The sequence below is a fragment of the Manis pentadactyla genome, chromosome 9 (genome assembly GCF_030020395.1).
Source record: "Manis pentadactyla isolate mManPen7 chromosome 9, mManPen7.hap1, whole genome shotgun sequence".
In the NCBI taxonomy this organism is placed as follows: domain Eukaryota; kingdom Metazoa; phylum Chordata; class Mammalia; order Pholidota; family Manidae; genus Manis; species Manis pentadactyla.
The window spans coordinates 6,869,904-6,940,093 of NC_080027.1; the positions used below are offsets into that span (position 1 = coordinate 6,869,904).

At 55.1% G+C, this 70,190-nt stretch overlaps 1 protein-coding gene across 3 annotated transcripts; it reads left to right on the forward strand.

The window, feature by feature from the left end:
* The first annotated feature begins 7,369 nt into the window (after positions 1–7,369).
* SMIM38 (small integral membrane protein 38) lies at positions 7,370–49,463 on the forward strand. 3 transcript variants are annotated; one of them, XR_008999095.1, is made up of 3 exons: positions 7,370–7,526; positions 47,670–47,826; positions 49,045–49,463. XR_008999095.1 is itself a non-coding variant. In XM_036875964.2 (2 exons), exon 2 carries the CDS (start codon positions 9,067–9,069, stop codon positions 9,220–9,222), a length of 156 nt encoding a protein of 51 aa, XP_036731859.1. In that variant the 5' UTR covers positions 8,150–8,264; positions 8,590–9,066; the 3' UTR covers positions 9,223–9,435. The 3 variants fall into 3 exon arrangements, 1 of the variants encoding a protein (XP_036731859.1); XR_005022785.2 differs by lacking the exons at positions 47,670–47,826; positions 49,045–49,463 and adding an exon at positions 8,590–8,726; XM_036875964.2 differs by lacking the exons at positions 7,370–7,526; positions 47,670–47,826; positions 49,045–49,463 and adding exons at positions 8,150–8,264; positions 8,590–9,435.
* Positions 49,464–70,190: the final 20,727 nt, after the last annotated feature.

The following is a 70,190-nucleotide window of genomic DNA, read 5'->3' on the forward strand; positions in this document are numbered from 1 at the left end:
CAGGATGTTGGAGTCAGATGTATCTGGACATTGACGGCATACTGCCCCAACCCTTGTTAGTGGAGAAAACTAAACCCCACATATCAAACTTCTGTAGGGAGTTTCCGACACCCCAAGTTGATAATACAGTGTTTGGCATATAGTGGATTCTCAGTAATAACTAAAACCACTCTCACCCTTTTCCAGGCCTCTGAGCCCAGAGAGAGGCGGTCACTTGCAGTAATGTGCCCAAAAAGGGGACAATAACTGGACACCCATGCCAGTGCACTTTCCAGGGCTCCCTGCCCTGAAACAGGGCCCGGGTTCCTGTGTCCAGGGCTCTGGGACTTCGAGGTATGAATGATGGTCTGGGTGCCTTTTATTCATTCCTTTAGCAAGTGTCACCAGGCCATAGTTATGGTCTAAAATGTCACTACAAACACTGAATTAGCAAACACTGAGCCACCTCCTGGGGGAAATAAAAGGTTGGGTTCCTGGGAGCTTCTGGTCCCAACATTTTCATCGACTGATCAATACATGCCCTTGGTTTATGTGTTTAAAGACACCTACTTTAACATACATTGTTGATTCATTAACATGGAGCCCTGGGTCAAATAGTCCTTCAGCGCATGCCTGCACGTGGCTCTTCTAACATGGGGGTTTTCCCTGACATGTGTGTCATGGGCGGGGGGCCCGTGAGCTTTGTCGCTCTTCATCTGTGGGTGATCACAAAGGTCGCAAAGGAACCGTGAACATTCCATCCGGCGTGACCTTGGTGGTGGGATTTACCTCTGCCCTTTATTTTCAGCTTGCAATATCTCTTCTCTTTCTGTAGCTTCTTTTTCTTTTCATCTTACTCTCTCTTCCTCCACTACTTTGGACCTTATATATTCAATTTCTATTCTTTCAGTGGTGACCCTGCAGGATTTTGCCAGGTGTCATAAACGTTAAAATGTCTGACTTAACATTTTATACTCTTTTTCCAATGATACAATACCTTAAAAAATATGTCACCTCTCTTCTGACTTACATGCATTGTCATATATTTTATTCCTAATTTTAACTCCCCCAAGTTAGACCTGATTTTTCTTGTTTTACGTAGTCAGCATTTATTCGGAATTACTGAAATATTCCACACACCCTTTGCTCATGATTTTTTCTTGTATCTTGCATCTTCCTTCAGTGATGATTTCTTTTTGGCCTAAAAATATATCTTTTCTGATTGTCTTCACTCACAACTTAATTTTTACTTGCCTGAAAATATATTGGTCAGTCTTTTCTTTTATGGTTTGTACTTTTTGTGTGTTGTTAAGGCCTGTGTGTTCATAGCCCTGCCCTGAGGCTATGAAGCTGTCACTCTGTTGTCCTCTGAAAGTTTTACAGTCGTGCCTTTTCCACTGAGCTGTCAAACCACCCGGAGCTGACTTTTGTGTGCGGCATGAGGCGGAGGTCCGCCGTGGTCAGCAGTGCTCCCCATCAACTATGTCGGAGTCTAGATACGGCGGGCACATGGGAGGACCGCGAATGCTCACCAGGAAGTCATCGGTCATCCATGCTGCGTGACAAAGCGCCACAAACCCAGCGGCTTCAAGCAGCACTCATTTATTTATTCATTCATTAAAAAATTTTTTATTAAGGTGTTATTGATATACACTCTTATGAAGGTTTCACATGAAAAAACAATGTGGTTACTACATGTACCCATATTATCAAGTCCCCCCACAGACCCCAATGCAGTCACTGTCCATCAGTGCAGCAAGATGCCACAGACCCACTCTGTGCTACACTGTTCTCCCCGTGACTCCCCACACTGTGTGTACTAAACATAGTACCCCTCAATCCCCTTCTCCCTCCCTCCCCACCTGCCCTCCCCCGCCCCTCCCCTTTGGTCACCACTAGTCCCTTCTTGGGTTCTGTGAGTCTGCTGCTGTTTTGTTCCTTCAGTTTTGCTTTGTTCTTATGCTGCACAGATGAGTGAAATCATTTGGTACTTGTCTTTCTCCACCTGGCTTATTTCACTGAGCATAATACCCTCTAGCTCCATCCATATTGTTGCAAATGGTAGGATCTGTTTTTTTCTTATGGCTGAGTAGTATTCCACTGTGTATATGTACCACCTCTTCTTTATCCATTCATCTACTGATGGACACTTAGGTTGCTTCCATGTCTTGGCTATGGTAAAAAGTGCCAAGCAGCACTCATTCATTAGCTCACAGTTCTTCAGGGAAGAAGTCCAGGTGGGCTGGCTGGCTTCTCGGCTCAGGCTCGCATGGGAGACCAGGGACATCGTCTCACCTGCAGCTGTGGGGCTGAGTGTCTCTGCCGGCTGTCGGCTGGGGATGGCTCCCGCCCTTGGCCGTCACCACGGACCTCTCCTCCCTCAGCAGCTGACTCCTTCGCAGCCAGCAGGAGACTCTCCCTCCTGGGTGCTCGGCTGGAGTCCCATGTGGCACTGCCTAACTGTGAGGGTGACTCTCCTGTGACATTCAGGTCAGCCACAGACACGTGGCTGGCTTCTGCCGATGCCGTGAGCAGAAGAGGGGTAGGCTGCTCCCTGAGGGAGGGTTTAAGGGCTGTCTAAGACCAGGAAGAGAAAGAAACAGGCAAGAGACCCCACTGTGACTTCGCAGGAGAGGAAACCTAGTAGGCAAAGTAAAAAGAAAGACCAAGTCAAGGCCACAGCAAGACACCATGCGCGGCAGACTGTAAGAGCCAGTGTTGGTGAGGGTGGGGCGTAGCCAGACACCCACACACTGCTGTTGGAAGTGTGACTCGGTGCCACCACCTTGGAAAATAAATAAGCATTTATTTACTTATTTATGAAGTTAAAGATATGTATTCCCTTGAACCGAGCATGGGCTTTCATAGAGTCCTAAAATAAAACTCTAGCATATGTCTTTATTTGAACAACTGGTTGAAACACAATTTAGGTAGGCATTTTACTCTAATTCCTTGAAGATGTGACTCCCCTACATCTCCCTCCCCACCGGTGCCGAGAAGCCAGCCGAGGGCTCACTCCCAAGCTCTTCAGCTCCATGCCTCTCTCGCTGCTTCTAAGATACTCTCTTCTGTTTCAGTCATTCCTGGTGTTCTGTAACTGACGACTTGGATTCTGGAGATCACGAGCTAAACCAGTGGCCAACGTTGTTTGCATCCATACCATTCCTGTGCTTTCACGGGAGTGTGAGAATCAAAGCCTGCACGAATCCCAGCACTGGGGCTTCACTTCCTACCCCACAGGGCACATCCACCTCACAACTCCTTGCCCCTGTGCTAATAAAGGCTCTTGCCCACACCTTCCCCTCGTGCCTTCTGCTTCTGACCACCCCTGTGTGCTTCCCTCTGTGGCCTTGCATGGCGTGATGCATCTTCATCCCCACCTCTTTGGGAATACAAGAAATAAGTTATTGTCTCAGAGCAGTAGTCTCTGTGCCTATCGCCTTAGCATACCGGGGTGAACAAAACCCAGCTACGTCTTATCCACTTGCTCTATGCTAGATTCTTCGGGATGCCTGAATCTGTGGGTCGATGTCTTTCATCAGCTCTGACAAATTCTCAGCTATTTTTCCCTTCAGATATAGCCTTGCCCTATGCTCTTCTTCTGGAACTCTTGTTATTTTATGTCATCATATCTCCCCCTCCTCTCCTGGCCTCATGGGGCAGACGGGAGAAGAGCAGAGGGAGCCAACGATCAGGAGGAAGGGGCTGAGCAGAGACCCCACCTGAGAGGTCGTGTGGCCCAGAGGGAGAGGTGAGGCCTGGCGCTGCCCCTCCTGGCAGGGGCCCAGCTCACATCCCGAGGGCCACACAGTCCGGTGACATCCCTGGCTCTCCCGGAGCCCGCGGCCTGCCGGAGCTGCCCGAGCAGCCTCTTGTCCCTGATAACCGAACATTGTCGCCCATCGGTGACAGCGGAGACTCCAGGAGGCATGTGAGCCCAAGGCCCTCAGGGTGCTTCTGAGGAGACAGGTGATTCTTGCCGGGCCACACACGAGGTGGCAGCGGGGCACTTTCTTGTGACTCAGTCCAACTTTGAGAACCCACGGGTGTCCAAGTCCTCATGCCTGTCACCTCCTGACCTGTTCTGAGGGATACCTGCAGTCACTCCAAAAATCTCATATGCATGTGCCCAGCGGGCCTCACTTATGTCCCCCATCATTTGCCTTCTTTTTTATTTAGAAATCGAGAAAGAACCTGGGCCCAGTCATGTTGGGAAACGGCTGGAATTTCCCCTCTCTATTTAGTACATTTCTTTTATCTTAAAAAAAAAATACCATTAAGTTATCTCCCTTATTTTATTTTTTCTGGAAAAGTCTTTAGTTCATGTATTTCTCAAGCATTTTGACATTGTGTCCCAGACTAATGGCCGGATCACTTCCTTCTAGTCTCTCTCAAAATTCCTGCTGGTTTTCTCTCTTGCAAATGCCTTAGTGCTGCAAAGCAAATTCCCCCTTCCCTCCCATTTCTCTACACTTCTCTCTGTGAAAAAGAAAGGGCCCCAGGCTCACTGAGGTCTTTAGGCAAACCAGATACATCCCCACAGAGCCTTCAAAGGTGCCTCCTCCCAAGCCGCACAAACCTCCGCCTATTAACTCTTTCAGAGAGCGTTTGTCAGCGTGTGAAAACCGTCTGGGTTCATTGATTAAAAAAAGGTATTGTTTTTGGGCTGTTGAATATATTAACGAGTTGTATCAGAGGACAGTTAGTATTTGCAAAGGGCTATGGTTACTTAGGCCTACTTGCTGCCTTAAAAGATGAAATGACATTTGGAAAAGACACCCCCTGCCAGAACATACTTCATTAAGAGGCTGGTAGGATGCTTCTCCTCCCCAAACCCCAAAGGGTTAAGTTGAAATGGTTACTATTCCTCTCTGTGGCCCCCACATCCCGTATTCTAATGTATGAACTCTCATTCAGACACGAGCCAGCCCCATATGCTTCCCGGGATTGGCGACAGCTTGCGTCCTCGGCATGACATGTATGGTCTCGGCTGAAATATTCATAAAAACACAGTGTTATAAACTGGAAGCTCACCTAGACTGTGCACATACATGCATGCACGTATTTGTAGCCCCACGTTCCGAGGGGGGTTCACTTTGTCCCTTCTTGTCCGGGGACTCTCAGCCCGAGGTGAGAAAACCAAAGCAGGGTCATTAAGAATTCTGACAAGGTAGGCTGAATAAATTGTGTTTTCTTTGTGAGCCTTAATCCGGTGTTGTATTGGCTTCTCGGACATGGCTAATTTATTTGGAATTTCATTCTGTTCCTGACAGTGCCCTTGACTAGCTGTTTGATCACCCTGAGCAAAGTTACATACCAGCTTTCAACTGTTGGAAGGCCAGCAGTGTAATTTTTCTCAAGTGCATTCTGCTGGGTCCGGCTTTATGCTTTGTGGCAGGACATTTCAAACGGCTGGGGCCATCCCTTGATGGGGAGAGAACCCAGCCCTCGCAGGGGTCTCCCTCAATGAGGAAGCTTCCCACTTGCCCCCACTCACTTGGGATTTTAATCTGCTTTTGTGGCGCAGGAAGAAAGAAAATTAATTTTCGCCTGTCTGTGAGTAGGAGCATTTCACTGGAAACCCGGTTGAAATGCATGTCCTATTGACTTCAGCAGCCTGCACGGACTGGCTGTGCTTTGAGATGCAGTTGTCTCAGGGGAAGAAGAAAATCGGCCACAAACCGTCCCAGGGGGCTGACCCTGGGTCTCCATCAGTCCTATTATCTCGGCAGAAATAGGAGTTGACGTTCATTCTCTCCTAACTCATATATATCTGCAATGTTGGCTTCTTCTTTTTTGAATAGCAAGGATGTCTTGCTTGGGAAAAAGAAAAAAAGTAACAGATTTTCAATGAGACTCCAACACTTCTGAGAGTCTCAGCGTCATTGTAGTGGGTGATTTTACATTTTGGCAGAATCTGGTATAATGAAAATTGTTCCCTTTAGTTTGGCTTCTCGATACCTGTCCACATAACACATTCCTCCTGAGTGCCTTCTGGGTGCCAGGAGCTGTGCTGAGCCCGGGGGGGTGTGGTGAGAGCCCACATTCTAGAAATACTTAGAAGGCTCCAGGGGATGTTAGGCTGTGAGGAAAGTAAAAACATAACTGACCAACCAACTGAAGAACAGGGTCACGTGATGGATGGGGCCTGGTGAGAGGGCTCACCTTGGCGCTCTGGGCCTGCCTGTGAGGTGGGGATGTCCACCGGGTCCATGTGCCATTTGAGCAATGCTCATTTCCTGAAAAGCACTCTTATGCCTGGCCTTGCTTGCAGAACATGGGGAAGGGACAACTGTGCCTGTTTATGGATGAGGAAGCTGAGGCCCAGGGCACTGCAGGGACTCTTGGAAGGAGACCCAGCGTCTGTAGGGCAGGCAACTCAGAGGGGACCCTTGAGGCTTGTCCTGGTGCCGTCGCTCACAGCAAGAGCTGGTCCTGGGCGGGGACTAGGCTATGTCCACCCCGAGGCCTCCTTCATGGACCTCGCCTGTGGAAGTTCATCTGCTGAGCACTGTGTTAGGGGACAATGAGGGAGGACTTGCTGGCCACTGCTTCAGTGGCTGGACACTTGGGTGAGGGAAGGCCCCCCTGGCTCTCTGCACTCCTTACTGAGCCCAGGCCCTGCGTCCATCCTGGGGCCTCTCCGCTCAGCCCTGTGACTTGCAGCGAACTGGCTGCTGGGTCTGCTCACCCTCTTTGTCATGGGCTGCCTTCCCAGCAGGTGCTTTAAGAGACGGTTCACCTGGCAAAATGTGCGGGAGGTGTGGGGAGGGCAGAAGGAAGGAGGAAACGGCCAAGAAGAGCTGTGGCTTCAGGCACAGCCGTATTTGCTGAGCTCTTGAGGGGAATCCTGGGGGCTGTGTTCGGATTTGGAGTTTGTCCTGATCCCAGCGGTCAGTCCCAGACTGAGGGCTGTGTCGGGTGAGGACAACCCAAAATGCTCCGGGTGTCCATACTGGGGGTCTTCAGCACCAAGGGTGTCGCCTGGAGAAGAGGTGTGTGGGAAGCAAAGGGACAATGAGGCCGAGGGCCGGGGCCACAGCAAGGGCCCAGAGCAGCCCCACTGTGTCCCCAAACGCACCTTCACGCCTGCAAAGTGCTGGCCTCTGTGCTGGCTTTCATTATCACCACATTATTGTTTTCCTTTTGGTGATGCCGCTGCCTGTGTCTCAGGCCTGCCACACCTGCCAGGTAATCCTTTCTCAGGAGAAGCCACCCAAGGCACGGCCATGACACTGCCCAGGGCAGGGGACCTTCGCTTCCTCTCCTGAAGGGCGTGCTGACCTTGGCTTCCCCGAATGCCGGGGCCCAGGGACGTCTGGGCAGGAAGGGGGGGCTTCCATGGCCCTAAGTCTTGGTGCGTGAGCACCACGTGAGCAGGTCGTTGTTGACTCTGTGTGCTTGGCAAACAGGAGATTTATCCAAGGCCACCTTCCCCACCTGCTGGGCCAGGGGCCTGGGTAGGAGGCTGAGGACAGGTCTGCTCAGCATGCGCCCGGGGCCTCCCGCTCCCCTGGGGCACCCACCTGGAGACGCCGACCTCTCAGGTAGGCAAAATGCCCGCTTAGGAATCGACCTCTTCTCCTTCTCGAGTACGTGGCTGCTTCACCCAGGGACTGTCCCTCCACATGCACATGGGTTTCTTCGGGAGGGCAGCTTGCAAGCCCTGAGGACGTTCTGCAACATTCGGGATGTCCTCGGCCAGCAGCCATGTCTCGGGGAACACCGGGTCTGATTACTGACTCGGTATGGCTCCCCCACCTCAGAGCTTATGTATGTTTGAAGGGATCTTCAAACCTCTGCACATGGGACCCCGTGTCCCCTGAGAGCTGCTCCAGTAAGTGCCCAGACCAGCCGGCCAGGTCCCCCGGCTGGCAGCTCTCTCTGTGGACTGGGACACAAAAAGGCATTTATCACCCAGAGAGCAAAGTAGGCCCAAAGTAGGCCATGATCACTTCTGAGACAGGCCCTGCCATTCGGGGTGACATCTGAGTTTCCAGAGCTGAGGGCCCTCGGAGGGGTGGAGGTGGGCGCTCCCTGGGGGTTCGGCTCACGGTGAGCAGCCATCACATGCTTCCTGGGATTATCCTTATGGGAACCACGGGGGCACCACCATCCCTCTGAGCCCAGGAAGGGGCCTGTGCTCTGGGGAAACCTTAATCCCCAGGAAGGGGGCGGTGGGGGGGTGCCCGGCATCTGCTCCCAGCTCACCCCCACCAGCCGACCCACGGAGACCTTGCTGTGAAAGGCCAGAGGTGAACCTGGGAGTGGCCGAGTCTGCAGAGGTGTGTGTGCCCACACATGTGGGTGCCCGGTGTGTGCATGCGTGTGTACGTGTCCACGCGTGTGCTCCTGCGTTCATGTATGTGGCGGGCAGAGAAGGGTGGGCAGGTGCTGTTGCTTCAGAGAGGGCGAGGCGACGGCGTCTTGGCCGGGCGAGGGCCCGGGGTCGGCTGGAGCGGGCGCGCCGGGAGGGGGCGCCGGCCCCCGACCCCCTCCGGGGAGCGGCGGGCTTCCCGGGGCGCAGCCCCGTCCCGGGGCTCCGGCGGCGGCCTGCGCGGACCCGGCTGACGCCCCGGGGCCCCCCTCTCTCCGCCCTGTCGGCCGCAGCGCCCCCGCCGCCGGGACCAGGCCGCCGGAGGGACCGCGGAGCGCGGAGAGAAAGGCCCGATTGTGCGGCGCGGCCGGAGGAGCGGCGTGGGCGGCGCGGGAGCCCGAGCGCAGGCCTCGCCCAGCAGCTGCCGCCGAGCGGCCGGGTCACGTCAGCGCCGGCGAGCGGAGCCCGCAGAGGGGGCGCCCGCAGCCCCTCCACAATGCGGCCTTTGTCGGCCCGGGGGGCGCCTCCGTCGGGATGAATGGCGCGCGGGCCTCCTGAGCAGGGAGGCGGCCCGCGGCCCCGATCTGGGCTCCCCTCTGCCGGGGGGGGGTCCCCCCGGGATCGCAGCGCGGCCTGCTAGGGGCCGCAGGAGGGGCCCCCAAGCCCCCCGGAGCCCCCCACCCGGCCCCCCGCCACACAACCGGCACCGGGCGGAGCCCGGGGCTGGGCGCTCCGGACCCGCTGCTGCCCCGCGAGGCCTGGCCCTCGGCATGGCCTCGTGGCCGGGGGACAGCGCGGGCCCCGACCCGCTCGTTGTCCTGCTGGCCGTCATCCTGCTAGCGCGCTTCCTTCTGTGGGCCTGCCTCGGCACCTACCTTGATCATAGGCTGGCCCGGCCGCAGCCTGCAAAACCCAAGGAGGACTAGGCATCCGTGGCCGCAGCACTCGGCGCCAAGCGCCTTCCCCTCTGCAGGACACTGTCCCAGGGATGACCTGTCCTGCGGCTGGGGGTGCCGGGGGTGGAGGGGGGCAGGCACATAGCCCCTGCAACCCTCCCGTGGGGGAGACATGGACCAGGCTCTGCCCAGACTGATCAGGCTGTGTGACCGCATCACCAGCCAGCACAGCCACCAACCCCGCCCGCCGGCCCCCTCCCCGTTCCCCCATCTCCCCCCCATCCCCAGCTTCCGGAAGGACAACAGGCAGCACAGCCCACTGCCTTGTCTCCCCCAGTGCAGACCCCAGAGGGTGTCCACAGACAGGTGACGCCTGAGGTCAAGGCCAGCTCCAGCTGACTGTGGGCAATCTCCCCCACCTCTAAAGAGGGCATGGTGATCCCATGACCTGGGAGGGTCAGTCAGGGTGGCATGGGCTAGCCCCCCCATCTGCAGACTGTGGGACATGTGGAGGGCAGTTTGGTGGAGGAACCACAGGACCCACGTGCTTTGCTCCCCTCTGCTTTAAGCTGAGACACGCCTGAGAAGACTGACAGGCAGGGAAACGTGGCCTGAACCTGAGAATCCAGTGCCCGTCTCCCTGACCCGTCAACTGTGTCCGTGCCCGAATGAAGGAGCAGCACACGGCAGCTGGGTGGGGCTCAGCCTGGTGGCGGGTTGGAATCACCCAGGAGATTGTAGCAAACACCAGTAGTCAAGCCCCCGAGTCTGAGAAACAGCAGCAGAGACAGGACGTTGCTGGGGCCTGGTGACACTGGGAACTCACAGCAGAGCCTTAGGGGGCTGGAGTTGCCAGCCTGGGGTAGTAGACCCCAGGGGCACCGTGGCTGGGAGCTGTCGGCCTTGCAGTGTCCTGGCAGCACGGACCGCAGGTGTGAGCCTGGCGTGCAGTTATTGCTGCTTCTGTGGCACCGGGTGAACGCACCCGTGCTGAGAAGACCTTGTTTGGCACTGGAGAGAGCGCTGTGCTCCAGGGAACTCCAGGGACTGTGGACGTGGTCAGAGAAGCAGTGACCTTCTGGGGGGTCGGGCTGACCAACTTGAGAGTGTTGATGCAGGGGTGTCCTGGGGATGATTCACAGATGACCTGGATGGGGTTCCCTGCTTACTGATGGCGGTCTGGAGAGTCTGCCAAGGAGGTTCCTGTGCACTGACTCATCCAGGGCTGGCAGGTGGCTGTCCTCTGGGCTGTTGTATTAGCCAGTGGCCAGGCAGAACCCTCATTCTTCACCTCCACCCGTCAGTGTCAAGGACAATCTGCCACAGGGTGGCTGAGGGCTCTGCTGAAGATTCTCTCCGGATGTAGGGTTAGGGGAGGGGGAGTTCTCATTGCTCTTTAAGAAAACATCAGCCTCCCAGGAATTCCACTCCTAGGAATTTATCCTAAGAATGCAGGAGCCCAGTCTCAAAAAGACAGATGCACCCCTATGTTTATTGCAGCAGTTTTTACAATAGCCAAGAAATGGAAGCAACCTAAGTGTCCATCGGTAGATGAATGGATAAAGAAGAGGTGGTACATACACACTATGGAATATTATTCAGCCATAAGAAGAAAACAAATCCTACCATTTGCAACAACATGGATGGAGCTAGAGGGTGTTATGCTCAGTGAAATAAGCCAGGCGGAGAAAGACAAGTACCAAATGATTTCACTCATCTGTGGAGTATAAGAACAAAGCAAAACTGAAGGAAAAAAACAGCAGCAGAATCACAGAACCCAAGAATGGACTAACAGTTACCAAAGGGAAAGGGACTGGGGAGGGTGGGTGGGGAGGGAGGGATAAGGGGGAATAAGGGGCATTACAATTAGCACACATAATGTAGGGGGGGGGCACGGGGAAGGCAGTATATACAGAGAAGACAAGTAGTGACTCTATAGCATCTTACTACACTGATGGACAGTGACTGTAATGGGGTATGTGGGGGGGACTTGGTGATGGAGGGAGTCTAGTAAACATAATGTTGCTCATGTAATTGTATAGTAATGATACCAAAATAAAAAAAAAGAAAAAGAAAAAAATTGTCCAATCTTCTTTATAATTATTATGCAAGATTGTATTGATCTCTTTAAGGAGGAAGCGCACTCATTGTCATGTATGTGTACCATTCTGGGTTGCCTGGGACTTCCCTGGTTTGAAAACTGGAAGTCCCACATTCTGGGAAACTCCTCCTTCTTGGGCAAAGCCCCTCCCCCCACACCTCTTGGGCAAAGCCCACCCTCCCCCAACATCCCCCCAACAGCCCCCAACAGATGGAGGGAAATGTCAGAAGTTCACACAGAATGCTAATGTCTTACCAGTTGCTGACGTGCATGTAGCCTGCATGTCCACTTGGGTGCACAGAATGTCACCCCCACACACGTTTGAGGTTCAACGTTTGGTCTGGTAAGCCAGAATCCTGGGGCTCTTGCTGGCACTGGCAGAGGGGACACAGCCTTCTGCTGAGGTTGCCCGGCAAAGCAGAAGCCAGAGGCTGATGCCAACTGGAACCGTGGAAGGAGATAGGATTAGGCCGACATTATTTGAGCCTCTTTCCAGTCACACTGGTCAATACGTATACAGTTTTTCTTAAGCCAGTTTACATTGGCTTCTGTCATTTGAAACTGACAAAATTCTGACGAGCACGGCCTCTGCATCCATGCGTCAGCCAGTGCCTGGCTCAGAATGGGCACTCGGGCCGTGGCAGCTGAGGGAATGAGAGGGTATGTCTGGCCCTCTGTCAGACAGCAGTTGAAGTCAGCTGTGAGTAACAGACGAGTATACAAACAGTGACATACACAAGAGAAGCTGTTTTTTATTTTCCTTTTTTCATGTAGCAAGAAGTCTGGCACTTGACATTTGTAGGCCGTGGTACGGTGGCTCCATGACATTGCAAAGACTCAGACCCTTCCATAGTTCTGCTCCGCCATCCTTAGCCTGTAGTTTTGGTCTTTACGGTCACAGAAAGGCTGCTGCTCCTTCAGGCATCTTGAGGAGTTCCAGGCAGGAGGAGGAAGGAAAGGGTGATAGGGAGAGACAATTTCCTGGTAGGTAGAATGCTTAGTATTACATCTCATCAACTAGAATTATGTCACAAGGCATCCCTAGAGGCGGAAGAGAAATGGTGTTTGTTAGCTGGGTGCGCTGCCACCTTAGGTCATGTCGGGTCTCTATTATAAAGGAAGGCACAACGGATACTGGGGAGGCAAATGGCAGTCTCTGCCACTGGCCCCTCGGTCATTATTTGTAATTGTCTTGATCTGGAACACTGTTTTGGGTATTTGGGTGTTTTTGTGGCACCATAATGTGCCAGCTTTGCCCTCAGGAATAGCAGCTGTGCTTAGCTGTCCTTGGCAACCCCAGCCTGGAGCCAGAAGGTGGAGCTTCCCATGGCTCCTTGGGGCTCCTAAGAAGTTGTTAAAACAAGAAACTGTGAGGCTGAAACAGACATGTTCCTTCTTAGAGATGCAAGGATGCACTCCTTTACGTGTAGCTGGTAGCAGCACAGACTGTATGCAGCACATGGGGGCGGGCAGTGAACAGGCAGCACATGGGGGCGGACAGTGAACAGCCGAGGGGTGGATGAATGGTAAAGCTGGGCAGCAGGTGGGCAGATGGGGGAAGATGTGTCACGGCCTCCACAAGCTGTTCATCAAGGACACAGCCCTGAGAACAAAACGCCTGCCCTCAGGTAGCCTGCAGTCTGGGAGGTAAGAAGTGGGCAGAGACCCGGAACCAGATCTTAGGTCTGTGCTGGGCTCACACGACTTTTAAGCTCTTAAGATGCGGCCAGTGTGAGCCGAGATGCACTCTAAGTTCAAGAATACATACCGGATTTTGAAGGCTTGGCACAGATAATGTGAAATCTCAACAGTGGGTTCTATATGGATTGTGCATTATAATGATAATATTTTGGACACACTGGGTTAAACGAAGTATTAAAATTAACTTCAGTTGTTGGGTCTCAATGTTGCTACGAGAAATTTAAATGTATGTGTGTAATTATTTTTGTATTGCACAGCGCTGCACCAGACCTTCCTAACGCAGAGGATGTGTTCAGTCGGGTGAATGCACTGTCTGTTACAGGGACACAGAGGGGGCTTCCTGGAGGAGAGTTCTTTTTATTTTATTATTTTCTTTATTATCAAATGTACATCACAGTGGTTCAACAGCCTCTTGCACCTTTCCCTCCCCTTCGGTAACCACTAGTCCCTTCTCAGTGTCTAGAGTCTGCTGCTGTTTTGTTCCTTCTGTTTTGCTTTGTTTTTATATTCCACAAATCAGTGAAATCATATGGTACTTGTCCTTCTCTGCCTGGTTTGTTTCACTGAGGATAACACCCTCTAGCTCCATCCATGTTGTTGCAAATGGCAGGATTTCTTTTTATGGCTGAATAATATTCCATTATGTATACATACCACATCTGCTTTATCAATTCATCTATTGATGGACACTTAGAGGATTCTTAAGTGATAATGTAGGTGCCATGAAAAACCCCCAAATACTCAGTTCTTATAAGATGCAGCTAAAGTCATTCTTCTGGGAAAAGTCATAGTCTTAAATACCTATTAATAAATAAGAGAAAATGAACATCAGTGAATTAAGCCTAAGCTTAAGCCTCAATAAATTTTAAGGAGAACAAAGCTAAGGAAAACGGGAGGCAGGAATAAGGACAAGAGAGGAAATTCTAAGTGATAGAATTGACCAATGTATCCAAGCCTTGGGTTTTTTTTTTTTTAAACATCTGGGTTTCAGCCCCGGCAAGTTCACTATGGATTCAATGAGACCAAAAAATGACAGTAGAACGTTCTTGGGGTGAAAGGGTTATACCCAACTCTACTTCCATGGTGGCAGGTCAGTCACTAGAATCCCATCCACTCAGAGCGAGTCTGCAGGCAGCAAGCCGGTCTCTGCCCCTGGGCCTCTCCACCCCCGCAGCCATCTCAGCCTCTGTCCTCAGCGCTGCCACCACTCCAGCCTCTGCTCTCCTGCAGCTGTGCGGCACTGCCACCATGTTGCCCAGAGCACTGGGTGGGGCTCTTTATACAGAGTCAACAGCCATGTATTGCCCGCAGGTGTGCAGTGAGCTGGTGAACCAGTGCCAGGTGAGAATCCTGGCCACAGGAACCTTCTCTTTATCCACATCATCTTTTCTTTTTCAAAACAATTGTGTTAAAATACACATAACATAAAATTTCCATCTTGACCATTTATTTTTTATTTTGGTATCATTAATCTACAATTACATGAGGAACATTCTGTTTACTAGACTCCCCTCATCACCAAGTTCATCTTAACCATTTTTAAGTGTACAGTTCAGTGGTATTTTTCAGAGAAAAAACCCAAACAATGGAAGGGACAGCATAACCCAGTCAAGAAAATGGGAGAAGAAACACAATTTGAAAACCTATGTGGATACAGTAATCCAGACAATTTGGTACTGGCACAAGAAGAGACCCATAGACCAATGGAACAGAATACAGAGTCCAGATATTAACCCAAGCATATATGGTCAATTAATATATGATAAAGGAGCCATGCACATACAATGGGGAAATGACACCCTCTTCAACAGCTGGTGTTGGCAAAACTGGACAGCTACATGTAAGAGAGTGAAACTAGATTACTGTCTAACTCCAAACACAAAAGTAAACTAGAAATGGATCAAAGACCTGAATGTAAGTCATGAAACCATTAAACTCTTAGAAGAAAACATAGGCAAAACTCTCTTGAATATAAACATTAGCAACTTTTTCATGAACATATGTCCCCGGGCAATGGAAACAGAAGCAAAAATGAACAAGTGGGACTACATCAAACTAAAAAGCTTCTGTACAGCAAAGGACACCATCAGTAGAACAAAAAGGCATCCTACAGTATGGGAGAATATATTCATAAATGACATATCTGATAAGGGGTTGACATCCAAAATATATAAAGAGCTCATACTCCTCAACAACCAAAAAGCAAATAATCTGATTAAAAAATGGGGAGAAGATCTGAACAGACACTTCTCCAAAGAAGAAATTCAGATGGCCAACAGGCACATGAAAAGATGCTCCACATTGCTAATCATCAGGGAAATGCAAATTAAAACCACAATGAGATATTACCTCGTATCAGTTAGGATGGCCAACATCCAAAAGACAAACAACAACAAATGCTGGCAAGGATGTGGAGAAAGGGGAACCCTCCTACACTGCTGGTGGGAATGTAAGTTAGTTCAACCATTGTGGAAAGCAGTATGGAGGTTCCTCAAAAAAACTAAAAACAGAAATACCATTTGACCTGGAAATTCTACTCCTAGGAATTTACCCTAAGAATTCAGGAGCCCAGTTTGAAAAAGACATATGCACCCCTATGTTTATCACAGCACTATTTACAATAGCCAAGAAATGGAAACAACCTAAGTGTCCATCAGCAGATGAATGGATAAAGAAGATGTGGTACATACACACAATGGAATATTATTCAGCCATAAGAAGAAAACAGACCCTACCATTTGCAACAACATGGGTGGAGCTAGAGGGTATTATGCTCAGTGAAATAAGCCAGGCAGAGAAAGACAAATACCAAATGATTTCACTCATTGGTGGAGCATAAGAACAAAGCAAAAACTGAAGGAACAAAACAGCAGCAGACTCACAGAACCCAAGAATGGACTAACAGTTACCAAAGGGAAAGGGACTGGGGAGGATGGGTGGGAAGGGAGGGACAAGAGGAATAAGGGGCATTACAATGAGCACACAAATGTAATGGGGGGCACGGGGAAGGCAGTATAACACAGAGAAAACAAGTAGTGACTCTATAGCATCTTACTATGTTGATGGACAGTGACTGTAATGGGGTGTGTGGTGGGGACCTGATAATGGGGGGAGTCTAGTAACCACAGTGTTGCTCATGTAATTGTACATTAACGATATCATAAAAAAAAATCTGTGGGGGAAGAACTACAGAGACATAGAGAAGTCAAATTCTCAGGAAACAGGCTCTGGTGTATGTAAATGAGCTTGAGAATTTGAAAACATAATTGATAAGCAATGGCTCCAAAAGAGACGTAAAGTCTAAACAATGGATCACCCTTTGTGAAATAGGAATTTGTTGAAGACTAAGCTCTGACAGCTGGTTTTCCTGGTCTGTTGTGCACGTGTCTGGTTTGTGCTGTGGTGCTGAGGCGTCATTTAAAGAAGGCTGCCTCCAAGAAGACACAGCCGCCGCAGGACCGGGTAAACAGCCCCACCTCCTTCCCCCATGGGGGCTCCTTAGTTTTAGACGTCTTGGTTGATTTCAATAGCTGGCCCTTTGGGTTGCTGTTTTTATCTCTTTCTGTGCTTCAAATTCCCACGCTTATGTTTTAAATTCCCCAATAAAGAGTGAGCCCGTGAAACCCTGGGCCCCCACCCTCCACCCTGATAAAAGGTCCCCAGCACGTGACCTTTCTCTCTACCTACGACCTCCCTGCGTGGCCCCAGGTGTGCTGTGTAATTTCCAGGTCTTGTAAGTAATAAACCTTAATTTTTTCAAAGTTTACTGATGATTGTTGCCGAAGGGTGTCTTGCAATCATAATAAGAACCACACGGTTTGGTCCAACCACAGCAGCAGTACCGACAAGAGTCTGGACTGGCACAAAACACCTTCTTTAGAAAAATAAGGTGTAAAGGCCCAGAGTGTTTGAAAGGAGGACTTCTGCACCGAAAGGAACAGATGATTCAACGCTATTTAAACTGCTCTAGCACAGAGAAGAAGGATTCAGTTCTTTCTAGGTAGTAAGCATATCACTGATAGCAAAATCCAGCCAAGGTAGCCTAGAGAGGGGAGACACATGCCAGCACCACTTAGGACTTCTGATGCAAAGATATGGAACCACTGAATCAAGTGTCACACTAGAGGGATAAGACATGATGGCCAAGTGGATGGATTCCAGAAAAGTAAGGACGGTTGAATATTAGAAAGTCAGCCAATATAATTTACCATATTAATAGCCCTAAAGAAAAAAATGATTTGATAATTTCTTTAGATATATTTCCAAAGGTGTTAGGATAATATTCACATCTAATGTCAATACAATTTATAATAAAACAGAAATAGATCGGTATGTTTTTAACCTGAAAAAATAGTTCTTTCACGACAGGAAAGGTAACAACACAGTTTGTAGGGAAATGCCAGCAGCATAAACTGTCAACGCCTGGAGTCAGGAGAGAGATGTCAACAACCGTGATTTGCTTCTGAGGCGTATGAGCGGCTGCGTAAGAGGAGGCATGAGGGGTGTGAGCGCCGGGGAGGAGGGCACCTTATCGTTATTCACGGTGACATGGGTGACTTCCTCAAAAAACAGAAGCGAATCCCCTGAAAAGGATGGCAGATAACAGAATTTGGTAAGGGGATGGGCCCATCAGCATGTGGACACCACACACAACAATCTGCGAGGACACAGGACAGCACAGAAGACCCCATTCACAATGCAGCATAAAGAACAAGACCCCCCAGGAGTGAACTGGATGAGAAATGTTTTCGCCGCTGCAGGTGGTGCAGGGATTGCCGGTCGTCTGCTTCGTGGGGCCATTGCTTGGAGTGCCGCAGGCCCGAGACCCTGGAGGTGTGGGCACGGTGGAGAGGCCCATGCCAGGCTGGCCCGTGGGAGAGAAAGTGTTTTTCCAGAGGTGCTAGGATTATATTTGCATCTAATCTCAATACAACTTATAATAAAACAAGAATGGATTTATATGTCTGTAACCTGAAAAAATACAAATACAAAAGTAACAGCACCTCCAGAGCAGCCTTCTGGGCCAGGAGCTCTGGGAAATGTCGGTACTGCTTGGCCAGACGGCACCCCAGCACCTTTTCTGGGGAAGGTGAAGGGTGCTTACAGGTAGGGTGGCTAATTGTCTTGGGACTGAGGGTTGAGGTTGGGGGTTTCCCGTGACATGGGATTTGCAGTATTAAATCAGGAGGGTTTTGGGTAAATTGGCCTGGTGGGTCATCTGATTCATATGCCCTTCTAGGTAATGAAGAATTAACCTACTGAAGAGAGTTCTGGTCTTTGCTCTCGGCTCCTGGGAGGGGGTCCTCAGGACCTTGGAATATCCTGCCCTTGTTTACCTGGGACCTTTGGCCACATCAGTTCCTCCAACAATGTGATGGGGTTGGACTTGTGATGGGGTTTTGGGCCACACAGTATCCACGCCACCCGCAGACAGTGGGAGACTGAGGGCCAGACCCACGGACGTGCAGCAGCGCCCCGGGGATGGAGCCCAGCGCAGACTCCGCAGGCCCAGGCCCGGAGCGGGCAGCGGCTTCCCGGCCGGGGATGCGTCACTAGGGAGCTGACACCGTCCGTGACTCCACCGGGAGGGGACAACCCAGGGCTCCGTGCATGGAACTTCCCGGGCGCTGCCCCGGGCTGACCTTGACCTGCATCCTTTCTGCCATCATAAACCACACCTGTGAGTGTGACGGCCTTCGGTGGGTTTGGGGCCCTTCTAAGGAGTGACTGAATTCCCGAAGGCGACTTGAGGACCCCCAGACCTGCAACCGGGGTCAGAGGCCCTGGGGATGCTCCCGACTGCCGCCCCCTCTCTCCTCCCCTCTTCCTTAGGAACCGAAGCGGCATCGCCTGACAGCCCATCCGCCCCCCGCCGCCCCCAGCCGACCCTCCCCCAGTATAGGCCGCGGCGGGGGTCCCCGGGGCCTGTCCGGAGCGGTCCCCAGAGCCCCCGCAGGTACACGCGCCTTCGCGCGCCTCCCCGTTCCCAGGGCTGGTGGCGCATCCCTCGGACCAGCCAAGCGCTCCGCATCAGTTCTACGGATTTTCTGTTTATTCTACAATGACAGTGTGTTTTTAAAGAAAGAAAGAGAGAAACAAATGGGTTATCTGTATTGAAACGTGAGCACGAGGCTCCGTGAGGTGAGGTGGCCGCCTCCGGGTGTGCCGGGGAGCGCGGGGGGCTGGGGCGGGCACCCGGCCGGGAGAGGCTGCGGAGCGGCCCCTGGTCCTCGCTCGGGTCCCATCCCTGCGCGTGTGTCCAGGCGTCCTGAGCCGAGATATTTCGGAGGGGCAGGGGGGTGGGGAGCGACTGCCTGACCCCTCAACCAGGCGCCGACCCCCTGCTACTGCCCCCAACCCCAGCCTGTGCCCAGAACAGGCGCTTGGCCCCCGTGAGCCCCCCCAGAGCAGCCTGCAGAGCCCCGTGGTGGAGATGAGTCACTGGCTCTAAAAATAAAAAGACCGAAGTCATGAAACAGCATATTTCCTTTTTAAGCCAGATGTGTCTGCAGAGGGATCCCCAGCACTCGGGTGTGGTGGCGGGCCAGGAGCCCCAGCGAGGTCGGGTGCCTCAGGCTGCACAGGCCACCCGGGGTCTGTGCCCGCTCACCCCTGCCTGCTGCTGTTACCGCCTGTTCAGGCTCAGCAGGCGAGCCAGGGGGGCGAGGAGATGGCCCTGCTTCCAGCAGCCCCCGCTTCGGTGGGGAAAACGGATGGCGGGTCAGCGATGCCCAGTCGGGCAGGTGGTCCTAAGGGCCCTAAAGGGGCCGAGTCCCGTGAAGATACACAGGGCACGGACATTAATTCTCTCTCAGGGTCTGGAGAAGGCTTCCTGGATGGTCTGTCCCTGGAGGAAGGACTCTGGGGACTGTGAGAGGCAGAGAGAGCAGGAATGGTGTTCCAGGCAGAAGGAACAGTATGAGCAATGGCCTGGAGGCTGGGACGCTCGCAGCAAGTTTAAATCCTTAACAAAGCTTTTCAGATCACCTGGCTATTAGACGGGCATCCCAGGCACACCCAGACCAGCTGGATTTGAATCTCTGAGAGTGGGGCCCAGGAATAGGATTAAAAGTCTATCCAGGTGCTTCTCATGCTCCCCCAAATTTGAGGTCCGCTGATCTCAGCGTTGGGTGGATAGAGGAGGGAGTGAAGATCTATGATGGGTAGGCAGGTTGGGTCCAAACTGTGAGGGCTTTGATGCTTGCCTAAGAGTTTGGACTTCAGCATACAGGGAGGAGAGGGCTCTCAAGGGATTGCTTGAGAATGTTTCCTGGGAGCAATGAGGGTGACCGGTTACTGGGATCAGGGTCCTCCGGGGGGGAAGGCTGGTCAGAAGCCTGGGAACTCATGGGTTCTGGTCCATAGCAGTGATGTGAGGAAAGGCCTGCGGTTCTGCAAGGCATAGCAGGCATAGGATGGGTCACCTCCTCACCCCCAGGGCTCAGGGGAGAGCCCAGGGGTGGTCACCAGGGACGCGTGTGTAGAGCCTGAGCAAATGCAGGGGAACCGTGTGCTTGTCCTCAGAGAAGGACGATGGGGAGGGCCACGGAAGCTACAGGGCAGAGGGTTTCTGGAGATGCCCAGGGGTTGAGGGCAGAGAGTGGGGCCAGGAGGACTCCTTGGAGAAAACAGCCAGGGTGTGGTGCTGGGGGAGCTGGCGGTGCTGGGAGAGATTGGCACGAGGTGCAGAAGGAATTTGGCAGATTCACTTGTGGGGCATCATTCCAGGTGTCCGCCTGAGCCAGTGGCTGTCCAGGTTTGATCCCACATCCTCTCCTCCCCATGTGACCCAGGCACATGTTCTAGCCTCGCCGGCAACCAGGTTCCTGTCTGTCAGACGGGGACAGGGTGACCATCTCCTGCACAGCCCTTAGGGCAGAGTCCTTGCACAAGTGCCCATCCACTGCCCCTTGCAAGCAGGCCGGGAGCCCCCTGGGATGTGTGGGTCAGCGTGGCAGATGGGACTTTTCTGGTTGTCTCAAGAATTTGGCCGAAGCCACCAAGCTGAGAATGAGAGGTGGTAAGAGCCCTACACCCTTGAGAGGTGTGACCCTCCTGGTCCCATCTGGCTGAGAGCAGAACCGTGCCGGATTGTGAAGCCCGTCATCCACCTCCAGCCTAAGCGGGGCCAGAGAATGGGGTGGGTGCCTGAGGGTTGTCAGTTATGGGTGGCCATGCTTTGTGGGTGATTCTCTCTTTTCTTGCCAAGCCAAGTTCTGGAGGGTCCCCCAAAGAGCCTGGGGAGCCTACAGGAGGGCAGGAGCAACCCTTGTTGTGACAGGGATCTGTGGACCAGGGCTGCTGCGGGCTCAAAACACGGCAGGTGGGAGAAGGTTGGGGAGCTCGGCTGGGATTCCCTGGACCTGCGGTGACCCCCCCCAGTGGAGCAGCTGGTACCTCCTTCTCTCCTGTGACTTCAGTGGCTGGAGGCGTCCAGGGCACAATGAAGAGGGCCACTGGGCCACCTGCGCTGCTCCCTTAGGAATGGGGGAGTAGGGCAGAGACTCCCAACGTATTTCCCACTGGTCGAGGCATTGCCTATCATCCTCTTGGTGGTGGGATCCCCTGAGGCTCAGCTGAGCACAGGGCTACCCAGCTAGAGTCCCTTTCCCCAGCTCTCCTACGGCAGCTGTGGACTGGGTTGTGGCCAGTGGGACAGGACAGGCCGGCCAGCACCGTCAGCCACTCCCCCCAAGAGGGTGTCTTTCTCACATTCTTTCCTTCTCCTCCTGTTGGGCAAGACCACAAGCCAGCAGGGACAGTGGAGGTGACGCGGTGTCCCTGGTGTGGAGGGGACCCAGCCCCTGGGGCAGCCTCCTGGCCCGCCTCGGTCCACCCTCACACCTCAGCCTGTGTGAAAGAGAGAGATGATCCCCCCTCTTGAATGTGTGGGTGTATTCGGGGCTCGTTGTTACAGCAGCTCTGCCTGCGTCCTGACTAACCCAGCGGAGACGAGCAGCTCCGGTGCGGGCCCGGGAGACTGAGGAAGGCAGCAGGCAGGAGCCCTGAGCCGCCCTGTGGGGGCATCGCTCCTCCAGAAGCCAGCCGGGGTTGGGACCCCAGCAGTGGAGTCTGTGGAGTGGAGATACAGGAACAGGAAATGGGGAGGCTAGGAGGTCCGCAGGAGGCTGGCTGGACACTTGGAGGCTGTCACTCAGGTTCTGGGGGACCCAAAGGCGACCCAGACAGAGTGCCACCTGGCCCTTGCCACATGGGCCGGACTGTAACAGATGTGAGACGCTGGCGCTCGCCCCCCGTCCCTCCTCCCAACACCCTAGAGAGGGGCAGAGAGGACAGGGGCAGGCCGGGGTCCCATCCCACTGCCTGAGCCACGGGACAGGGCTGACCACGGTGGGAGGCAGGGTGACAGACTGGTGAACCACATGTCGTGCTGTGTTGGTTTGGACCCAGCTGCCCTGGTTGGTGCCTGAGAGGGAGCCTGAGTTGCCAAAATGAATCTATTATTACGTGAGAAAGTGACTGAGGAGCTCTGGGAATTATCCCCGAAACATCAGAAAGGGAGGCAGAAGGAAGATTCTGCTGAGCAGGGATGAAGGCAGTGGACGGAGGGAAACAAAGCCATGTTCTGTTGTGGGGCTCTTTGTTACACAGCTTTGCCCACACCCTGACCAGTACACCCTTTCAAGATGCTCATTATGTCTAAGTTCCTCACGTGTAGCAGACCCGGACTGCCCAGCCTACAGCACAGAGAGTCAGGACGCGCCAAGCTTATGTGCACACCCCTCGTGATGCCTAGGGGGCTGCCCTTTCCTCTGACTGCTGGGCCCCTCTTCTCCATTTCTCTGCAAGCCTTAGGAGGCCAGGACTCAGGGCTCTGGCCTCACACGGTGACCCCTTTCCAGTCTCCCAAAGGCCATTTGCTGCCTTTCAGGAAAACAAACCTTTTGGCCTTCAGCTGTTCGTGTCATGTCCTTAGAGGGATGGAAGTTTGTAGGAGAATTAGAGAAAATGGCCACTTTCTCCCATCCACTACCATCTTCTTACAATTGATGGCAGGGCAGAGGGGGGTGGGCTTGGCAGAAACACGCGTGGGGAGGAGATGCCATTTGGTGTGAATGCGGGGTGTCCTTGTGGGCGGTGGAGTGCTTTGGAATCTGCCTGGGGTCAAAGCCTTCTGTTTGTTCTCAAGCAGTCCTGCTGATGGGCAGGGGGCAGATGACCTTGACACTGCCGGCAGCAGGTTCCCAACATGCTGTGGAGGCTCTGGAGGTCTTCATCCACATCCCCGGGCCTCCCAGGGTGTCAGGTGAGCACTTACCATGAAGTGTGGACAGCTCTCTGACTGTGGTCTCACCAGCCCCTGAGCTTGTACCTGCTGGCCACTGCTTCCCAGTGGCTGGGCCAGGGGCCAGCACAAAGGGACAGAAAACCCTCCAGATATATGGCACCCAGCCTGGCTGTCCTTCCTAAACTTCCAGCACTCTGCAGGAAAACGTGCAATAGAAGAGTAACATACAACAAAAAATGAGAAGTCAGGCAAAATAGCTATTAACCGAGGAAAGTGAATCAGGGATGAGGTGGGGGTAGAAAGCTGCCCGTGACCCCCTCTGTGGCTGGTATGGCTGAGCTGCAAATTCCTGGTGGCTGCAAGTAGCAGGGAACGAAGGAAAGGTCTGGAGTTTGCCTGGACCTTGGAGAAAATAGTCCACTCCTCGGAGTCAGTAAGTATTTCTCTAGCACTTATTTGTAAAAGAAATTTGTCACAAGGGACTTCACCTCAAAACTGTTGGGAGACATGGGGATTATATTAACTAGCATTCTCCAGAAAAACAGAACCAATAGGATGTATGTTTATATAGAAAGATTTATGATAAGGAGTTGACTCACATGATCAGGGAGGCTGGCAAGTCCCAAATGTCCAGAGTAGGCTGGCAGGCTGGAGACCTCAGAGAGCCGATGTTCCAGTTCAAGTCGGGAAGCAGTTTGCTGTAGAATCAGTAAATCCAGAGCTGCAGATGAAGCCTAAGGCAATCGGCCGGGGAATTCTCTCTTGCTCAGTGGAAGCTAGTCTTTTTTGTCCTATTCAAGCCTTCAGCTGATTGGATGAGGCCCATCACATGGGTAGAGCAATTTGTTTTATTCACTCTACCCCATAAAAAACACCCTCCATAGAGACATCCAGAATAATGTTCGACCCAATATCTGGGCACCCCGTGGCCCAGCCAAGTTGACATATAAAATTAACTGTCACAGTGATGGTTGATGTTCCTCATCTCTACAACAAATGCGGTCATGGACCGACTGGGCAGGTCCTCCAAAGGCCGGTCTTGGTTGCCGTGGTTCTCACGGAGGAGAGGTGACCCCACTGCCATCCCCTGTCACAGCCCTGTCTCTGGGGTTGGCATGCACGTCTGGGAGGTCTGTGATTCTCCAGCTAGACTGTGGACCACACAACCACGTGGTATCCTCATTTGTTTACTTATTAATTTTTACTGGGAAGAGGGTCAGTTTGGAAAAGAAGAAAATGAAAATGTCAGATGTGTGAAGATCTATTGGTAAGAGTGATTTCAGAGCCACAGCCCCAGGGAATTGCCGATGGGGAAGCTTCAGCCTCTTTAATCAGCTGACGAGGGGCTTCCCATGTGGGAGAGCAACGGAGAATGAGGACCAGGGAGAAGCCCACCCACATCCAGGAAGGAGGGAAGAGGAGAAACAGCCAGAGAGAAACGGCGCCTTGCTTCAGCACAGAGCACTTCTGTTACGGTGGTTTGCAGGCTTTCCTAGGCTGGACACCACCCCCATCGTCCCAAGCGGTGAGCTGCTGTTCCCGGGGCTGGAAGGACCCAGGCACGAGGCCATGTCACCCGAGTACACAAGTATGCGCTGTCCAGCAGAAACCAAACCACGTCAGGGAGCTGGGAACAGGGAGGAGGGAGAGAGGGAAAAATACCCCCGCTTCTCCCCTCCATGCCCTCCACTCTTCCACTGGTGCCTCCGTTGGCTGAGCCGGTCCAGAACCCTGAGGGCAAAGGGCTCTGGGAAATGTAGTTCCCTTGGAGTGGTGCGTGGGCGGGGTCAGTAGAGGGTCTGAGAATAAACCACTCAGATACACACATGGCTTGCTCATTTCATTCAGGTGTCTGCTGAAATGTCACGTGCTGAGAAATCCTTCCCTGACACTAAAATGCTCCCTCACCCTTACCTACCCGGCCTGGCTCACACCTTCCCCCGTGCATACATGCCTTTGTTTTTCATCACAGAATTTAGTACCAGTTGATGTTGCTTTATGTATTTATTTATTGGATTGTCTGGTTCTTTTTATTTCCTGGATTGTTTAGGAGGCAAGCCCAGGAGGGTAAGGAGTTTGCTTGCCTTGCTCACTTGGGAACCTGGAAACAATGCCTGGTGCATAGTAGGTGCTTAACTCCCATTTCTGGGCTGACTGACTCTTCTTCCCTGGCTACATGTTCCCAGTTCCTTCAGCCATCCCCTGGGGCTTGGTTTTTGGCTGGCCCCTGCACCAGCCCACTTCTCCTAGTCTGGGCGAGGCTGGATCGATGGCAGGGAGAGTCCCCAAATGGTGGGGTGTCCTGCCTCTGCCCAGCTAGCCATGCAGCTTCCATCAGCAGACATGGCCCAGGTTCTGCTCCTTGGCTGCTGGTCAAGCTCTCAGGTGTGTCCTGTGCGAGGCACATCGAGTGCCAGGCTCCAGGCTGTTTACTGGTGGGGAGGGTGTGGGCATTGTCCTTGAGGTTTAACAGGTCACTGCAAGAACTGGGTACATACACAACCTCTGCATCAGAGCTAAGGCTTGTTGAATGACCCACAGTGGCCGGCCACCATTCTAAGCATTCCATGCATCCTTTCATTTCCTCTTCATAAACTGTCTGTGGGCAGGTGTTGCCATCCTAGGTAGCAGGTTACTTCTGGGCTGTGGGCACAGGGAGTCTGGCTGTGGTGGCCCCAGGCCCCTTATGCAGGCTTACTGTCCTCTGGGCACTGGGGGGCAGAGTGGGCAAATGCCACAGCAGAGAGTCAAAGCCCTGGGGGGACACAGGAAGGGTGAGGAGTTCAAGCCTTAACTCAGCCTTGAAGGCCATGGAGGATGTTTATTGTGGGGGGAAGCAAGGCGAGGGCTCCCTGTGGGGGGCTGTGGGGGGCTGTGGGGGACTGAAGAGCTGGGCTGCTGGAAGGGGGACGCCTGTTGCCAGGTCCTGCCTGCGTTAGGAGAAATGAACCCTTGCTTGCAAGAAAACATCCGTTTGGAGAGCTGTGTGCGTGGATGTTTTCACAAATGCTATATGTAACATGGGAGAGGCTGGCGCCACATTCTCTATGTGTTTATTGCAAAATAATCATATCCTAAGAATAACAGGAACAATATCACCCTCATCCCTACTACCCTATCAAGGCTGTCGTACATTTTTCATGTGCCCCTCCAGGCCCTGTGCCTGCGCAGACATGACTTTGAAACCACAGCCCAAGAGCAGTCTTGTTTGTTCATTGATTTGTTCGACAAACACACCTACCTACTCTGGGTCTGGAACTGTGCACCTAAAAATAATTTCTTAGATTTTCCTTTAGAGTTTTACCACTTATTCTTTATTAATTGGGGTGTGCTCGCTGCTGTAACCACCTACCCCCAATTGCAGTGACCTACTGCAATCAACGTGCATGTCTTGTTCCCCACAGTGCCGTGTGGGATGGGTGCAGCTCTGCTCCATATGGTCATTCAGGGACCCAGGCCTCTTCCTCCCAGAGGTTCTGCCATCCCCCAGAGCCTTGGGACTCTCAACCGATCCCCTGCATTAGGCTGACAGGGGATGAACAGAGACAGAGAGCAGGTGGATGGCACAGGAGGCTCTTTTGGCCAGGCCTGGAGGTGGTGGACGTCATTTCCACCACAGTCCATTGGGCAGAGCTCGGTCATGCTGGAAGGGAGGCTGGGCAGAGGGTCTAGCCAAGGGTCCAGGAGAAAGAGGAAACAGCCTTGGTGACCATCTGGCCAATGTCTGCCACAGCCCCTCGACAATCCATTATCTGGTTCTGAACCATGCAGTGGGAAACACAAGCTTAACTGTGTAAGAAGGTGATATTGTCAACAATAGTTGAAGGCTCCCAGGAGAGCATAAAATATAAAGGCAAGCTGCACGGAATCTCTGGGCCAGAGCCTGGTCTGCTGCCCTGAGTGCCTCTCTGACCTTGCCAGTGGACAAGGACAGGAGTGAGTCCTGGGGAACACAGGGGTCATTACGGCCGGGATGTCGGGTGCAGCTAAGTGGAAGATCTTAGAGGAAGGATGGCCAGAGAGAGTGGATTGCTTTGTACCACCTGCTTCTCCGTGCACGGGGGCCAACCTCCCACTCTCAGGAATAGGTCAAAGTCAAATGCCTCTAGCGGGGGAGAGTGCTCTTCACTGGTCTGGGCAGCTGAAGAGGAGAAAGAGCAGGAACTCAGTAGGTAAGGTTCTCACCCCAGCATTCTGGCCTTGGGTGGAAAGGGGTACAGTGGCAGCAGAAATCTTGTCACATGGCTGTCACCTGGGCTGGCAGTGGCCTGTGTTGGGTGCATTGCTGCCATCCTGGGGTGCCCTTCCCCCTCCCCTGTGCTGGGCGAGCTACCCCCTGTACCAACGGTCTCCCTCTCCTTGGTAGCATCTGATGCAGCAGAATGATCTCAGAAAGCTGAGGCCCCTCCGTGGCTGTTGGAAAAACCAGGGGTGGGAAGGGCTTATTCACACAGTAGAGTCATCCAAAAGCTCATCTGGCCCTGGTTAGGTCATCCTTCAGCAGCTTCTTGGGGAAGTGTGACCAGTAGGCAAAATTTTTTGAGACACCACAGGTCTGAAAGGGCCTTTATTCCACCCTTACACGTGACTGACATTTTGGCGAGCTGAAGGAGTCTTGGTAAGACGTTATTTTCCTTTAGACGTCTGAAGGCTCCGCTCCATTGTGTGCTTGTGTCCAGTCTTGCTGCTGAGGATTCTGCAGCCATTCCGAGAACTGACCATTTGTACGGTGTGCAGTCTGGTCTTTCTCTCCGGAAGCTCGTGGGATCTTCTCTTCGTCCCGGTGTACTAAAACGTCGCAGTGATGTGCCATAGGGTAGGTCTATACTTATTTACAATGTTGGCTACTTCATGGCCCTCTTCAGTCTAGAAACCCAAGCCTGTCAGTGCTGGGAGATTTCCTTGAATTATTTCATTGATGATTTCTTTTTTCTCCATTTTTTCTCTCATATTGATCTGTACCGCTTGCTATTTGGATGTTGGATTGTCCACTATCACCTTTCTCTGTTTCTTCTTCCCTCTTTTTCTTTCTGGGATATTTTCTCAGCTTTACTTTCTTGAAAAAATTCTATTGTGTTCTTCTGTAATTTTTACATTTCAGTTTAGATCTTTCCTTTCTGTTCTCCAACGGTTCCTTTTGGTAGCACCCTGTTCTTGTTCTTGGACGTGATGTGCCTTTCTGAGGACGTTGATGACAGCTTCTTGTTGTTGATACAATGGTTAAAGCTTTCTTTTCCCTGTATAGCTTCTGTTTCCTCCACGTTGTGTTTTTTTTCTGTTGGTTGTTTTGGTCTCTACCTCTCATGTTAGGGGCTGTCCACAAACGTCTGGCAGCCCTTGGCTATCGACTCAGGACTGGTTGGGGGACCACTGAACTCATCGGAAGCTCAGGAACGGAGCTTGACCCCCATAGGCTTCCTTGTGGAATGATCTGGGCTGTTTTTTTTTGAGGATTCCCTGATGTCAAATACCCCTTAGGCCTTTCCTTTTGGGCTGGATCATGTCTCAGAGGACGGCAAGCTCTGATCTCTGGCATTCTGGGAGTGGAGTTGGGGAAGGGGTAAGTTTGCAAAGGGTCACTTAACTTGTCACCCTGGTTTTGGCGAGGTACCCAGGCCCTCAGTTGTATTGACACCTCCCAATCCATAAACCTATTGTGTTACTTGGTTCAGAAACTAAGCTTCTATTCTTCTTCCAAGACTGGAGGGATGTGCGGGGGGTGTCTTTCCAGTGGTGGGGGCTGAGAACGTGGTCTGGGGCTCCAACTGCATCTCCAAAACTTCCACCGAGTCCTCTTCATCCCAGTGCCAGAGGAGCTTTTTGGTGGATTCTACTGTGTAAATAAGCTCTTCCCCACCCCAGCTTTCCCAGTGGCCACCGGTGGGACCCAGCTTTCTTGCATGATTCTGCTAAGTCAGAGATTTCACTTCCTCATGTCTGTCCACCTTCTATAATTCGGGTGCTGTGGTCGCCTCTTTATCTGCTGCATCCTTGTAGGTCTGTGTCTTCAAAATTCCCTCTGCTGTGGTTTGGTCAGGTCCTGGGAGGAGCACGACGTAGATGGCAGCCATCAGCCAACTGTCCTCAGGAGACCATTTTTAGTTTTTCCCATTTAACGTTATCCGTTTCGCGACCTAGTCTTCATGATGATAATTTTCATGGTAACATAATATAAAGAGACTTTTCTTTCCAAAAATGTGTTCCATGAAATGTTGGTAGGTGTGCCAAGAAAGAAAGGTGTTCTGGGATCAGATAAGTTTGGGATGTTTTGGAATTTACAGGGGTCACTGCAATCAGTTCCAAGGACTGGAATTCCAACGATAATCAGTCCCAGGGCCTGGGTCCATTCAAAGACCTACAGCCCACCCGGCCACAGTGCTTCCAAAGCAATTCCAGCCTTACTTCCATCTCTTGAAGAGCAGTAACAAGAATTCTATTTGGGCCCCTCGGGTGACCACTCCAGAGCCCCTTGGCCGTGGGCTGGTCAGAGGGCCTCCCTGCCCAGGGCTTCCTCTGGCTGTGGACTGAAACGGAGTCTCAGTAACTGTTAAAATCCTGCTGTCCAGCACAGGTCTGGAGCACAAAGTGCACATCTTCCAAACACCTGTTGGGAGAAAAGAAGGAAGGAAGAAAGAGAGGGCAGGAGGGCAGGAGGGAGGCGGGCAGGCTGGCCGGCCGGGCGGGCGCTACGCGCGCAGAGCACAGCCCTCCCAGCCACCTGTGCACACAGACACACGATCCCGTGGGAGCTGGCTCCGGCCCTGCTGTGTGTAAACAGAGCCTGCCCCTCCGGGGTGGCCCCGTCTTCTGACACTGGCCTTCGCCTCCCTGTGGAAACCCAAGCTCCAGGCTGGGACGAGGGCTGGCAGATGTCTGTGAAAAGGGCCGTCTGCCTTTGCCGATAAGAATTCCCCAGACAATAGGATGGCCTCGGCAGGGAATTCCCACCAGGCTTCCAGTCAGGAGGCTCTGACAGGCCTGGGCCACGCCCCCCTGCCTCTCAGGGCCACCGCTGCAGGCCTGGGGTCCCACTCCCTCCGGGCACCCCTGGGCACCAGCTCCCCACGCCCACAGCTATTGCTCGGCAGGAATTCTTGGGAGGAGAGAGTTTTCTCTGAAGGCCCTGAGTGGGGAGCGCTGGTGGAGTGACTCAGCCTGACCCGTCTTCTCCTGGATGGCTCTGGGCTGTGGGGCTCCTGCAGGGGCGGGCAGCGATGACGGATGATTAGGGCCCACCCTTGTTGGGGGTGCACCGTGCTCTTGGGGAGTGCTCCCTCTAAGGCCTCCCTTGTGATGGCCACATGGAGGCTGAGGGGGCCAGCACAGGTGCCAGAGCCCACAGCATCTCACGGTGAGCGCCTTGTGGCCCTGGTGTGACTCCCGGTTCCAAGCTCCTGACTGTTGGTCGTCACTGTGCATGCTTTGAGGGGGGCAGCGGTGTGCAGGCGCATGGAGACAGGTGTGGGGGCACAGTGGCCAGTGCGCCCCAGGGGAGGCCCAGGCCTGCCACTCCCGTTGCACATAGAGTTGCTGGGAACTGATTCTGCAGGAACCCACCCTCCCTCCTAGGATAGAGAAGGGGATGCTGACATTGTGGACATCCATGGACCAGCTCATCTGACCTGGGGGCTCACAGGATGTGGATCTTGCTGGGGCCCAGGAGGCTGAAGCATGTGGACCTGACTCAGTTGGCACCAGGGTCCTGGCTTCCTCCTTCCGTGTCCAGACCCAGGAGAGTTCCCTCCGGAAAGCAGGAGAGGCAGAGGGATCCCCAGGGTCCCTGTCCTGTACTCTTCTTGATGCTGTCCCGTCCTCAGCCTGCACTTCCCACGAGGCCTGCAGCTAGGCCATCAGAGCAAAGGCAGGGCCTGCCTGCAGCCAGCTCCCACGGCCACGCCTGCCACCCTAAGCCTTGGCCGGGCTGCTCCTCCCATGCGGGGCTGTCCTCCTGCCATCTCCCCACCAAGACCCGGCCTCAGGCTCTGGGCCAGGTTCCCACGGTACTCAGAGAGGAAGTACATCCCTTCTTCCACCGGTGAGTTTTTCTCCCTGCAGACTCCCCCCAACCTACACACGTGAAAGACTACCTAGTTTCATGCTCAGAGGCACAAGCACATGCAAGATTGGAAGAAGACTATGCCGATTAAAAAGGTGAGGGAGACATGAGGAGGCTGGGCCTCCCTAAGACCCCCTGCCGCAGTCGGCTATTGTCCCCGCCATGCTGTGTGACAGCCATTCTCACACTCAGTGGCGCACAACCACCAGAAATGATTTCTTGCTTGAGCATCTGCTTGGCTCGGTGGCTCTGCTCTGAGGGGCAGGTCTGAGGGCTGCTCAGGGTTGGGCTGATCCAGAGTGGGCTTGGAGGGGCTTCGCTGTTCCACGTGTCTCTTCTCTCTGGGACCAGCAGGCTCCCACAGGTGTGACCTCACAGCTCTGGTGGAAGCGCAGGAGACAAGTCCGGTCCCCAAGGCATCTTTCAAGGCTTTGTTTGCATCTGTCAGCTAACATTCTCCTGTTGAAAATGACTCATGGGGCCACGCCTGCCGTCATCGGGGTCGGGGACATACCTGGCCCCCGTGTAAGTGTGGTTGTGTGGCGAGGGCACGGATATGGGTGAGTGAAGCACTGGCACCCTGGTCCCCCTCCAAGGGCTATGGCCTGAACTCTGCCTGTCAGCTGGGATGGGATGGAGGCTTTGGGAGCTGGAAACTGGTAGATTTGGGGGCCTGGCCCATCTGGCCACCTGCAAGCTGTCAGGACCCTTGGTGAAGCATGTGGGACCCAGTTTCCTCGTGTATAAAATGGGGAACACATTATTCCACATCCAAGCCTATGGTGGGGATTGAGAGAGGTGGGTGTGCAGCCAGCAGCCCCGTGGGGCCGTCGGAGTGTCGCCGCAAGGCCCCCTCCCACAGGGAGGTCCTTCGGACATCAGCGCCCGGAGCGGGGCCCTGCCTCACTACTCAGCGCAGTCACGGAGACGCCGTGCAGCAGGAGTTTCTGCCTCCTGGATTTCCAGAGCCACGGGTCCCCTTGAGAGCACTGGCGACCTATATCCTGATTTCACAGCATGTTTCCTGCACACACTCGGGCCTTGGGAATGGGCTGGCCCCAAAGGGAGGGCAGTGAGGACCTCGCTTTCTTTCTCCCCTCAGGGGAGGCCCCCCTGGGACCCGGCAGAGCCACCTCCCACCTTCTTGTCATTTTCCACGTTGCTGAGGAAGGAAAGCTCACTTTTTGGGAGGCTTAAGGGATGCCAGCTCTGTGTCCAAGATCTGTCCTCATTTGTGATGTGGGGGCAGCTGGGATACAATGGACAGGTCCACCCAGGTCTGTGTCCTGAAGTCACTTGGTCTTTTTGGGGATCTGAAGGAAGCTATTGGACCTCATCCCCTAACGAGACATGCAGAAATCTCTTGGGTGTAATTTCAAGCCGCTCATATGCTTGCTCCCTAAAGACTGTTCATATATGAGGGCTGAAGAACCCCGCCTGGGGACACATCAGAGGGCAGGGGCCACCTGACGGCTCTCATGGGATGAGGCTGGAGAATTTGAGCATCGTGGTCTATAATGCCAGGGATGGCTTAGCATCTGACCATCAAAGTGCACATCTGTGAGTCATATTGATAATGAGTTAGTAGACAGAGAGATAAGTAAACAGCAGAGCAGAGAAAGTTCTTTATGGGGGAACACCAGCTACCGAATGTGGATGGAGTAATAGGCATAGAAAAGTGCAATTTTGCAGCCATCAGTGTAATAGGTGATTCAGGCAGGCGACACACTCACGATGGGCGGGGCCGACTGGGTGAAAGCGTGGTGTGCGGCAGGTTGTTTCTATGGCCTCACAGTACATTCCCACCCATGACCGACTGCGTTCAGAGTCACCGGCGGGGAAGCCTGCCCACCACCCTGACCCGGCGCTCAGAGCCGCTTCACCAACACTGGGACGAGGGACCTCGTGGGCCTCCTGACGTCCCCACCAGGAGGGACGGAGCTCCGGGTCCGTGTCATCCCGGCCAAATCTAATCACAAGGAAACCTCAAGAGGGACACAAATCAATGAGCAACCTGTCACGGAGACAGACAGAACTGAAGACTCGCCCAGAATAAAGGAAACTTCAAAAGGCATGATGCTAAATGCGATGATCGTGATCTTATTTTAAAACAAAAATAATGAAGAACATTACAGCGACAAATGGAAAACTCTGAGTAAGGATCATGCCTTGGGTAATAATATTGTTCCGATGGTAAATTTTCTGAATTTAATAATTACACTGCGGTAAACCTCATTACAAATCCTATTCATTCTTAGAAAAGTAATTGTACTGCGGTTATGTAAGAAAATATTCTCATTATTGAAAGATACACACTGGAATATTTAGGGATTGCTGTGGGCTGAACTCCGTCCTTCCAAAATTCATATGCTGGCGCCCCGAGGCTCGGTGTGGGCGCCCTCGGAGTAAGGCAGTGACTAAGGCTGAATGAGGTCACAGGGGTGGGCCTTGTCCAGGGGGATGCGTGTTCTTACAAGAAGAGACCCCAGAGTTCTGTTTCCAAGTGAGGACACAGCAAAAAGGGGTCTGTCTGCAAGCTAGGAAGGGGGCTCTCACCAAAACTGAGTCAGCTGGTACCCTGATCTCGGACCTCCCGTCTCCAGAGTCATGAGGAATGCATTTGTGTCATTTAAGCCCCAGTCTACGGCATTTTGTGTGGCAGCCCCAGCTGACCAGGACAGGGATCGGAGAGGCATGCCGTCTGCGGCTTACTGACCGGAGGTTCAGGGGGAGAGAAGCCCATGGAAAGAGAGCCGAGTGCAGAAGCCAAGCGGAGAATGACTGCTGGTGGCCCGTGCGTCCAGGTGACGGCAGACAGGTGTTGTTTGTATTGGCTGTGCAACTCTTCTGTACTTTTGAGAGTAATTCAGAATATACAGTTAAACCAAAAAGAACTTCTGCTCTGTACAAAGACAAGAAAAAGGCCGAAGCAGGCAACCCAGGCTCTGGTGCTGAATCCCTGCCTGGATCCCCTGGGAACCCTCAGGGCAGGCGGGGCACGGTGACCTGTGGTGTGTGTGTGGGGGGGGCGCTGTGCACAGGAAACCGGGACCGAACGGAGCGGAAGCTGAAGCAGGTTGGGTCCTGGAGTTTGTGAGGCTCGTGGGGTGGGGCTCTCCTGAGTGCCAGGACTGGGCATGAAGTTTTACCGAAGTGTGTTCCTTGGACCCCTTATCCCGAGAGATTCTTTCCACAGAAGGGTTTCCTGGGCGGGCATGTTTGAGAAAGGGGGCATCGTGCTCTTCCCCTTCCTGGACATTCGCACAGTATTTTATTAAAGTAGATTTATTTAAGTCTCTGAGCAGCTTTCCTCAGGAACCCAGTGTGACTTTACCTAGTGAGGCAGAGAATTTTATTCCCCAGGAACTCCAGAAAACTCCTTAGGGAAATAGCCAGGAGACGGCACATCACGGCTTCCCAGGGTTCACACTGTTCCTCCCTGTGCAGAGCCGGGCGGCAGGCGGCAGGCGGCGTGGGCTTTCCAGGCCCTCCGGTCCTCCTGGCACAGGGTCCAGGGCCTCTTCCAGGAGGGGAGCAGGGAGAAGAAAACGGTGCACCTGCCGTATAAGCCGACTGGCTGCCGGGAGGGTGTCTGCAGTGCCCCTGGAGCACCTGTGTCCTGGGGGCTGGAGAAGAATCAGGGTCTTTCCTTTTCCTTTATGTTCACAGAGGCCACACGGGGGACCCTGGCGCACGGGGCTTGACCGGGACATGCTCCTCACCCGCCGAGCCTGACTGCTCACAGCTTCTCCCAGCACTGGGGGCCCTTGCTGGCACTCTGCTTATCCTGCCGCTCCCTCTGCCGTGGCCGCCCCTGCCAAGCCCCACCTGTGCCCTCGCTTCTCCATCCCAGGGCTGGGTTCTCCCCTGCGCCTTGACGCGCAGTCTGCAGGCTTTCTGACAGTCTTTGCTCAGCTCACCGGTGTTGGGGAAAGTGGCCCAGCTTTGCACAGTCACACATCATTACATAAAGAGCCGACATGATTGAAAGTACTTTGGGGTCCTTTCCATTTCTTCCCGAGGCCCTGTTACATTCACAAAAAAATGTAAGTGCTCTTGGTGTATGCTTCTTAAACTTCATTAAAATCCCACCCGACTTTCAGTCTGTTTAGCAGCTTGGCTGTTGGGGTTCTGACAGTTTCCCTTTGCCCAACTGAGATCTCCGGTTTCACACCATGTGTCTCCCACTTTGCAGCAAGTAGATTTCCTTAAACCCCTAGCGAGCGGTCCCGTCATCTCTGCAGCGTTGATGAGACCTGAGGGGGCTCGGGTCTGGCTCAGCAGACGCCTTCCACGAGCATCTCCCTTCCAGACTGCAGCTGGTCTCCGATTGCATTATCGGCAGGCTCATTACATATTACCAAAGAAGCTGGGGACGCATCATGTCATTCATGATGTCCTGCAACATTTCAATCTTTGTTAGTACCGTGATTTCATTTCAGATCTCTGCATTTTTTCAGAAATCAGCTGGTGAACTCATACGTCGAAATATGCCGTCCCTTTTATCTTTCCTTCCGATACCCAGGAGCCCCCCCAAATTGCTGCTATTTACAGACAGAGCAGGCCATTCCCCCCTTTTAACAGTAAACAGTGTTTGCTAAGAAATGAAATATTTTCGACTATGAATTTCAGCGATTTTCCATTTTCCTCGGCCTAATTGAATGAGCAGATGCTTTATCTGCAGTGGCTCATGACAAAGCGGACGCTCAGCCCGAAATTGCAGCGATGCCAAATGCATTTTGTTTCTTTAATGTTTTATGATAGTTTCCAGAGCTTCTTTTGTTATGAGAAGCCCTGTGGATTGTGGGCAAGTCCTCTCAACTGAATTTTTGTTTCTGGGATGGGGGGCTGCAGTGCCAGGAAGAGCTTCCTTTCTCTATAAAGTCGTTTTCCAACCATTGGAAATTTGAAAGAAAAGTCTTCCCAGTGCTGCCATCTGCCTTGAACTTTTCGCCCTTGCAGGGCAAATGTTGGTGGCCACGGCCCACCACTTATTTCCTCATATTTCAAACCGTGTGCTGGATTCTCATTGAAAATGGTTATCATCCACTGAATCTGTGCTGACTCCGGATGTGCCCCGATTAATTAGTGACCTTAATGAAGCCCATGGCAGTACCACGGTCGGCTCCGGGTGGGGCCAGATCCGCAGGGAGTCTTAGAGCATTTTTGGGGGAGGGAGTTGTGGTGACACGGTGGGTTGAGGCAGGATCACTGGTGGGTTGGCTGGGGGGTTATCCGATGTCACGGCTTTACTCGTGTCTCAGTTTCCGTCTGAAGAATCTGTTCTTACATTGCCGTGGAGCAAAGAGAACCTTGACCTGAGTTTTGTAATTTACAGGCGGATGTAAATGGTTTTGATGGTTTTACCATGTTTCCTACAATTTGGGGGTGGGAAGGAAAGGGCTTTCCTCTGGGAAGTGGCGTGTGCAGCACCGAGGCCAGCGCGGGGGCTGGGCTTGGGACGTCACTGCGCAGGCAGTGGGAAGTCCCTCCGGCAGCCCTCAGGCTGGAGCTGTTAAAGGCCTGGGGGTAGCGGGCATCTGAGCCCCGACAGGTGAAGCATTCCCTGGCACTTCCGTGGCCAAGGCACAGTGTCTGCAGTCAACCCTAGATTCTGGCACCAGGCTGGGTGGGGCTGGGGGGCTGCCATGCACTGCTCCCCACTTAGGCGGACCCCTCAGCTGGCCCGGCCCAGGGTCATCAAGAGGTAAGGGGCGGGGACCCCACAGTCACTCGGGGGCCCCCCAGCCTCTTAGCAGCACAGACGTGGTTCCCAGAAGAGACCCTGGAATCCAACTGAGGGGATCCTTCTCACAGTGGTAGGTCATCAAGCTCCAGGCCCCCACTGTGAGGCTCACACAATATGCTCACACGCAGACACATTTTTTCATAGTTACAAAAGTGAGATATTTCAATGGCAGCAGGTAAGGCTGCTGCCCTTCCCTCCCTGAGGGGCCGTGGCATCACTGGAGTCCAGGTGGGGCAGCGGGGGCGCGGCGATGTGTCCGTGTGGGTCTGTGCACTTCCCTGGAGCACTGTATCCAAGGTCCACCGGCACCCTCTGGGGCGGCCCCTGGTGTGGCCCCGTGAAAGGGGGGGCTGGGGTAGTGTCGTCGTGGGAGCCCATCTCATGGCCCCTGGTTCTAGGCGTGTGTGTGAGTGGGAGAAAGGATGCTTGACGTTCATGGAGCCAAAGGCTTGCCTGTGGGAAATTCAGCGGCTGCCACACAGATCGCACTGTGAGTGGGGTGTCAGTTCTCAGCAAATCTAGTCAGTGAAAGGTCTCTCCTTTCAGAAATTCAGGTGATAATGAATGTGTGTGCTTATAAGTAGACCACACTACCATATATGCACTTAATGATGGGAATTGTGGCAAAAATAAAACCTAGCCGGATTCCTCGGTTGGCAGAGCACACACACAGCCAGAATGTCTCTGGGTGAGTAGATGGGTGTCATGCATCTCAAGGTACCAGATCACTCCTTGGTGTGTGATATGTCATGTCCTCGCAAAATCTGGCAACTCCGGATAATGGGGAACAGAAAAGTGCCCCCACGCAGCACAATGGCCTGAGGACACAGGGGCAGAACTGCACACCCTCACCGTATCTCAGGGCTGTGCACAGAAGGGTAACTCCATTATTCAACTATGCAGCTTGGAGTTGAAAAATGCATTTAAATCATTAGGGAACTGAAAATGAAACCCATCCCTACCTGTTAGGACAGCTGCTGTCACGAAACAGAAGGCGGCACATGCTGGTGAGGATGTGCAGAAACTGGAGCCCTGGCACTGTGTGTGGGGCTGTAAAGTGGGGCAGCCGCTGCGGAAAACAGTCCAGAGGGTCCTCGAAAAACTGGATGCAGAATTGCCATGGGATCCCCGGCAACTTCCCCTCCGCACACCTGGAAGAATGTCGCAGAGCTGCTTGGCCGCCAAGCTCAGTGTCGTTCACACATGGAAGCGACTCAGCATCCTGCAGCGGACGGGCGGACAAGCCAAAGGCGGTGCGTCCGCACGGTGGAATAGGTAGGATTCTGCCTTAATAGGAAGGAAATCCTGAGACGCACTCTAACAGGGATGGGCCTTGAGGACTTGACACTGGAGGAAATAGACCAGTCATCAAAGCACAGACCAGGGTGACTGCCTTCCCAGGAGGCTCCTCGAGGAGCCACGCTCAGAGAGACAGAAAGTCAAAGGGTGGGTGCCGGGGGCGGGGCAGGGGCCGGCAGCCCATGGGAGTGGGGACAGCGTTCTAGTCTTAAAAGATGGTAAGCGTTCCGGAGATGATGGTGGCGATGGTGGCACCGATGGCAGATTTTAGGTTATGTGTATTTTACCACACACAGAAAAACACACCCACAAAAATTCATTTGAACTGCTTTTGCATTTGCCTTAATTTCACACCATGTCTGTTTTTTCAGAGTTGTTGATTATTCCAAAACTAAGTGTGGTGGGAAGTGCACCCTAGTGAAAGCATAACGCTGAGCGGAAGGAGGCTGGCAGGAGCTTCAGAATTCAATGCCTCTTTGCTTGAACCACAAGAGAACCCAAAATTCTGATTGTTAAAACCATGAAACTCCTAACCCTTCAATAATAAACACATTTCAAGTACCCATGCTACAGTGAGATTGAGGTATCATTTGAGTCTCTTTATGGAAAAAATAATGTGATCACAAAAGTATCGTCACGTTGAGAGGTGATAAAACAGAAGGCAACCCAAAATATAGGAAACAGTGTTACAGAAATGGGTCAGGCAGTTAGGAAATAAAAGTATTGACACTTTGCTATGTTTTGTGGTGTTTGCGATCTTTGTGAGCTTTGTAGCATGTGAATTACAATTCCTTTCCTCATTCTAGGGGACATTCATGTTTGTATCTCGTTTCATATTTGCATTTTTGTATGCATTTTCTCCAGGAGCGTTGGCATCTGGCTTCACCCCTCCATCCCAGTGCCCCCACCCAGATTGCTGCTTTACTTGAGTGCAGACCTGATTTCTCCTAGGATGTTCCCACTTCCTTCCAAGGAATGAGGTGACTGGACCCGTCCTCCTCTGCGCTGTTTCCACCCCGAACAGGTCTGCCTCTCCCCCACCCATGCTTCAAGGACTGGACATCAACCCTGCATGTGCCCTGCCTCATTTAATTCCCACATTAACCTACTGAGGGGGTGGTGGCCCCCACCGGTTGGAATTGAAGCCATAGTGTCTCGCCCAAACTTCCCTGCCCCTAAGTGGTGGGGCTGGGGTTTGAACCCAGGGCTCTGGCTCTGGGGCGCCCGCCAGCAGCCCTGTGCTGTGGACTTCTCCCTTGCTTGTCAAGAAGGATGTTTAGCAGGCCCATTGATAGGAACAGACACCATTTATTAACCTGCTCCTGTGTGCCTTGTACTGGGACACACTTCAGTTGTGTGGCTGTGTCAGAAGGTGGTTAGAAGTATCACCTCATTTACCAGTGAGGAATTTGAGGCTCAATGTGGTGACACCCTCAGGGCCGCACTGCTCAGACATAGGGAGCCTGAGTTTTGGTTTCAGACCTATGAGCCCCTTCCTAGTGGCCCCAGGTTAACTCGGGGCCCTGGAAGGGGACCCTGGGGCCACCAGCACCAACGGGGAACTTCCCGAGTCACTGGGCTTCTAATGCTCTAGGCTTTTCCATGCCCTTAGTGCCCTGCTGCCGTCTGGAATTCCCTGTGAGTCTTGAACATGGGGCTCACCATTTTCACTTTGCACAGGGCCTTGCAGATGCCGTGCCTGGACCAGGTGGGGAGCCGGCCAGCCGGCCCGACCACAGTCTCCCTGTGGGGATTCTTCCAGAACGATGTCTGTGCTGTCCCCTGGGAAAATGGGGACCTTTGTGTGGCCAACCAGCCCTGCTGCCCTCCACCCCCATCGCTTTCCTTGAATCTACGTGTAAAATGAATTACTACCATACAGGAGGAACTAGAAAGTTCTTTATCTCCACTTGGGCAAATCCATTAGGATTAGCAGCCCCTCTGAAGCCCCTCGCAGGGGGTGACGTAAGGCTGTCTCCGGTGATTTGTGGAGTGGCCACATGATAAGAAGTCTGGGCCCATTTAGCAGTGACAGGCTGTCCTTCCCTGGGGGCGCCCAGGAATTAGTGGGCCTATCTCTCCATTTATCAAGGCCCGTTGGGGGATGAGGCAATGCGGCAGGGAAGCCGTGCAGCCTCGCTGTCTCCTGGTCTGTGGGGCCTGCAGCTCCTCCCCGCTCACCGGGACCCCTGGGACCCGGGCAGCTTCCACAGGGAGAACCTACCTCCCGGCCCGCATCTGGCCTGCTGAGGTTTTCGTCCTGAAGTTCTGTGTGATGAGAAGGAGACCAGGCTTGGGGAAGAAACATGAGAGTTCTGTCTGGGCCAGGCTCAGTCTGATTCTAAGGAAGATGGCATTTCCCAAGGAGGGTGCCACCCCTACCACCCGCGCCTCTGACAGGGCGGGCTGGCACGCTACCCCTGGGGGAGGGCAGAGACCTCGGGCAGACCGTGTGACGTGTGTGCATGGTGGAGGAGATGCCGTGTGACTCCCCCCCCAACCTGGGTCTAAAAGAGCCACATGGCTTCCTCGCCCTCCTGGGCTCCCCGCGGGAAGCATCCTACACGTCGTGAGGAAGCCCAAGCCACCCGGGGAGGCCACACGTGACCCTGGCCAACAGCCCTGGAAGGTGCCAGCCACCAGCAGCCCCAACTGGCAGCTGTGGGAGGGAACCCGATGCCTCGGTCCCCAGTCTCTGAGCTGCCCCTCTGAGGCCCGCTACACCGTGGAGCAGAGACAGACTGTCCCCACTGTGTGTGTCTGCGTCCCTGACCCACAGAACCACGAGACAAAACAAACGGGGATTGCTTTTGTGAGCCACTCAGTTTTGGGACAAAGAGAATGAGCAGAACACCTGTGAAACTAAGAGGACTGTCAGCATGCAGGGCACCTGTTAGAGTCCCCTACCTGGCTTCTGGGGCTTCCCGCTGACCGGGAGCAGGGGCAGGGCCGGCCCGTGCAGACCCAGCCTGCTCCTTGCGGTGCCTCGTGTTGGGTGGGGTTCTCCCCCATGGCAGCAGGGCTGGTCCCCTGTGAGACCTTGACTAAGAGCTGGGGTTCAGTATGAAGCCTCTTTCCTGTGCACAGATGAGTGAAATGATCTGACCGCAGCTTTCCCAGCGAGGAAGGCAGCATTGCTGTTCTCTGCCTGCCAAACTCCCATCTCTCTTCTTACATGGTTCAGGACTCGGGCCAGGAAAATACTGGGCCCCTGTTGAATTGTCCAAGTGCTAGTCAAGTCCAAGTGCCTGCGAACATGACTTTATTGGAAAAAGGGTCTGTGCAGGTATAATTAAGTGAAGGACCTTGAGATGAGGTTGTCCTGGGTTCCCTGGGTCGGCTTTCAATCCAGTGACAAAGGTCCTTACCAGAGAGGAGAGACACAGAAGAGGCCGTGTGAGGACAGAGGCAGAGACCAGAGGGAGGAAGCCACAAGCCCGGGAATGCCGGCCGCCCCCAGAAGCCGGAGGAGGTGGGAAGGCGCCTCTGCCAGGGCCTGCGGAGGGAGCGGGGCCCTGCTCACACCTCAGTTTCAGACTCTCCGCCTCCACAATGGGAGGGAACAAATTTCTGCTGCTCAAGCACCCACCCACGCCCACCGCCCTGCCACTGTGGTCATTTGTTATGGCCACCCTGGGACATTAACACCCCCCCCGATGCCCCAACAGCTGAGAAAGCCATTGGATGTACCGCAGGTCCTGGGGAGCAGCCTGGCTGGGGGTGCAGGAGCTGCCAGCATAGGGAGGTGGTGGCACCATGGCGGGGAGAGAGGAGGGGCCTCGGGGGAGCCCAGGGAGCAGCCGCTTATAGGTTGGGAGAGGAGAGGGAGCCAGAAGGGGGCTGGGAGGGGGTTGCAGCGCCAGGGACAGGAGATGTCTGCAGACCGTGTGTCCTTGATAAGGACAGTCCTCGGGGAAGAGCCCTTGAGGGCAGAGACGGGCTGGGGCAGGGGTGGTGTGTGGACAGGCCGAGGAGTTCCTGAAAAGAGGAGAACAGAGAGGTCTCGGCCGCTGGAGGGAGAAAGGAGATGGTTTCTGTTTTTAATGACAAGATATTAGCATGAGTCTGTGGAAGGCAGAATAATGGCCCCCAAAGATGCCCCTGTCCCTCGACCCTGCGGATGGACGCACAGGGTGAAGGTAGATGAAGGCTGCTAATCAGCTGACCTTAAAATGGGGAGGGAGACTGTCCTGGATTATCCAGGGGGCCCAATATACTCACAAGGGCTCCCAAAAGTGCAGGTGGGGGAGCAGGAAGCTGAGTCCAAAGGAGGCTGAGTGGGGAGACAGGCGCAGGGGGCCGTGCCACCCGCTTCCAGGAGGAGGACGGCTGCGAGCCCAGGAGAGCGGGGGCTCCAGGGGCCTGAAGAGGTCAGGGACGGACTCTCCCCACAGCCTCTGCAGAACCAGCCGTGCCCGCAGCTGGGTGAGACGGCTCAGACGTCTGACCTGGGGAACTGTAAGCGAGCACGTAAGCGTAACTGTAAGCGTGCAGTTGCTTGTTGGGGTAGTGACAGGAAGGTGATAGGTGTGTGCTCCTGGGCGCCATCCAGTACGGGGAGGCGCTGCCCAGGCAGGGGGACCCGGGCGCTGGTGGGCAGCCTCCTTGTCTAGGCAAGAGGGTGTGGGACACGGGAGCCAGCTGGCGACTGTGGAACAGTAACACTGTTACCATCATTAAACTAATGGTTGTGGAGAGGTCTGTCCAGGGAAGCCCTGGGCAGGCAGCCCCATCAGGAGGAGCATGCGCCTGAAGAGCACTTTCCCCTGAAAGGAAGGCCTGGCCAGGAGACGGGGCCTGGGGAGAAGGCAGGATTTATGGGGGCAAAGCCCTCGGGGGCTTGTGAGGTGTGGCAGGCCCCATCTCAGCAGGAGGAAGGGCCTGGCCAGCCGCTCCGCTCCGCATTCTCTCCCTTGTTTAATTTGCTTCCCTGGGGGGAGAGCTGGTCTTCCCGCCGCCCCCAGTGAAGTCCCTGTGGATAGGGAGCACAGGGCCGTGGGAAGCCCCTGCCTGGGCGTGAATCCTGGCCCCACTGTTTGGGTGACCTGGTCGTTTGACCTCCCTGCTCTGGGACTCCCACCTGTGAGAGGGGGGCCATGGCACCTGCCTTGGTGGCCGGGAGTCGGGACGTGGCAGGGGCTGAGCAGGGACGGGGCAGGAGAAAGCTTGGCGGTGCTGGCCAGCTGCCCTGCCCCAGGCCCTGGTCTTTGCCGGTGCCAGGTGGGCGAGGCAGGCGTGAGAGCAGAGCCGGGCCCCTGAGCTTCGTGGCGGCCGTGCAGAGCTGAGCGGTCAGGGGGCAGGCTGACTGGGGGCCGCCCCTCTGGTCTTGCCTGGGACTCGGTGAACCGGCCTCTGTGGGCCTGGCAGGGATGGCAGAGGCATACTGGGCAGAGGCAGTGCTCCTGGCATGGGCTGGCACTTGGGCATACAGAGGGCCCCTCCCTGGTGCTGCTTGGGCTCTGCCGGGCCTGAAGGTGCCCGCCTGCATCCCAGAGCGCCACTCCGTCTGGGGGGGGAGGTGGGGGGGGCGAGGCCACACCTCTGTCCCCTGGGACCCACCCACACTCCGCCAGAAGGATTCCAGGGCTCTGCGGCTGAGCAGAGCCTGCATCTGATTGTTGGCGCTACGAGTTTCTCACTTAATGTTTCTGAGCCTCAGTTCCCCCATCTGTAAAATGGGGTGCATGGCACAGCCCTGGCTGGTGGTCATCCCTCAGCACACGGGTCAGGGGTGGTGGTGTCCATAAGAAACAGCACGGAGAGAGGCTGGGTGGTGGCCGTGTGGGGGCCTGGTTCCGAGGCCAGCAAGGCCTTTGGAGCGACAGGGCTTGGGGTGAGTGAGGAGAAGCTGGAGCATCGTGGGGTGCGTTGGGAAGGCCAGTCTGAAGCATGGAAGAGCTAGCTGTGCACTGGAAGAAGAGAAGAAACAGAGAGGGCACGCGACTAAGCCAATGTCACACAGCACACCAGTGGCGAACTGGGACAACAGGGATCCTGCTTCTCAGCTTGCCGCTGTCTCCCCACTGCTGACGGGACAGCCATCCCAGCAGCTTCTGATCGGTGCTGCGGCCCGCAGGGGACGCCCCAGGCTAGGGGGGCCTGCCTGGCCCTTGGCCTATGTTTGGGTGGGGGTGACATTTCTGAGTTGTCTTTCATTTGCCTTGAAATCAGGCACAAGTCCTTTGCAAAACAGGAAGCGGTCTCTTTGGGCCTGACGTGAAATAGAACTGCTGTCACCTTGAATTAAAGAGCTGGACATGTCCCGAAGGAGTGGCAGCCTGAAATAGCCAGTGGGGTCGGCCCAGCCCGACTCAGCCTTTGATAGCTCAGCTGATAACAGGCCCTGGGCTATAAATACCCAGAATCGACCAGTGCGAGCCGCTGACAGCCGGCGTGTTCACGTGTCACGGCAGATGGGAGGAAGGCCTGCCTGCGACTCGTCTCGCCTTCCAGACGATTTCCTGTTTGCAGGGAGTTGGGAGAGGCCCATCTGGCGATCAGATCGAGGGCTGTGACAGTTACCTGTGGGTTGCCAGCCCCCACTCGACGTGTCCTCTCAGCCACTCGGCCCCAGCGCTGCCGTGGCTCCAGAGGCCCGGCCCCCACAAACTGCAGCCATCAGGAGGCCTCCTGCCCGTGGAAGCTTCCGGAGTGGGGGGCCCCTCGCCTCTGCCTTTCATCTCCCTCTGCTTCCTTCCTGGGCACCTGGCTTTGCTCATAGTCATCTCATTCCTTTTCTTCTTTGAAGGCTCCTCCCAACTTGTACATGCATGTGCAGATGTCCACAGACACTTGCACACGTCTGTGTGCACACAGCCTCCTTCCTTGGCCTGCCCTGGGCACTGTCCTGCCAACTAGAGGTGTCTAGACTCTCCTGGCCTCCTCAGCCAGGTAGGGGCCAGAGGGCTCGGTGGTGAAGGAAGGCCCGGGGGCTTCCAGTTCCCCGTTCAGGCCCAGCACCCCCTCCTGCCAGCCTGTGACCTCAGCCGGCTCATCAAGTCCCCGGGACCTCGGTGTCCCCGTCTGTGTAACAGTATCTCCTCCTTTGGGTTTCATGTGTCCACATAAAGCACTTGCAAGCTCTGAAGAACCATTTGTTCTGGCTGTTCGCTGTTATCTCCACTCCTGAACTGTAACTCCCAACATCGCCCAAGGCAGGTGTTGGGAGAGGGGCCTTGGAGCCGGAGGGCCCACCCTCTCCCTGACCCCTCCGGAGGCGGAGCCGTTGTCAGCCTCCTTACCCACCCCTCCCCACGCCCGCCTCCTATTCACGAGTGCGTCCCTCCCCGAGACGGGACCGTGGCTTCTCTCCTGTCCAGGAACTGGGGGTGGGGGGGTGCTTTTGCTGTGATCACATCTCAGATGTATCCCCTCCCCTGGCTCATGAAATCCCCTGTCCCCCAAATTACATCCAGACAGCGTGGTAGCAGGCATCTCTCTCTTCCAGCCCAGGGGCCCACCAGCCAGCCAAATGGGGCGTTTAATTGGAAAGAGAAGCTGGCGGTCCGCCCGGAAATCCTGAAGAAAGGCACCCGGGTGGACCTGTTTTTAAAGTTTGCCACACACCTTTGCCATGTATTTCTGTTTCAAAGACTTGAAGGGGTTCTTGAGACTACATGAGAATTAAAGACACCTGCCCGAAGCCACGCTCGGCAGACTCCCAGCCCTGGGGGCAGGGGGTGGGCTGCGTGGGGTAGAACTATGTACCCGGGGAAACCGAGGCAGTTCAGAGGCAGAGAGAGTTCAGATCTCCAGGTGGTGACTGAGGTCCTTTCTGAAGGCGGCACCGAGTGCCCGCCTTACAGGCTCTCCTCACAGCCTCTCTGGGGCCGTCATTCATCCTGAATTCCTCCCATGTCTGGTCCTGCTGGAACTTTCCTGAGTTTACAGAACATGGGCATAAGCCGGCGCGCAGCGGAGCGGCGAGTGAGTGAGGGCTGCCGGGCTGACGCCGAGGCTCCACAGCTTCACCTGCCGGGCAGGTGGGGACGCTCCCTTCAGCGGGACCTGGGGTCCGTCAGGGCTGGAGACGGAGCGTCTGTATGTAGAGTCAGGGTCACGTGTGCGCAAGAGAGCCTAGCCCAAGGGGAGGACTGGGGTGCAGGGGGTGGCCAGAGGCAGCTGGTCAGCAGGCCCGGCCTTGGACCCCCGGTGGTGAGCTGACTGCTCCCCGCTGAGACCACAGCAGCAGCAATCCCATCAGCCGGGGTTGGTGGTCAGGGGAAGTCATGCAACCTGGTGACTGTGGGCAAGTGGCCAGACCTCCAGCAGCCCTGGCTTCTTCCTCGGTAGCACGGAAATGACTGTAGCTACTTTGTCAGGTGCTAGGACATGAGGGCAGAGGGCAGAGGGCCCAGTCGGAGAGGCTGGGCCACCCACCCAGGGCACTTTCTGTCAGTTCAGGGGCATTCCACCTCTGCCCTTCATGAGCTGTCTGACGGGGGGCAAGTTTCTAAAGCCCTGTTCCCCCAGGTCCTCACCTGTGAGGTGAGACAGGAACAGTCCTTCCCAGGGTGGGGGGTGCAGTGGGTGAGTCCACATGTGGGACAGTGTCTGGGCGATGCTCAGTGTGGGTCACCTGTCACTCATATTATGATGGGTGGTGATGATGATGGTGGTGGGGCGGCAATGGTGGTGGCGGCGATGGTGGTGATGGTGATGGTGGTGGTGGCAGCGGTGGCGATGGTGGCCTGAGCACCTGTTATACGCTAGGGTCAGGCCTAGGCACAGGGATGCCACCATGAGCAAGACCAAGCCGGTCCCCACTCTCCTGAGAATTAGTCCTAATAAAGGTAAAGCCGTGAATAAGTAAACCAAGAAATACATAAAATCATGGGACAGAGGGGCAAGCTAGAGAGCCAGGCGAAGGGTGGGGTGCCTCTGCAGGCTCTGGGAGGGTGACCCTGGGGTGCGGGGGAAGGGGTGGGGAGGGCCAGCCCTCTCTCCCTCTTCCCTCCTGTGCTTCTCTGGTTTAGACCCTCGCGGGGAACCTGCACCCGCGCCCTCTGTGGCCCACTAGCTTTGCGGTCCTCTCTGGGGCTCCGCGGTCCCTTCCGTGCAGTGCGTGTGTGGGATGCCTCCAGACACGCCCTCGCCCCTGCCGTCCCTGGGACCCCAAGCATCTCGGGCCTGTGCTGGTGGCCTTGATCCACCACAGAGCAATGGGCAGGATGCAGTCGGCACGAGGGGCCCCAGCAGTTCACGGCCCGGCGCCGTGCGGCCCACCTGACATGGAGCTGGCTCCAGCAGCAACTGCCCCCGAATGAAACAATCTTTGGAATCTGCCGTACATCATTCGCCATGACGTCTTCTGTTTAAACAGCGGCAGCCGGCGGAGGGTGTACACTGAGGTGGTGTCCAGGAAGAGGGGGCTCGCTTCCCGGCCCCGGTCCCAGGCCCCGCGGAAGGCCCCGCTTGGGGAAAAGCAGGCATATGGAACCCATTTGGGAAATTCTTTCTGCATAAATCCCTTTCTCCAGGTAAGACACACACCCATATTGACTGTGAAAGATGAAATAGCTCTCTCGCTCTGCCGGCTATGTTTTTATGGACCTTAATTAAACACATGCCCTCCCCAGGCTGGGAAGTTGAACCCTCTTTGAGCGGCCCCTTCTCAGGAGGTGATGCTGGCCCCGGGGAGGGCCAATTATAACCTCCCGTCCTCACCACCTCCCGGGACCTCCCAGACCCTCCAAGCACACAGCCAATGTGTGCTCCACAGAGGGGCTTTGAGTCCACGCCCGGAGAGCGTTAGGCCTGTTCCAGGCCCGAGGCAAGTGGTGGTCAGGGTTCCTGGCCGACAGTGGGAAGGCCTCTGGGGACGAGGGCTTTCGGACTTCACTGCCCTCCGCTGCCCTCCCTTCACACCGACCACGCGCAGACCCCCAGTGTGAACCGGATGAAACTGCTCGGGCTGGAGTGGGGGTGCCCGCGTGGCCACTTGCTCTCCCCGGGGCAGCCTCGGTGCTGGCTGGGGGTGCTGCGGAGGACAGCAGCCCCTGCCTGGAGTACCGGGCGTGGTTGTTATGCTCCTTATTTCAGTTAACAGTCACAGAAGCCAAGGGTGGTTGGTGGGATCTAGGAACAGGGTGGAGGAGTGAGCTGCCCAGGGTTGCCCAGCTGGGCAGGGAGGGGCATCCGAGTCCCCGAAGCCCATGTGCCTGGCCCCCCCCGGGGCCGCGGCCGGGAGGCTTCCGATGGGTCCGTGGTTCCCTGTGCTGTGCCCCCGGCTTGGCAGTGGGCCTCCCTCCCACTGTGGGGCCCCTGCCTGCTGGGGTCTCCAGCGCACAGACCTCTTCCTGTGTCCGCTGAGGGGGCCCCCAGTGCACCCCCTTTGCCTTTTCCAGCAATCTGGGCTGGGTGGGATGTCTCTCCGTGCAGTGCTGGCATGATAATCAGGGGACCCCAAGATTTTAGGGGGTGCCCTTGGTTTGAGGAGAAGGCTGTTTTGTTCTCTTCTGTACTTTGGGTTTCTGCTAATAGTTCATTTTAAGGAAGAGATTCATTGATCAAAAACAGTTTGCTGACCTCGGGGTTGTGCCTTCATGAGAGGGGAGAGGGCCCACCTCTTCCTGGAAGTGCTCCAGTGGTGCCCCGGAGCCCCCAGACAGGGGAAGGGGGAGCCCTCTACCCACTTTGGTTTTGAAGTCAGGCTACTGGAGTTATAATTTACATACAGCCCGATTCATTCTTTCCAGGTGTGCAGCTCGATGCATTCTGACAACCGTACGTAGTCCTGCAGCCACCACCACAATCAAGATACGGAAAGCCTCCATCCCTCCGCACGCCGGGCTTGCCTGGCTCATCTGCTTTCCATCCCCATCATTGTGTCTGTTCCAGGATGTCATGTCCGAAGAAATCATAGACGACGCCGTCTGCCGAGCCTGGTTTCTTTCACTGAGCATTACGCCTTTACAACGCAGCCGTATTCACAGGGACGTCGTTTGCGCCTTTGTAGGTTGGGTGGTTCCAGGGAAGCCAGAGCTGACCTGACCTGTGGGGCCCTTGGAGCAGCTGAGCCCACTCAGAAGTGGAGTGGGGTCAATTCAGGGCCCCCTGCAGCCTGTGGGCTGTCGGGGCCGACTCCGTGAAGCCGAGGCTGGTGGGCGGTTCAGAGAGCTCAGGCTGCGGGTGGCAGAGACCCGGCCAGAGGGGGTGCAGCAGGAAGATGGCCCCGGGCTTGGTGTTTCCACGGTCCGATTGAAGATGGCGGCAGCCCCTCTGAGTGTCATGTCCCCCTGTGGCCAGGTCCCAGGTGGGGAAAGGGCACCTCCCCGTGAATCTTCCCTCGTGAGAAAACTTCCAGGAGCATCCCCAGGCCCAGCCATCTTCCTGACGTTCTGCTGACCAGGGTCACATCACATGCCCATGTCTAATGCCACAGGAAGGTTAAGATTCATAGGCTTCTCAGCTGGGGAGAGTAGCCCACACCTGGCCCAAATCGGGGCCCTGCAGGCAAGGAAGGGAGGGGGCACCTGTGCGGCGGGCAGAGTCTGCTAGATGACTGGGTGAGGGCCCCAGCTGCCGTGCCGTGGCACGGGGGTTCTCTGTGTACAAAGGATCCAGGCATGAGCAGGCCACCAGGGAGTGGGTCACGGCCGTGGCTGGCAGGCCGCAGTGGGCTCTTCCTGCAGCTTTGGGCTGGACGAGCCTTCCTGGGTATTTCTCAGAGGAGGGGCACCAAGGAGCAGTGCGTGAGCATTGCCCGCCCGCCTCCGTCTCTCCGTTCTCCATGCCTGCATCCCCCTGGCTGTCTTCCAAGTGGTAGTGGCGCTCTCCCTCTGGGCCAGCCCTGTGCCAGGGGGAAGGGGAGGGGCTAGGCTCTGTCCCCAAGGACCCCACCACAGGCACCTCACAACTAAGGCGTGGAGGTGTGTGCCCGCTTAGCACCTCACCTGTGATCACCAAGTAAACCTCCAGGTGAAGATCTGCCCTTGGTCCTCAAGGAGTGCTGGTTTCCCCTTGATCACAACCCCCCAGCAATCTGCTAACTAGCTGCATCCCATCAGCTAACTCTCCTCTCTCTACTTCCTGTGTTTAATTAAGACACAACAAGCCGGATTTGGAGGAATAAGGGTACCTAGGCAGGGCTGGCCTTCTCCCTCCCTCTTGTCTGGCATGATGCAGGCCACAGAGAGCCACTGAGCTGTGCGTGGTAATCTGCCTTGACTTTTCTTGCTGGCAGATTTTTAGATGTTTCTGAAACACCTGACCAGGTCCGTGGCCAAAAGCCTCAAGCTTTGGCCCGGGACTGTCTTGGCTGGTATCATTTGAGGATTATCGAGCCTTAATTAAGTTTGATTGGCTAATCTCCTTGTTAGCAACATTTGTGAAAAGTGAAAAAAAAAAAATGATTTGGCTGCAGTGGAATTTTCAAGACTTACAAGGAAAGAATCTTGGCTGTTCCCATCGTGGGAATAAGGGGAGTCATCAGCGGCAGCTCCCCCGGGGCGGCACGGAGAGGCAGGAAGGCAGGTGAGTGAGATGCCTCCTCAGGTCATGCGGGCATACGTAGGCCCGTCTCCCTCTTCATAGAGACTCTGTTCAAACATACCTGGGTTAGGAAATGCCTACTCAGACGCTGGGGCACTGTCCACAGGGACGTGAAGGGCTTCGGAGACGGGGATTTTAGTTGTCAATTTTTTTAAATGCAGCGTGGGAGGGACCCAGGGCTGCTGCGAGCCTGGGACGCATGGGTGCTGCCGAGTCCCGGCTGTGTCCTGTGCCGTCTCCCATTTCTCTGGAGAATACGGGGACACAGCAGTGTGGCAGATTGCCTTGGGACAATGGACCCCTCTCCTGTCGGGCGGGCTGCAAGGCCCCAAACAATAGGCCTGGGCCAGCCCCTCTCCTGCTGCCCACGGCCTGAGACAGATGCCCAGGAGCCCCCTGTGAGCGCCCCGGAGGTGACCTCGGGGGCTTCCCCCTCACTAGGTGGAGGAGCCCCAGAGAGGGAGGGAGGTGGACAATGGGGGCGTCATGCCAGGCGCCTGGCCTCCGGCTCGGGACGTGGGCTTCCTGGGGAGAGCGCGGCCTGGCAGGTGCTGCTATTGTCTTGGGGCCCCGGCAGGGGGCCCTCCCCGGGGTCTCCCAGCTCGGTGGCAGGAGAGGCCTGGAGGTGCAGGCCCTCTTGCCACTGCGTGAGGAGCTGGCCTCATTCAGGCCTGGTGGGCCCAGCCCAGCCCTGCAGTTGGCCTCTGAAAACTTCATTCAGAAAAGCACTGTTGAGTGGCCTTGAGCAGGCCCAGGATTTTGAGTGTCAGGTTTTATGACCAGACCTGCTGGAGGAAATGACTCCGATGTGACATCCTTCCGTGAGCAGAGGCACAAGTGGAGTTTTCTGGAGAAATGTCACCTTAGGAGGATGAGGGTAAGCCTGGAGTGTCCTTTCTCTGCCAAAGGGTTCACCCTGGGAGGAAAACTGCAGCATGAGCTGAAAGCAACCGATGAGTATGTCAGTGAGTCCTCCATGCGAGGGTGGAGCAGCAGCTGGTGTGTGTGTGTGCACATGTGAGCACAGGGGGGTGTCTGAGCATGGGTGTGTGTGCACGTGCACGTGTGTGTGTGAGCATGGGTGTGTGAGTGTGTGTGCCTGTGTGTGTGAGCATGGGTGTGCCTGTATGTGTGTGTGTGCATGGGTGTGTGATGATGGGTGTGTGTGAACATGTGTGTGTGTGTGCCTGTGTGTGTGAGCATGTGTGTGTGTGCATGTGTGTGTGAGCATGTGTGTGTGTGCATGTGTGTGTGTGTGTCTGGGCGCACATACTCTGTGCTAGGCACTATGCCGGGGATTCTTTCCCTCTGATTATTCGTAGCAGCCTTATTTGCAACAGCCCCAGACTGGAAACAACATAATTTTCCCAAAGGTGAATGTGGTAAATGTCGCTCAGCAATAGAAAGGAATGAACTTTACACACATAACTTGGACACCAATCAAAATGCCCCAGACCTGGTGGCTCAAATCACAGAAATTCATCTCCCCAAGCTCTGGATGCTGGAAGTCCAAGATCAAGGTGTCAGCAGGGTCGCTGTCCTCTGAGGCCTCCCTCGCTGGCCTGCAAATAGCCACCCTCTCACTGCGGCCCCACCTGGTGTCTTCTCTGTGCACACGCATCCCCGGTGCCTCTGTGTAGGCCCTAGACTCCTCTTACAAGGACACGGGTCAGCTGCGCCAGGGCCCACCCAACAACCCAGTCTCACGTGAACTCAGTCAGCTCCTTAAAGACGCTCAAAAAGCCACATTCTGAGGGACCAGGGGGTTAGGGGTCCAACATACGAACCTTGGGCAGGACACCCTGCAGCCCACGGAGAGATCTCAAAGGTGTCAGGCTGCGTGAAGAGCACGGTCTCCAAGGCCCATGTGTAGGATTCCATTCCCTTGACATTCAGAGTGACAAAGGTCAAGAGATGGAGGACACAGTGGTGTTCCTCCGGGGTTGCAGATGGCGCATGCCAGTGAGCATGATTTGAGAGATGTAGAATCAGAGATCCTTGCTGTGAAAATTCTGTGTCTTGATTGAGATGGATGTGGGGGATTTTTGCAAATATTTGTTCAGCTGAGATTTACGAAGAACTTGCCGGGAAAAGGCACCATTGTCTGACTTTACAGACAAGGAGACAAGGCCTCGGAGAGCTCGTTACTTGACCAGACTCCTCAGACCCCATGTCACACCTGCGGGGCTGCACAGCTTGGGTCTTTTCTCCTGTCCACTCACCCCAAGACCATTTCCTTCCTCATCCTGGCTGGTTCTGTGACCTGGGAACATGACTTAGCCATGCAACCGTACACTGCTAAGGTCACCCAGGGGCTGGGTGAGACCATGTGGGGGTGGCCCTGGGGTCAGCATGCATGAGCAGGAATTGTGAATGTGGCCCAACCCACACAGCAGCCCCGTCAGGGGGCTCGGAGCCCGACACTCCCCCACGCACCTCTGGCATTTTGCTTTGAGATGCCCCACCCCCATTTTGCGCTGCTGGTCCAAGCTCCTTGCGGAGACTGCCAGGCATAGGCATTTCACAGATGGTGAAACCGAGCTTCCAAGAGAGACCTGCTCATGGCTGCACATCCGTCAGGGCAGAGCTGGAGTCCAGGGTCTTGTAGGACTATTGTCTTTTTGTGCCAGCAGGGTGGCAGGTGGGCCTGAAAGAGTCTCTGGTGGGAGGACGGTGCCAGCGAGGGGAGCACCCAGCAGGCCTGCAGAGAGCCTGGACCCCTGGGTCCCAGGCCTCAGGTGCGTGCTGGGCAGGGGTCCGAGCCGGGCTGGGGCTCCCTCCACGGTGTCGAGGGCATGGTCAGGGGCACTATCTACCCTGACTGTCACGGAGGATTTCAGCGGGCTGGCATCCCGGCTGCTGCAGGGCGGCTCTCTCAGCACGGTCCCCGGAGACCCCCACTGGGGGAAGCGGGCAGCTCACTCCCAGGCAGCTCGGCCCTTTCATTTGGTGGGCGCCCGAGGGCCCGGGGAGCCGGCCCCTACGGGCACTGGGTCACTGGCAGGCAGCCGGCCGGCCTCCCAGGCACACACGTTTAGGGCAGATTGTCCGCCCAGCTTGTTGGGGAGGATGCAACAGAGGAAGCAGCCAGGGGCTCGGGTCTGTGTGCAGCCCCTCCTCTGCGGGCCGGCCTCGGCTTCCCCAGGCCTCGGTCTCCACATCTGAAAGGCTGGGAATGAGGAACCCAGTTCCAGCTAGTTCTCAAGCTGCACCTGGCACCGGCCTGTGACCATGTGGCCGGGGGCACGGGGCCAGTGATGCTGGGAAAGTCGCTGGGCCGTGGTGGGGGGTTGGGGGGGCCCTTTCTGCTTGGTGCTGTTGAGGCGCAGGATCACACAGGGCTCCGGTGATGTGGCTGGTCTGCAGTGCTAAGGACAGGAGGTGAGCCCATGGGAGTAAAGTGGTGCTGGGGTCTCCCCAGGGGAAGAAGCTGAGCTAGTGGCCTAGGGGGGGTTTGGTGAGGCCTGGCTGGCCAGGTGTGCCCCCCACACCCGTGCGCTGCACAGTGGCAGGGACCGTGGCTGCCTGGAAGGCCCTGGTCCTCCCGGCCCGGTGTCCTCATCCGCAGCCAGGAGCACTGGTGTGGCCTCCGTCCACCAGCCCTCGGCTCTGTATGCTGGGCCTGCCCGGCTGCCTCGGCAGGACCCAGGGCCGGAGGAAGGGGCTGGGACGGGGTGGCCAGACTGCGGCGTGGCCGGGCTGGACGGTGGGTCGGGCGGTTGGCCCGGGCCTCGCAGCAGCTGCCGATCTGGCCGTGGTGGCTGTGCTCCGTCAGACGGTTGTCCCCCTCCCGCCCCTGGCCGCCTGTGACGAGCAGGCTTTCAGGAGATACGACAGCCACTGGCGGGGGGTCTCTGGCCCCAGTCGGCGTCTCCACACTTGACTCGCTCAGCGTTCACTGGCCCGAAATAATGCCCCCGATGCGAGTCGGCGGACAGAACATTCGAGTGGACGTTTGTGTTTTTTTTTCCTCCTTTTTAAATACATTAAACATGCATTACTGGATTTCTACCCAGTTCCTCTGACAGCTGTGGAAAAATAAAGAAAATTCGGTTTGAACTAAAAAAGCCGGGGCTTAATTTATGTCCCGCACCTTTGTCCGCGATTCTTTCTCCTCTTCCGATGGAAAGGCCCCAGGGAGTGGGGACAGAGGCTCTGCCACCCCACGTGGCTCCGTGGTGCCCGGGTCTTAATAGGGGCGCCCAGTGGCCAGCACGGAGGGGAGTTTTCAGATGGAAATGCGAGAAACAATGCAATCATCTGTCTCACAATCTGTTTTGAAGGGAAAGAGCGAGGGGCAGGGAGGAGAGAGGGCGGCGAGCGGCGCTCAGCCCGCGGAGGCTCATTCAGCACGTTCATAGGGAAGGACAGATGTCGGGGATGCCGACTCGGACAGCCTGGGCCTGCAGGAGGTTTTTAGACTTTCCTGAATCGCAAAGACAAAGTGTTTTAATAACGCAGGAGACACATGGATGGGGGGGCTTTTAACTCTTTCCGGTCTCGGTGACTCTGCTCTCTCTCCTCCCTTCTTCTTCACTCCCTCCCTGCCTGCCTCCCGCTCTCTCTTTCTCCCCTTTTCTGAGTCATTCTTTTTGGAAGGGTCTTTCTCTGGGCCGAGGATGGAGGAGGAGGAGGTGGGTACCCACCACCTCAGCCTCTGGAACCGCAAGCAAACTACAGTGCCGTTTCTGTCCCGCCTGTTGGGGCGATTAGGGGGCCCTCGAAGCGGGTTGTTTATGCCCCTCTCCACCCACCCTCCCAGTCAGGAGGAGGGACCCGTGCTCCTGGAACACTGGGCTCCCTCCGAACCTCACAGCGGAATGGTTGGGCGGAAAGAGGCACTTGTTCATGCAACAGACCTTTGTTAAGCCCTGACTGCACACGAGGGGCCGGGAAAGCAGGTGGGCCGAGCATGCTACCCGTCCTTAAGGGGCTGCTGGGCTGAGGGAGGAGGCAGGTGGGCAGAGGAGTAAAGAGGAGGCCACGGCCTGCTGGGAGAGGCCCCTGCTTGAGCTCTCTGGAATCAGGGGGCTGCACCCCAAGGGAGGCGCTCTGCCTGGTCTTGGAGCTTATCAAAGGCAGCAGCCCTGGGAGGCGGCTGGGGCGGACGCCAAGCCTCCCATTGGGCAGACAATGAAACTGAGGCCCAGGGTGACAGGCCCACAAGGTGTGCCAGGACTGAGTCTGAGAGCCCAGACCTGGGGTCTGGCTCACCCTATGCTTGCTGGCCGCAGTGAAGGGCCCACGAGGCCATCGGAAGAGACGGCACGTGTGGACGCCGGGCACACGCTGGGGCACTGGGAGGGAGGTGCCCAGAGGCTTGTGCTGCACGCAGCTGCGGGGTCGCCCTGGTGGGGGGCCTGTTTGAAGGCAGAGCTCTTTGCTTTTTGAAAGCACTTCTCACTGTAGCTATTTGTGAGTGTGAACTCAGCAGGTCAAGCACATTCGTAACATCGTGCAGCCACCACTGCCCACCCCCCCACGACTTTGCCAACGGCTCCGCCAAGCCTCCCTGCCCCCTGAGCCCGGGTGGCACCTGAGCTTTCTCTGTCTCTGCGACTCCGGCGACTCTGGGAGCCTCCTACAGACAGAATCCCACAGGCTCTACCTGTGTTCCGCGTCCTGCGCTCAGCGCACGGTCCTCAAGGCTCTTGGGTGCTGTCCTTCATGCCAGGAAGTCCTTCCTTTCAAAGGCCAGATAATATTCCATTGTATGGAAGGGCCACATTCTTTCTGTTCCTCTGTTGATGGCAGGGACCTTTTATGGTTTTAAATTATTATGCTTTTCCACAGGCATGTGCCCTTGGTGCTGGGACCCTGGCGGGAGGGAGAGGGCCTCCTGGGTATGTGGAGTGCTGGCACCCTGGAGAAACCCCAGGGAGGGGTCAGGGGCAAGCGCCTCCCTGTTACCCACTGGGGATGACCAGCTGGTGCATATGCAATAGCACACACCCTGAGTGGGTCCCTTTCTCGAGGCAGGACATTATCTTAAATCAATCACCAAGAAATTAAATGCCTACAGTATTTCCTGGTATAGCCCAAGGGGGTGCCAGGTGACCCCATGTGGATGCAGGGTGACTGCTTCCACAGCCCTTTCTTCACTCCATTCTCCTGCTGTGCCCCACCCCCCTCCCTGGGTCCCCATCCTCACCCAATTCCTCAACTCTTCAGTGGGAAAAGTGTGGAGCCCAGCATGGGACGGGCATCCCGAGGCCCCGGGTGGTTCTCTGCCTGATCTACCCTTGGCGGCCCAAAGAGCATCAGGCGGCCACCAGCCAGGTGCGCTTTGAGGGGGTCTGCTTCTCTGGGTCCAGAAGGATGGGAGCCTGTGGCGAGGTGATAGGAAGAGCAGGGGTGCAGGCGGGCCTCCCCAGGCCAGCGTGAGCCGGGCACCTTGGCTCACAGACCGGGGCTCACGCCTGGGGCTAGGATGCCCTGCGCAGCCAGACAAACCCCCCTTCCCCATTTACCAGCTGGGTGAGCCTTGCCAACACTCTGGCCTCTCTGAGCGTCAGTCCCCAAATCTGCAAAGTGGATCTGATGAGCACCGTGAGGTAAAGGTGCTGAGGCATCTCCAGTGCCCAGGGCCCCGCACCATCCGGAGCAGGCATGCAGTTATGTCATCTGTTGGAAGACCTGGAAAGTTCCTCCTCCGGTGTCAGATGCAGGGACACCTAGCAGGAGCTCGGGAAGGCGAGCTGGGTGGGGTCTCCTGGAAGGGACTGCATAGGTCACAGAGCTTGGCTCAGGGGGCCTCCCCAGAAAGCTGTCCTCTCTCCCCAAAACGCTTCCTCCTCGACTCCTACATGCAGCTCCTGTGCTTCCTCCTCTGGGAAGCCCTCCCTGCCCAGGACAGACCCTTATCCTGCAGCTACGGGCGGGCCACGGGCTCCATTATTCACCTGCTGTGGCTCCCTCTTTGCTCCACGGGGCAGGTTTGCTCCCCTCTGTGTCCCCAGCTCCCGCCTGGTGCTGGAGACCTGTTGACATAAGGGAGGGGGATCTTGGGGCCTTTCACACCGACGGGCAGGCTGCCCGGGCAGCACAGATCCCCTAACCCTCGCCTGTTTGCAGCTGGGTGGAATGTTGCCTCTGGTGACCCAGTTTGGGAAATGGGGTGAGTGTCTGGGGCTCTTGGGGCCCCGCTCCGGTTCTGACCGGGGAGCTTCTAGAGGGGCTGCTTCTTCAGTTTCCCTACTTGTCAACCAGGGCAGGGCCTTCCGGCACTGATGCCTGGGGCGTGCCGGGGTGAGCTGGGTGAGGCTGCTGCCGTCTCAGAATGAGTTTGCTTTGGGGGAGGCTGTGCGGAGCGTGGTCACGGCGTTTGAAGGAAGCCCAGGCCCACTTCTGCACATTTGCCCCCAGTCAGCAAGCTCACCACTTCCCAAGGCAGGTCCTGACTGTGGGTACTCACTTCCTGACTGTAAGCTTGTCTGCTCCCTGTGGCTCCCACCCGGCTACCAGGCCAGGGGTGCACACCGCCCCCAGGAGAGGCCACACGGCTTCTTGGGATGCACAGCGCATGTGCCAAGAGGCAAACGTGAGCCTGGAGATGGTGGACAGAGGAGCTTTTCTGGGTCTGCTGTAGTTTAGATAAGGTGTAGTGCCTGGGGCCCCCCATGCCAAACCTCTGTGTCTTGTTCTAAGTTCCTAAAAGGGGAGTGGCTAGGTCAAAGGCATGCCTCTGTCTGAGCTGGGGTTGCATGTTGTCAAAGTTCTCTCCAGAAAGGGGGGAGGGTCCCCATGTTAGACCCCACAGCCGTGCTTCTGCTTTCCAAATCTTACCAAGCTGGTATTACCATTCTTCTGCATCTTTGCCCACTTAGTAGTTGCAAAATGGTATTTTTGTTGCCTATGCTGTAAGTTGCTTTTCTTTGATTATTGGTAAAATTAAACATTTTTGTTACCTGTGTTTAGGGACCACACTTTCCTTTTATGAATTACCCAATTAATCTTTGGCCCATTTGTCTATTATCTTGTTTTTCTTTCTTGGTGAGTTATAAAGGCTCTTTGTATATTATGGATATGAGGAAGGGTCAGGGTTTATTCATGGATGACATTTCTCTTTTCCAGAGAAGGCAAACAGAACATTCACCCCCTTCTAAAACTCAGTTGATGTTTGAAATTCTTTTTGTCTATTTTTCCCCAATTTTCTTTGCATTTTGCAGCTGTCTGGGCACAGATGCCCACGGGGGCTACATAAAGCACCAAGGAAAGCTTGGTCCTGGAGCAAAGGGCCCCAGTGTAACAGCCTTTGTGGGTCCTAACGTGCAAGAAAGGACGTCTGAGCTCATGTTCTCTCGGTGCTTTCTCTGGCCAGCAGACGACCGGGCAGGGCTGAACCATACCATCTCCTTCCCAACACGCACAGCCCCCGGCCCCGAAGAAACACACAGCCACTTCTTCAGGGACAAGCAGATTTTTCAAACAAAGTTTGCCAAATAAGCACATTTTTTTTTTCCCCTTGAGGGCAGATGCAAACGGTCTTTTCAAATCAGTTTGGAGGAAAATAAATGAGCCCCCGCTGGGGCTTCAATAAATCTTTGCGTAGCCACAAGGGTGAGTTTTGGGCCCGATGAAGGGCCCAGTGTGTGGCTTATGAATGATGCCCAGTGATGGCTCCCCACCCCCACCTTTCTCTCTTCCCCTCGTCTGTCCCCCAACCCAATTTAAAATTGTACATTAAGGCCTGAAGACAAAGGGACCTTTGGGCATTTCTCCCCCTCCTGGAGGGTCTCTTGGTGAAATATTTGTCGTGGCTGTGCTCCGCGCGTGACCAGGGCCCAGGTCTCTGAGCCAAGGCCTGTCTCCAGGAGATGATCCATGTGCTGACCTTCTGCCCGGAGGCTGGAGAATCCCCACCCGGCAGCAGAGGACTCTGGTCCCCAAGGGGATCATCTCCTTGCCGCCCTGCTGGGTACCAGGGAGTGCCGGCAGCAGCATGGCCTGGCTCACATAGTCACTGCCTCCCGACTTGTCCCTCTGCACTGACCCCATCCACTGGCCACACCGTAGCTGGCCGAGGAATGGCACGAGAGACTCTGAGCCTCCTTCCGGCATCAAGCCCAAACCCCCCACCAGAAGCTGGCCGCCATCCCCACCCCCTCCCTGACGTGCGCTCTGCAGCCGCTGCCCTGGCCCCAGGCACGCTGCCAGGTGTCTTGGCACCTGGGGCGCTCCTCACTCACCAGGCCTGGCTGCAGGAGCCCCGCTCTTCCATAGCAGTTGACCCCAAGGCCCACCAGCGCCATGACATCTGCCTTGACTTCCCCTCCTGGTGCCTAGCGGGGGACCGCCACTGCTGCTGGGGGCGGGGGGCGGGCGTGCGGCCAGCACTTGACCATCCGTGGTGTCCACCAGGCCCTGCCCTGGCTCTCTGATGTGCTACCTCACTCCGTGTCTGTCTTATTCCTTCCTAGGGAGCGTCTGGGGTTAAAGGCAGCACTCGATGTGTACAGGCCCTTCACGGGCCACGGGGATCCACACACCTCGAGGCACTGGCCTAGGTGGACAGGGAGGGGCCCTCAGTACCGTGTGGGAAAGGGGGTGTCTGTGCCCACCCAATTCTCATTGACTCAGCACCTAAGAATGTGAGCTTTATGGAAATAGGGTCTTTGCAAATGTAACTACAGTGACCATCTCTGGGTGAGATCACCCTGGATCAGAGTGGGCCCGAAATACTCCAAGCGTCCTTATGAAAGGCAGAGGAAGAGGCGCAGACACACAGAGAGGCCTTGTGAAGATGGAGGCAGAGGCCTGTGAGACATGGCCACAAGCCCAGGATGCCCGGGGCCCCCAGAAGCCAGAGGACGCGGGAAGGAGCCTCCCCTGGAGCTGCTGGGGGAGCACAGCCCTGCCTGTGCCTTGATTTCAGACTTCTGGTCCCCAGAACTCAGAGAATACATTTCTGTTGTTTTAAGCCATTAAGCACCTGGCCGTCTGTTACAGCGGCCCCAGGACACCCATGCAGTGCTCATTGCCAATGGGACCAAAGATCCATTCTGTGGCAGACGGGTGGCAGTTTCTCAGTCTGCAGGAGGCCTGCCCACCCATCGCGTCTGTGTCCGCCAGCAGAGCCCAGGGAGCCACAGACTCCACCTTCGCCAGCCCCATGGCTCCCCTGAGGCAGAGGGGCTGCTGTCCTCTTTCACAGGTGGGGAAACTGAGGCCCAGAGGGGCAGGCAGATGACCACAGGTCCAGAGCTTGACCACCAGCTGGGGGCCTCTGCCCCCACGACCTGCCCTAGGCCCCAGTCCAGAGCCAAACTCCCATCACCTGGCGTGTGGCTCGGCTCAGTGCTTGTGCCCGCGGGGGCCCCGGGGTGGGGGCACAAGGACTTTCCTGCTATGAGCATGTTGGCCGGGAAGCAGTAGGGATTCTGTGAATGACCAGCTGACCCAGAAGAGGTGCTCTGATGAGTGAGCTCGACCGGCAAACTCCAGGATGACGGTCACCTGTCACATGTGGTCATTTCTTGTATATTCTTGAGAAACAGAGAATTGAGACCAAAGTGTGTACACCATTTAATATGCTGCTGTGGTTTTTTCCAGCAAAAATGGCACGATCACCCTATGTCCTCATTATCCTGACCTATTCCTTGAAATGTGACTTGTAATGGATTTGGTGCATTCTGTGAGCAGGACTCAGACATGTGGTGAATGGAAGGGAGAACATTTGGGTTGAGATACAAGACTCAGCGTGACCTGCCCAAGGTCACTCAGTCAGTCTGAAAAGAAGGGAGCCAGGATTGAAACCTTGGCCCATGTGCTTCACAGCAGGGAGGTTTTCCTGCCAGGCCATCAGGAGACAGCTTGTATCTCCTGGCTGGGAGCCACCTTCCACCTTCCAGGCCCCCCAATGTGTCTGACACAAAGGCTCATCTCAGGGTGTCTGGCTGGTTCTCCAGCTCCAGCCTGGCTCAGGATCCCATCTTGTCTGTTGGACCTTTTCCCAGGGCAGAGGTGGGTGGGCTACTGGCAGCAGAAGGAATCTTGGATCCACTAACCACACACCCACCCTCCCACCCACCCATCCATCCACCCATCCACCCACCCATCCATCCATCCATCCATCCATCCACCCATCCACCCACCTACCCTCCCATCTGTCCATCCGTCCATCCGTCCATCCATCCACCCACCCATTAGCCCATCTGCCCGTCCATCCATCCACCCAACCACCCATCCATCCACACATCCACCCACCCATCCATCCATCCACCCATCCACCCACCCACCCGTCCATCCGTCCACCCGTCCACCCGTCCACCCGTCCATCCGTCCGTCCATCCATCCACCCACCCATCCACCCACCCACCCACCCATCCGTCCATCCATTTTCCGCATCTGTTTGTTGAGCACCTATGCGCCCTGGGTCCACCCACCTTCAGTGCTGAGAGGGAGCTTCCCTTTTCCTAGAGAAGATGTTAAATAAGTTCAGGGAACACCCGTCTTTGTCCCAAGGTCCGATTATGTAAACCAACTGAATGAACAAATGGCGGGTGGGCTCCTCGTGTCCTGCTCCCCGCCGTGGCTTCCGCCTCCTTCTCTGGGACAGTCAGCTGCATGCCCTTGGGATCTGACAGCGCCCCCTGCAGCTGCCCCGGCGCCTGTCCTTTCTGCTCCGGGCTTCTCTGCACTGATGTCTTTGAAAGCCGCTCAGCCGTCTGACTCGCACAAACCAACTAGTTAACTCCTCCATGCCACCTTGACATGGGCCACGGGAGTCAGTGGGGTGAGCCTCCCCTTTTCTAGCTCCTGGTGACCCTGGTGAGACACATGTCTTCTCAAAGGTCCCCAGCTGGTGGCAGCCCTGGTGCCCACAGTGGTGCCAGCTGGTCACACTATTAGTTTCTCCTACTGTCCTATCTCACTCTCCCTGGTCCCTGTTTCTGGGCCCAGAACTCAAAATGTACTACCTGCACAAACCCATTTTTTAGGCAGATCCCTAAGCATTTTGGAGCATTTTGGGATTCTGCTAATCGAGAGTAGCTGGGGTTACAAACCACGAAAGTGCAATCAATCAACTTAGCTCAGAAGCCCCTCAATGCTGTTCGTTTGTCAGCTCACTCACTCATTCATCCAGCCAGGCTGTGAGCTCCTTCAGGACTGGGGACATGCATGTCCTTGTCAGTTCCTTATCGTGACCTGCGCACCGTTGATGCTGAATAATGCTTGGTGATTAAGTTGAAGAGGCAGTGGAGTGATCAAGGGCACAGATGCTGGAGCCAGACAGACATGAGTTCAAATCCTGCTCCCCCACTTTGTAGAAGCCAGATTTGGGGTGTGTTGTTTTACCTCTCTGAGCCTCAGTTTCCCCATCTGCAAAATGGGCATGAGAAAGCCGCCTTGAGGGTCTCTTGCAGGAAGGAGATCTCATCCTTCAGGCTGGGGAGTGGCGTGTGGTGGGCTTGTGGCCAGGGCAGGGTGTTGGCCATTGTTAATGGAGGTAGGCACAAGCAGCCTCGGGCAGCGGGCCTGGATTTCTGGAACCTGCCATCCTAATCCTTACAGGACCCAAGGATACCCAGCACATCCCTTGGCCTTGGACGGGGCCAAGAAAATCAGCAGCAGTAGCTTGTCAGTAGGAACCCAAAGAAACAGACCCCTTGGTTGCCAGGAGGGCCCTGGCACCTTCCCCTCCCAGCGGGGCCGCCGACAGCAGTCCACTGCGGTGATCAGAGGAGTTGGGGTGATTAGCCTTGCCCTGCATGTGTGAAACGTCTCCTTGGGAAAAATATCACTCCTTTATGTGCATGTCAGCTGGTTATGAAAGGAGAACTTTTTAGAGGCTTAAAGAAACCCACCCTGATCTTTGGAAATCTCTGCCTGCCTGGTGCAAGTCCCGACAACATGCCCTGCCGATGGCTTGTGAGTCACAGAAGTTGCATTTGTGACTTTCCTACCCACTGAATTGGGTTTAAAGATCGTGAAACTTTCCAGTAGGAAGAACGCCTGGACGTGAGGATGCGCTGAGCCACTGGGAGGCGTCACGCTCCGGGCTGAGTGCCTGGTGGGCTGGGCGTGGGCCTCCCAGGGCGGCCTGGGGAAGGTCTCCTTCCAGGAGGAGTCCCGGATACCCCGGCCAGGGGACTTCGCTGATGTCCAGGGTGGGCGGCAGTTCTTGAAGGAACCGACTAGACCAGGCCATCTTTTCTTTGCCTTTTCTTATCATCAGCCCATTTAGCTGCCTTGTAGTGAAAGCCACCTCTGTCTTGTTTTCTTGTGTTTCACAGCCTCCCTCAGGGCAAGAGATTGTCATCCCCCCACTTTATAGTTGGAGAAATCAAGGCAACAGCTAGCTTGCCAGGCATGATGCAGCCGGAGGAGCGGGGCCGGGACTTGAACCCAGGCGGTCAGGCTGCATCAAAGTCTTCCTGTGTGTCCCCCGGGCACTGCCTGCTGCCCTGCCCTGCCAGGTCTCAGCTGTGGAGGGCAGGCTGGGGATGCCGGCTGAAGGGAGCCCTCCACGGCTGCTGGCTCGTGGGTGGTCTGCTGCCTCCGCAGACCTGTACCCCACTGCACACTTTCATGAGCTGCCAGCACCTTGCAGCCCTGGTTCTGAGGCTGGATGGGGTCAGGTGGGGGCCTGGGTCCTTCTGTGGCTGCGGCCCTCATTCCTGGGGGAGAGCCCAAGTAGAGACGGGTGGAGGGGGGCATCTCAGGGCTGAAGGCCTGGGCCCTCTGAACAGCCCCATTCTGCAGACGGCTCCCTGCGGCCCAAGCTGACCAGGAGGCCATCCTGCCTGGTGCCAGCCGGCCCAGCCTTGTCTGGCCTGCCATGCCAAGTGGCCCACTTGACTGCCCCCATCTGTTTGCCCATGGAGTCCGGCAGGGTCCCCTGGCCCAGGGCCCAGCTACAGCTGGGGAAGCATCAACTTGCATCCATGGCTCTTTGTTTTAATGTTTTATCCAATTGGTGAGTGTTGGGTCAGTAAGGACCTCAGAGAACATCAGGTCCAGGCCTTCTGCCCTACACAGACAGGGAAACTGAGGCACAGAGAGTCAGAAGTCGGTGGCAGAATGGGCTGAGTCCTGTGGTCTTCCCAAGCCCCTGTCGGCTAATTGTTATCTCCCAGAAGCCCTTGTCCATTCAGCTGAAGATGCTGGGGGTGGGGGTGGGGCCCTTGGGCATCACACCAGCTCGTCTGGGCTCTGCTGAGGTCCATCTTCCCAGCAAGCAAGGGGGCTAGGAGCTTGTGGCAGAGAGAATAGGGGCTCAGGGCCAGCCACCCGACCGCTGTGGGGTGGCAGCCGGTCTGCTGGCTGTTTATGCAGGGTTCCTGCCGTTGCAAAGGACCTCTGTCCTTAGCTTCATTGCTCTATCTGGCACACAGTAAGTGCTCGATTTATGCGTGTGCAATGACTGCAGTAAACAGCTCACTAACTACCCCACACCTCTGTTCTGCAGATGAAGAGGGAGGGGCTCAGAGAGGGATGTGAGTCCCCTAAGGTGACCAGCATGTGAGTGGGCTAACCCCACACGTGGCTGTGTGCTGGGGGACTATGGCTTCCGTCTGGGCGGGGGTGGCTGGGAGGGGCCCTGGAGTGGGGGTGGAGGTGGGGGATGGCAGGGTGGAGGAAGGCGTGGCTGGCCGACTCTGAGCTGGACCCCGGAACCCGCAGCCCGGGTGAGCCTCTGCCCCTGAGCGTGGGTAGGACACATGACTTGTCTCCAAGCAACAGATGTCACTTCCCTGACTGTGTTCTGTCATCTAAGATTCTGTCTGGCTGTCAGACTTGCCCTGTGATGCTCGGTGGGGAAGTTTACATGGCGAGGAGCTGTGGGCGGCCTCCCGTTGATGGCCAGCAAGGCGTGGGGCCCTCAGCTCTACAGCCGCGAGGGAATGAGTTCTGCCAACGACCCGAGTAAGCCTGGGGGCAGAGCCTTCCCCCGGTGAACCCCAGCCGAGACCACAGCTCAGCGGCCTCTGACCGCAGCCCCGCGGGGCCTTGAGCAGAGGAACCCATGGAGCTGTGCCTGGGTCCCTGGCGTGGCAGCAGGCGCGGGGAGGGGTCTGGAGAGCGCCGCTGTCTGTGTGGGGCCACGTGGAGGCTGTCCCGGATGAGCCACAATAACGCTAAGAGAAATAACAGCTCAACTGGCATGGGTCGACCCACCCTCACAGCAGCCCCGCAAGGTGGGCAGGCCCAGTTGTTTCCCTCATTTTACAGACGAGGAGCTGGAGGCCTAGAAAGATGGAGAAATTGCTGAAGCTCAAGAGCCATCAGGACTGGACCTGGGATCTGAACCCAGGCAGGTCCTGCGCTTGAGCACCTCCCCGCAGCTGCCTGTAACGACTGGCCGCGAGGAGGGTGGCAGCCGGAAGGGCTGGGGGTGGACCTGGGGCGGGAGCACCACCCGCTCTCTCTCCGGTTTGCCCGGGCAAGGGAGCTTGTGCTCCCCGTGTGGTCTGCAGGGAGAAGGAAGGCCCCCGAGGGACAGCAGTTGGGGTGCTGCCAGTCCCAGCCCTCTGGCCGGCCTGTGCTGGGCCCCCAGCCTTCCCCAGCCTGCCTGGCCCCTTCCAGGCTGTCGCGAGGAGGGGCTGCGTGAGTGGGGAAGCCCTTGCTCAGCAGCCCGACCCTGGGGGGCTGAGATGAGCAGCTGACAGTCTGAGATGCACCACCCTCACTCCCACGCGGACCCCCGTCTCCCACTTACCTTTGCGGACCCTGAAAGGCAGCATGGCTAGAGGCATTGTCTCTGTTGAAGGCCCTGGCCTGCCTCAGTTGCCCTCCTAGGATCTATCAGAGATCAGAGATGGGTGCCAGGTGGGGAGAGTGGAAAGCCGTATTCCTGTCCCCAGCCCCGGGATGACATCTGTCGCGGTGGCTCTGCGTCCCCTCCCGGCTCCGGTTATGATTCCTTGAGACCCAGCCTCGCTGCACCCTTTGGGTCTGCTCTCTCGTCCTGAAACTGGGGAGTTTGGGCCTGATGACCTGCCAGGTCTCCTCTGATTTCAAGTTCATATTCTGCAGCTCGAGGGAGCAGAGAAGCCCTGAAGGCCAGTCTTCTCCTGGCACCTGCCGGAGGCGCCAGTGCCCACCTCTCCCCCTTTGGCTGAGGCACTGCTTACACAGACCCTCTTTTCTGGGGAGTGATGCACTATTATCACCAGAATCAGGTCACTGGGACGCAGAGGGGCATTTTGATAGCTGGGTTCGGTTCTGGGATGGGGCTCCTGGTGGAGGAGGGGAGGGTGTTAAATAGGGGAGGCGAAGGAAGGTCAAGAGTCGGGGAAGAGGGGGGGTTAGAGACAAGATTTCCCCGGGGGCATCTAAGGCAACCTCAAACGGGAGCCGCTCGTGTGATGTCAAGTCTTCTCATAGTCACATTAAAAAAGAGGAGGAACAAGTGAAATATATTCTGATCATGTATTTCATGTAACTCCTTATATCCAAAATGATGCCATTTCAACATGTAATCAATATAAGCATTCTTAGTGAGATGCTTTTCACTCTTCTTTTTGTAATAAGTCTTTGAAATCCAGCACATCTGCATTCCCACTAGCCATGTCCCAAGTGCCCAGTGGCTGCAGGTGGCCCAGGGCTGCTCTGCTCTGGGTACAGAAATGGGTTTGAGACCCGCCTGTATAGCCAGGGGGTCATGTGACTTAGATGGATGACATGCCTGGTGCTTTCTAAGAGCATCACATGTCTTAACTCACCCAATCATCATTACTGTTTTGAAGCAGAAGACATGGAGGCACAGAGAGGTTATGTAATTTGCCCAAGGTCACACAGCTGTTGAGGGGCAGAGCCAGGATCTGAACCCTGAGTTTTATTTGTTAGAAGTGCTTTATAACCTATCACACAAAGTCTGATCATTAATCTATCAGTGAGTCAATTCATAGAGTAGCTCCCGGGAATGGGGCTGAGCTGTTGAATGTCTCCATGCTCTGGGAACTCACTGCAATTCAGCAGACATTTATTAGCTGCGTGCTCCATGCCAGCAAAGGGCAGCCTGGGGTAGAACTGGGTTTCCGCCAGGGACTGGCTTTCCTCACCTTCCCACGGAGCCCCTCCCACTGTCGGGTGTCCACCCAGGGCCCTAGTGGGCCGGGCCCCCCCGCCCTGGCTCACAAGTCCAGGCCCAGACCCAGCAGCCCTGCATCCCTGCAGGCGGGGGAGGCTGGCCCGTGTCCATACACGGTCTTGCTGCCCTGCCTGCCGTCACCCAGCAGGAGTTTCACCTGGGCGTTGTGGGGTGCTCTCTTTTCTCTGAGGCACCGGGGACCCTGGAAACAGGGCCCAGTTTCAGTGGCTGAGTCAGCTCCCTGTCCGGGTTTCCCACAAACCACCTCAGCCCCTGGCCGTGCATCTTATTCATTGAAAAGCTAGGGCAAATTATTTTTTAACTTGACTCTTACCATATATATGAGCAATATGTATACCTCTTAGGTAGGCAGCCTGCTGCCTATACAAATGTCTATACCTGAGTAACTATCACCTGGATCAAGGAAAGACATTCCCAGTGCCCACCGGGCTGCCCTGTACATCATTTGCCAGATGATATTCCCCACCCCAGGTGACTACTCACCTGTCTGTCACCACAGATTAATTCTGCCTGTCTTTGAACTTCATAAAAATGGAATCCTTCAGTATATGATCTTTTCCACCAGCTTTTTGGGATCAATATAATCCTCTTGAGAGTCTCTCTTTTTAAAAACATTGCTGAGAACGATCCCTTTGCCGGAATTTACCACAGCTTGTCTACTAGCTCGCTGATGGACATTTGACTTGTTTCCAGCCTTGGGCTGTTATTAATAAAACTCCTGCAAACATCCCAGCACACATCTTTGGGGGACACATGCGTCACTTCTCTCAGGTGGGAAAGGCGGGCTGGAGCATCCTGCTTACTTAACTTTAGTAGATTCTGCCACTTAGTTTTCCAAAGTGCTCTTTTTCCTTTTATTCTCCCCACAAGGCATGAAAGTTCTGGTTGCTCCACATCCTCGCCAACATCTGACGTTGTCACCACTTTTGATTCTGCCATTCTGTGGGATATGCAGTGAACGTGGCTTTAGTTGCATTTCTCTGATGACTGATGACGTCGAGCACCTGCTCAGATTCCTGTCGGCCATTCGGACAACCGTGAAGTGCATGTTCAAACCTTTCCTCTACTTGCAGGAAAATCAGGTTGTCTGAATTTTTCTTATTGATTGTTAGGAGTTGTTTTTATGTTCCCAATCAAGTTTTCTGTTTACTGTATGTGTTGTGAAAATCTCCTATTCTGTGGTTTGCCTTTTCACTATTTTAAAAGCCATTTTCTATTTCTCAAGCTACTTCTTCCTGCTTTTTCTTTAAAAAAAGTTAGCTTTTTTTTTTTTAGATAATAATGGATTCATGTGCAGTTGTAGGAAATAACAGAGAAATCCCGCGTGCTCTTAACCCAGTTTCTCCCAATGGTAACATTTGGGATGGATGGACCAGTTTAATCATTCACCTGTTGAAGGACATCTGGGTTGTTTCCAGTTTTGACTGTTGTAAAATGAGGCTGCTATAAACATTTGTGTGCAGGTTTTTGTGTGAACATAAGCCTTCATTTCTCCAGGGTAAATGACTAGGAATGCAACTGTTGGGTCCTATAGTCATTGCATCTTTCAGTTTTTAAGAAACCATCAAACCGTTTTCCTGAGTGGCTGTTCCACTTTACATTCCCACCAGCAATGTATGATAGGCACAGCTTCTCTGCATCCTCACCAGCACTTGGTGTTGTCACTATTTTTTGTTTTAGCCATTCTGATAGATGTGTAGTGATAACTCTTGTGGTTTTAGCATGCATGATTAATGGCTAATGGTATTGAACATCTTTTCATGTGTGTATTTGTTATCTGAGTATCTTCTTCAAGTTTTTTGCCCATGTACTGATTGGACTGTTTGTTCCTTTACTTTTGAGTTTGAAGAGTTCTTTATGTATCCTAGATACTTGCCCTTTGTTGGATATATAGATTGCAAAAAAAAAGAAAATGTCTGTGGCTTGCCTTTGCATTCTCTTAAAACTTTAGCCAAGCAAAGTTTTAATTTTTGATGAAGTTCAATTGATGCAAGTTTTCCTTCTATGGATTGTGCTTTGGGAGACAACTGCTCTAGGTCCTCAGGGTTTTTTTCTCTAAAAGTTTTATAGTTTTATTGGTACATGTATATGATCCATTATGAGCTAATTGTTGTAAAAGGTGTAAAACTTAGGTCAGGGTTCATTTTATTACCTATGGCTGATCAGTTGCTCCAGAATCATTTATTATAAATGGTACCTTTTCTCCTTTTGTATTTTGTCAAAAATTAGTGGGGAATGCTGTATGGCTCTATTTCTTGATTATCTATTCTGTTTCATTGATCTGTGTGTCTAACC

What these genes read in the sequence shown, in the direction of transcription:
- SMIM38 (XM_036875964.2), top strand. Translation starts at nt 9,067, where the DNA reads ATGGCCTCGTGGCCGGGGGACAGCGCGGGCCCCGACCCGCTCGTTGTC.